Raw genomic sequence first — 70,500 nt, forward strand, 5'->3', positions numbered from 1 at the left:
AATAGAGCTTTAATTTGTGGACAAAAATTTAAGAGCAAGTAGGGCTTTAAATTGTGGGCGGAGAGAGTAATATTATATTTGAAGATAAAAAAAATTATTATAATATTATTAATTATTAATTAACTTCAACAAATATTAGCAAAGTAGGTGTGAAAAGTAGACAATAGATATTACCAAATCTTTTATGGTGTGTACAATAGTAGTGAAATGATAATTTATAATAATATAACTTACATATATAATTAGAAGAAGGAAAACCACATAATAAATTTTTCCAATGGCAAGGTGAATAAGATGGAAAAGTTGCTCCCATCCAAATTCCAATATACCTCCATTAATTCAATAAAATATTGTGTTAATGGGCAAAAATGCCCTATCCCTTATGTGTTTTTTGTAAAATGCCCTCTCTTATCATAGAAAGCATTCTATGCCCTAAATATGTGAAGTGCCTAATTTACCCTTTGATGTTGATGGGTTTGCTTGGTTTTTTGTGAAAGTCTTACACATTTGACCGATTTGACAGACATCGGTCATAAAAGTCAACGATTTGACAGCTATCGGTCAAGAGTATATGTGTCCGGCCGGTGGCTAGATCATGTGTCCGGCCGGACGGACACATGTTTTCACCGGCCGGACACTTGATTTTATCAGTCGGACACATGTCTGACCGATAAAATCATGTGTCCGACCGGCTAGATCATGTGTCCGCCCGGCCGGACACATGTTTTCACCGGCCGGACACATGATCTAGCCGGTCGGACACATGATTTTATCGGTCAGACATGTGTCCGACCGATAAAATCAAGTGTCCGGCCGGTGAAAACATGTGTCCGCCCGGCCGGACACATGATCTAGCCACCGGTCGGACACATATACTCTTGACCGATAGCTGTCAAATCGTTGACTTTTATGACCGATGGCTGTCAAATCGGTCAAATGTGTAAGACTTTCACAAAAAACCAAGCAAACCCATCAAATCAAGGGGTACTTAAAGAATAGGGCATGAAATGCTTTGTATGATAAGAGAGGGCATTTTTACAAAAAAAGATAAGGAAATGGGCATTTTAAATTTTCACTCTAAAATATTTATAAATCATAAAGTCGATTGTTATTCATTACAAGCCACTATAAATGCATTACAGTCTTACTGACCTCAGCCTCTCTTACTCAAAATTAAAATTATGAAATACAGCTCATCATGCTCATATCTTTGAGCCCCATACTCATACATAAACATTTATGTTAATTTCTGTGTTATATATCAGGGGTGAGCAGAAATCGAACCGAAATGTAAAACCGAACCGAATCGAATCGTTTCAGTGCGGTTCGATCCCGATTCCAATGGTTGGTTTTCGGTTCGGTTCCGAAAATTAAAAACCGATAAGTTTCGGTTCGGTTTTGGTTTTTGGTTCGGTTTTAAACCGAACCGAACCAATAAATATTAATATTTTATTATATATTTATATTTTATAATATATAGTTAATTTTCTAATTTTTAATTGGTTTATATATTTATATTTTATAATATATTAATTGGTTTTTCCGAAAATTATATATTTATATTTTTACATTATTTTATAGGTTTTAATTGGTTTTTTCAAAAAAAAAAAGAAAAAAAAAACTTTGCATTTTATCGGTTTCGGTTCGGTTTGGCACCCCCAATTGGTGTGGTTCGGTTCCAATTTTAACCATCGGTTCGGTTTTTTCAGTTTTAGATTTTTGGTTCGGTTTTGCACCAAACCGAACCGATGCTCACCCCTTAATATATGTATTCTTAGACTCATTATCATCATTTCTCATATAACATGTCTAAATTCTGTTCAACCCAAAATCATTTTTTATATACTAATAATTTATCAATTTGTTGGAATTTGTTATTTCCTAGCTACAAATGCTGTTAGGACAGCAGTTTGGTTCAAGCAGAAACACGTCGGAAGCCCTCCTCTTATCGTTGATACAGAAGCTGGACATTACTTATCGAGAGGGCAGGAAAATGTACTATATAAATAAGGATATGCTAAGGGTAATTAAAGAGATGAGAGAGATTGTGAATATAGTGAGGGATAAGAGATTGGAAGAGGGGAGAACCCTAAATTTTTTAGTATGCGACCTTGTCGATGTGGCTGAGCATGCCCTCGACATTTTCAAAAAAGGCGAAACCTTTTCTTTATACTATGCTTCCATCCATAGTTGGATTGGAGAGATCAAAAAGCGCATGCTTAAATTAGGAGATGATGGAGCGGAGATGGAGCCCAACATGAGATCATTGAAAAAGGATGATGACGAAGAAGATGACAATTACGTGGTGGGTTTGGACGAAGATGTGGAAATGCTGCTTCGCAGAAGCATTATTGATGGGGAAGGATATGCAAAGACTGTTCTCATCAAAGGGATGTGTGGTATTGGAAAGACAACTCTTGCAAGAGAGATATACAACCATCCAACCGTCGTTGAGCGATTCAAGCATCGTCGTCTTTGGGTATCTAATGTTACTCACTTCACTCTTAAAGAGCTATTTATCAAACTAATACAACAGGTAGATCCTTGGTATCTCCTTGAATCTTCGTTATTGGAGAATATGGACAACCCAAGTCTCAGAGATATGCTTTGCCAACGCCTGCAAGGAACGTATCTTATAGTTCTCGACGACGTGCCCAAACAAATGCACTTGACGACTTTCTTGTATGCTCTTCCCCAACGAGGTATGTATGATCATCTTTCTAGATTTTAAGTTTTTGTAATTAAATTTTGAAGTTTCAAATTAAATTCTAGAGATTACTATTAATTATTAGAGTCCAATGGTTTTGTTTTTTGTTTTTTGTTTTTTATTTAAAAAAAGGGATTATGGCCAAAAAATACATGAATTTTGAAAAAAGTTGCAATTTTCACCTCAACTTTCAATTAAGCCCCAAAATACATGAATTTATATTTTTGTTGTAATTTTCACATAAGTTTGACTTTCAACGAAATTAGAGCTTAATTGACAATCGAAATTAAGTCAAATATGTTAATTTTTGTCTTGTTAGACCTCCGAGCTTCTAAATACTCGTCATTATTAGAAGTTAGATCAGCATCAGGTGAATTTCCGACTGTCATTAAACTCTAATTTCGTTGAAAGTCAAACTTAGGTGAAAATTGCAACAAAAATATAAATTCATGTATTTTGAGGCTTAATTGAAAGTTCATGTGAAAATTGCAACTTTTTTCAAAGTTCATGTATTTTTTTGCCATAATCCCTTAAAAAAATACATCATCAATGAATCTGGTAATCTAATTCTGACTGTTCCTTTTTTGCATTGTTCTTATGTAAGCAGAAAATGGAAGTAGATTGCTGATCACAAGTCACACAACACATGTCGACATACATGTAGGCGTAGGAGATGTTCATAAAATGAAACCTTTGGATTCTAAAAAGGGCTGGCAATTGTTTTTGAAAACAATAAATCATGGCAATAAATTGGTGGGTGAGCACAAATTCCCAATGGACTTGGAGCCTATGGGAAAACAAATGTTGAGGAAATGCGGCGGTCTGCCATTAGGTATAAAAGAGGTGGGAAAGCAGTTAGCAGAAAAGAAACTCTCAGGAGGAAGTGAATGGGAACAGCTTCTTGAATCAGTTGATTTTAGTTCAACATTGAAGTTGTTGGAACCATTTTATCATAAATTGGATCCCAAAATGGAGTCATGTTTCTTGTCTATGGCCTTCTTTAAGGAAAATACAACTTTGAGGAAAGAAAAGTTGATACACATTTGGGTTGCAATAGGAGTGGTTTCAAGATATGACTATGAATCATATTTAGATGGTTTAATCAATGAATCTGTTATTGAAGTCAAGGACAAGAGCACGGAGTATCAAATGAATGCTCTACTACACATGTTATCCATTCAAAAAGCAGAGGAGAAACTATGTTTTGAGATCCTAACGAACAATGGAAATAATCGACCCTCTGAGAGTCCTCGTTATCATCGTGTTATCATTTGTAGCAGAGAAAAGTTCAACTACTCCACGGATCAAGATAAACATCTTGTTTCTCTCTTCTTCCATGGAGGTGGCTACTTGGACGCTAGTCCGTCTTATTGGAAGAGCTTTGAAAAACTTAAGATACTTGACTTGGAAGATTTTGGGCTAAAGAATTTACCAGAAAGTATTGGCAGATTGACTGAATTACGATACTTGGGATTGAGAAACAATTACATACAAGAGCTCCCAGACTCGTTGGGGTGGTTGAAAAAGCTTGAGGTTCTTGACATAGCTCACAACTTTATGGTGGAGGTGCCAGATGTTATATGGGAATTGTGTATCCTTCACCACCTCTACCTGTCTGATATGATTTGCCGGAATCCTTTGAAGATAGAAGCGCTACAGCATCTGGAGACCTTAACCTACGTCTAGGTTGATAATTGGACATATGAGCTCTCTAGCTTAAATATGCCTACTTCTATTAAGAAATTGGGCATAGAAGGATTGGATGGAAATTCAGATGTAAGCAAGCTCTTTGCATCATTAGCTAAGTTGAAGAAACTTGATCATCTAATCTTAAGAGGGTATCGTTTCAGAAGCATGCCTTGTTTGGATGAGCTTGCTATTCTACACAGTCTCAAAACACTCAAATTGGATGGACTCCTTGCAAGGTTACCAAATAATCTCCCTCCAAATATTGAATCATTGACGTTGATTAATAGCTGTCTTGATGAAGACCCCATTCCACTACTAGGGATGCTACCCAGACTAGAACACCTCAAATTGCGGAACGCATACACTGGTCAACAAATGGTGAACCTGCACGGCAGCTTCCCTCGTCTCGTAGTCCTGTGCATCGAGGAGTTATGGAATCTGAGAAATGTTCAATGTGGAAAAGATGCAATGTATTGGCTCAAGAAATTGGAAATCCATGATTGTCCAAATCTGGATACCCTCCCAAAAGAGATTGTGTCGTTTATTTGTTTGAAGGAGTTAAAGATGGTGACAACCAAAAGCATTGCAGCAAAGATCAAGAATTCAGACTTAATCTCCAAAATAAGGATCGTGAATATCAATCCATGAGGTAGAGCAATTCTCTTCATTATTGTTGGTGTCAATTTGGAAAGTTTCTAGCTAGATTTTCTTCCTTTTTCCCCTTGGTGGTTGTGTGTTTGTAAATGGTACATTTAGTTGTGATTATGTATCATGGTTATCATTGTGTTGTTAAGGAAAATCATAAACCAACAAAAATCTGCACCTATCAAACACCTTGACTGAGTAAAATCACTTCTTAATTGTGTTTGAGTGGCTAAACCATGCTAGCCTCATCATTTCACCACGATGAACAAGTTTATATAGCTAGATGGATGTACTCTATCCAAATATAAATTTATTTTTAAAATTTCTAATTACAAATTACAACGTAAAGAAAAATTCGACTATAGAATTACAACCTACTTAAGTGCGAGATAACAAAAAAAGGTCATTGAGGAAAATTGAAATTGCAAGCAACGATGATCAATCCAATCGTCCAGGAGAGTCTCACAACAAGCCGAAAGAAGAAGAAGAAAAATTCCACAATCATCAAAATCAAACAATTAAAAAATATATAGAGTTTGTTTAGGTTCATATCTTAAATAATTTATACATTTATTTTATGAGCATCCCGGGCAAAGGAAGTGACGTTGCAAGGCCTTAAATAAATTCAACATAAGTAGGAATTAATTGTTAAAATAGTATCGTAACTTTCAATGTTTATATGTTACGACCGGAATTTGAAAATGAGGACTATAGCTTCCATTGTTTACATTTACACTCCTATTTAGTCATCATTTGATGTGTTAAATAGGAGTGTAAATGTAATCCTCATTTTTAAATTTCATAGCATATAGTCTTCATTTTCAAATTCCGAAACATATAGTCCTCTTTTTGAAAAACACAAAAACTTACGGTCTTATTTTAACAATTAGCTCACATAATTAATCTACGAGTACTTTCTCTAATATAATAATGAGTCCATATATGAAATCGACCATTTTGATATAGTACAACACCACCTAAAGTGGGAAAACATCACCGCACGCAGGCGGGAATGAACCCAAGACCTCTCACAAATAAGAGTTTTTGGATACCTCAACTTTGTCACTAGAGCAAGGCCTCATTGACAATTCTTTTTATTTTTGAACCAAAAGTTTTAAATAAATCGAAATTCCTATTTAATTAGTTTATAATTTACCATAATGTGATCAAATAACAACACTCATTTAGGAATGGCAGTGGATCTCGAATTCGGTCCAGATCCGTAGATTCAGATCTTCTTTTTGAATTTGGACCTTTTAAAAATTGGACCTGATGGATCTGAACTAGGGATGGCAGTGGATCCTGGACCCGGTCCAGATCCGTGGATCCAGATCCAATTTTACGGATCTGGATCTCAATTTTTTGGATCCGCGGATCTGGATCTGGATCTCATTTTTTAAAACGGATCTGGATCTGGATCTTGAAATTTGAGATCCGGATCCGACCCAGATCCGACCCATGGATCCGATTTTATTTAAAATATATTATTTATTTTTTATATTTATTTTATTAATAATATTAGATATATTAAAAATTTAAAATAATAGAAAATTTAGAATAACTTTCCAAACCCTAGTTTCTAATTCTAATTTCCCCTTTCACGGTTCCTGATCTCCCTCCCTCACTCACCCGCCGCCTCAATCACTTCCATCTCCCTCTCGGCCTCTCCAGTTAGCCGATCGCCGCCTCACTCCCATCTTCGGTCTCCCTCTCCAGTTCGTTCGCCCACCGCCGGCGAAGGCGGTGACAGCAGCAGCTGCAGCACACGCCCTGACGCCCATCCTCTTCCAGTTCGCTGTTCGCCCGCCGCCCCTCTTTCTCTTTTTTAGCCTGCCGCCACCTTCTCGGAACACTCTAGCTCGCCGGCCACCTTCTCGGAGCACTCCAGTTCGGCCGCCATCTGCGACTCTGTGTGCAACTCTGCGTGTTGCGGGCTGCACATCTCCATCTACGGTCGCCGCCTGCGACTCTGCGTGCTACTACCCTCCATATACCACCGTCCGGTCGCCGCCAGTCTCCACCGCCGTCGTCGTTCAGCCATATCAATGTCTACCACGGGATGATCTGAATCAAGGGTTAGAAATAAAAAAAATGTTCATTTTGATTTGATTCTGAAATTGAAATTTTGTCTTAGGTTAGATTTTGACTTTGTCAATGTTTATGACTGAAATTTTAATTCTGATTTGGATTGATTTAGTTTCGAAATTTATGTTCTGATTTGGGCTAATTTAGTTCGAAATTTATTGTTAGATTATGAGCTTGTGAGAAGGTGGAGATTAATGATTTGGTCAGCCATTTAGGAATGGAATTTGATTATTGTTAGATTATGAGCTTGTTGATTTGTGAAGAAAAAAAAATTGAATTTAATTTAAAAACAATAGATCCATGGATCTGGACCCGCGGACCCGTGGATCTGACGGATTTGGATCTGGATCCAAAATTTTTAAATCCGTGGATCTGGATCTGATAGATAAAAATGGATCTGGATCTGGTATCGATAAGATCCGGTCCAGATTCGACCCGTTGCCATCCCTAATCTGAACCGGATCTGGAGTGTTCTTTGAATTTTTGAATTTGGATCTGGATCTGGAGTAAGAGGTTCAAGATTCAGATTCAGTCCAAATCCGACCCATGGACCCATATATATATTATTTTTTATTTTATCTAACCATAATAATATTCAATTTATTGTTACGTTGTTTGTCCCTTTCATGTGTTAATGATGTTGAAAGTATCATTAACATTGAAGATGTCTTTGAAGATTATAAAAATCGGCTATGTTGATATGTTGTTAAAGTTTTAGTATACTACAAATATGTTATTTGATACTTGGATTATTGTGTTCTAGTTTATTTTAGATTTTTGAAATGCTTTTTTTTATGAATTATGATGTACTCGCTCCATCCACTAATTCATGTCCTATTTTCCTTTTTGGGTCGTCCACCAATTCATGTCCTACCCATTTTTAGTAACTATTTATACATTTTTAATTGGTAGGTCTTAATAAACAATACACTTTTTATCCACTCAACTAATAAACAATACACTTTGTGGGCCCCTTTCTCCACTCAACTAATAAACAATACATTTTTTCTTAAAACTCGTGTTTCCTTCCTTAGGTCATGAATTAGTGGACGAAGGGAGTAATTACTTATTTTGAATAATTGCTGAAACTATAGGCAATCATTATGGTTTATTTTGGGTTTTAGTTAATTTAAAATTTATTTTAAAAGAGAAAAAGATATGGATCCGAGTTTGGACCCGAGACTTTGTAGATCTTATGAATATGAACTTAAATCTTATTTTTTTAGATCTAATAAATCTGAATTAAATCAAGACCTAAATTAAAAAATTCGAATTTAAATCTAATTAAATCAAGCAGGATCCGATCCAAATCTGTGGCCTTGCCATCCATGCTCATTCAATCAATTGTATGGTATGACATAGAGGGCAGCTTTCAATAAGCTCAATAGTGACATGTAAGAGCATTTCAAAGAAAGTCTACAGCTCGGCCCAACCTTAGATCTCACAAGATACAAAACAATCATAAGTAAATAAAATGAACATGAAAAAAAAAAAAATGAGGCACGTATATGGTGGGCCAGACTGTCAAGCCTAATTTAAAATTGGGCCGGGCCAAAAAATTTCCGGATCTAGTTTGATTTCCATCTGCAATTCTCCAAAGAGATCATCACTTCAATTATGTATCTTACTAAACTTTAGAAAAAAAAATATGTATTTTAAAAATATAATAAACTCGAATATATATGAGACTTTTAATATCTGACACGGTTATTTAAATGCTGCAACTATATTATAATATTGGATCTCTTATGGATGATTTTATTTTGTAAAACTATTTCTTTATTATTGATGGGTGTGTTTTAGTTATTTATATTCGTGTTGTTTGACATGGATTAAATTTTTATATTACCCAAGTTGTTGGTGTTTTTGGCGCAGGAATTGCATGAATTATGGTTGGAAGCTCATGGATGGAAGAAGTTCGAGAATGACATGAATTTGATGAAGTTCGTATGCTTTTGGAAGAGAATTAGAGATTGGGCTTGGACTTAATTATTTTACATCTAATTGAGCCCAAAACTCTTATTTTAGTTTGGAACTAATATTTTAGGGGCCGAAGCCCATGTTGATTAAGAAGGTGGCGACTTTAGGGGTTTAATCCCTATATATATATATATATAGATAGATATATATATAGAGGAGGGCTAGAATAAAAACACTCTTACGTGTATAAAATATGGATGAATCTTGACCATTAGATCTTGATTGATCTAATGGCTTGAAATTAGCTTAATTATATATTAAATAACAACCGAAAATTCATTAGAGGACAACCTAGTAATTTACCTAATCTATATTTTCGGTAACAAGATATGTATTTGTGATCAAATCTCTTTCTCTTTCCATTTAATGATTAATCATTAAACATGTCTACAATTCGTATCATCAACAAAATTTTTTATGTATTTGTGTTGTTCTTATTTGTAGTGCTTCGATCTATAGTCCTATACTCATTGAGTTCTCAAAAATTTTATTCCTTAAAGTTGACATACTAATTCAACAAAGATTCGTAACAGTATTGAAAAAATTCGTAATACGATCTATTTTATACACACTACACATTCAGATAGATTCTATAGTGGGTTTGATTTTTTTTAAAAACTATTAATTACGATCTTTAGTATTTGTATTATTCTTATTTAAAAATATTTATTTATACCAAAAAATTGAAAACTTCGTAACACTTGTGAGATTAATTATGAATTTGCTTAACAATTCATACGTCCGCGTGTAGTTTGTGCATTTCTATAGTATTTTATTTAGTCATTGCTTATATTTCTATAGTATTTTTTTAAAAAACTATGAATTATAATTTTTATGTATTTGTGTTGTTCTTATTTGTAGTGCTTCGATATATAGTCATATACTCATTGAATTCTCAAAAAATTTATTCCTTACAGTTAACATACTAATTCAACAAAGATTCGTAACAGTATTTAAAAAATTCGTAACAAATTCTATTTGATACACACTACACATTCAGCTAAATTCTATAGTGGGTTTAATTTTTTTTTTTTTAACTTTTAATTACGATCTTTAGTATTTGTATTACTCTTATTTAAAAATATTTATTCATACAGAAAAATTTAAAAATTCGTAACACTTGTGAGATTAATTATGAATTTGCTTAACAATTCGTACGTCCGCGTGTAGTTTGTGCATTTCTATAGTATTTTATTTAGTCATTGCTTATATTTCTATAGTATTTTTTTTTAAAACTATGAATTATAATTTTTATGTATTTGTGTTATTCTTTTTTGTAGTGCTTCGATCTATAGTCCTATACTCATTGAGTTCTCAAAAAATTTATTCCTTAAAGTTGACATACTAATTCAACAAAGATTCGTAACAGTATTGAGAAAAATCGTAACAAATTCTATTTGACATACACTACACATTCAGCTAAATTCGTAACAGGATTGAAAAAGTTCGAAACAGGATTGAAAAAATTCGTAACACTTGTGAGATTAATTATGAATTTGCTTAACAATTCGTATGCCCGCATGTAGTTTGTGCATTTATATAGTCTTTTATTTAGTCATTGCTTATATTTCTATAGTATTTTTTGTTTAAACTATGAATTATAATTTTTATGTATTTGTGTTGTTCTCATTAGTAGTGCTTCGTCCTATACTAATTGAGTTCTGAAAAAATTTATTCCTTAAAGTTTGCATACTTATTCAACAAAAATATTTAAAAAATCGTAACATTTGTCAGATTATTTGTAAGCTATAAATTGTGCCTTCACATGCACCAAGATAAGTGTTCAGAGATAATTTATTAAAACTGTGACTTGTTGGCTGACTTTTCGAACACACCCTTCAATCATAATATTATTAATACATAGGTGAATTTTTCACATACATTTATTTAGAATTCTATTTTTAGAGTTCCACCTATTACGAATTATAAGTATGCAAGCCCCCCCAACCAATCACATACCAATAATTAAAACAACCATGTTTATTCAGTATAAAACCAAGACAGTTATGCAAGATACTTAACAAAACTTCCAACAAATATCCAGAAACCAACAATTACGAAATGCTCGTAATATTATCCAACTCGCCAATAAAGAAAAATAAAGTCTATCTCTGCAAGTAGATATGCGTCATCATAACAAGATCCATATATTTCTTGAATTCATCATCCTAGCAAAGTAGCATCAATGTCTAATGCGGGGTTATTGAAGACCTCGTCATAGTACGCATTAGCTCCAACCGCAACCGCATCTTTGGCAATATTTTTCTCCCATCCAAGAAGCACTGCACAGTACCTCGCACGTAAGAGGTTTAGTTTCTTCTTTAGCTTCGGCGCTAATCCACAACTCCATAAAGATGGATTCTCACCCATAAACGCCTCCATGTGTCGCATCATGTATACGCCAGAGTCATTTATGTTCTTTGAATCCCCCCATTTGATATGTGGTATCAACATTTTTTATCGCTTCACAACGTTGCTCTTGTGCACATGACCTAAATGTCCCATGTAGTCTCCAAGCATTTGTTTCTGTGTAATTAATAAGCATTAGAAAACAACATAAACATTAAACAATATACCATATAAAAATGAAGTCACAAAACAAACAAACGAAATTGTTTTTACCACGTCGTTCACCGTTGACAAATATTTTTCATCTCGGCACTGTACTTGGGTCTCATTCCGACTGTCTAAAACATACGCCTTCTCTTTTCTTATGTCGACGCATACCATGAAAAAATCTATTATTCTATACACAGGGAAGCAGAACTGCAGCAAATTTTGAAATAGAACACTTTAATAATATAATTATTATGATTTCAATATGTGATACCAGTGCATAGCATAAAAAACAAACCAAATCTATGCCTGAAATAGCCATCTGTTGAAGCCCTGATAGTTCATTAGATAGAAGCCTAAAAAATATATCCCGACGTCTATTGTATGTCCAAGTACTTGGCGGTTGAACAATAGACTCCGACTACAAACACATAGCCCAACAACATATATTTCAATATAATATGATCATAGATACAAGTTCAATTAACGTATAAAATAAAGCTGGTACGTGTCTTACGCAAATTTCAACTGAGGCAAAGAATCGTGCTGGCGATGCATCCGACCTGAACTCCTCATTCATATTCAAGCATATCACCCACGCGGTAATGACTTCAGGACCTACAACATTATCCCTGCAGAGTGTTGCCATGTGCATTCGTTGCAGAATTGTATTATCATACTGGAACATCACTTTGACACTGTAATTAATAATAAAAAAACGTGCATTATACATAATGTACATTCGAAATAAATTTTATACAAACAAATTGAAAAAGTTTTTTTACTTGTCCTCTTTCTGGTTGTACATCCCAAATAGGGCCAAAGCCTTCTCTTTCTTATTGAGACGTTTGGTCGTACTCACACTTCTCTCCATAAAAGGGGACAAATTATAATTTGTTTTCTTAAGCAGTCCCTTGCTTCTGCAATTCATTCCCACATGATCCACCATATCCTAAACCAACTCGAAAAGGGATTAGTTTCAACAACTAAAATCATTCATGCAACCTTTCTTATCTTTTTATTCATGCCACAAATTTAAAACTTACTCATTATTCATTTGAATTCGTACTCCATAATATTTAAAATCGTAAACTAAAAAGAGGTTCGTACTACAAACTTACAAAATCGTAAGATTAGAAACCTACAATCCAAATTCATATTGCAGTTCAAAAAAATAATTCGTAAAATTCAGAAAATCCCTGCAAATCAAATTATAAACTTACAAATTCGTGAACTTGTGCAAATGATTCGTCATCCAATGTTAGAAAAACGTAATATAAGCAACCAACAGATCAATTCACATGAACATATTTCAAATTCGTAACCGAATACCACCTCATATTTCAGACAATTTGACATGCAAATATATGATCATGCTTAATAAATACTCACATTCACAAAATGTGAGCCAAAAAATACATACATCTCCTAGCAATTGTCAGCCAAAAAAACACATATATTGTCAGCCAAAAAACACATACATCTCATGAACTTTCCTTTTAAGTTCGCTGTTCAACATTCAAAGAAAAACTATTAAGTATGAAAAATTTAAAGATTCGTAACAGTATTTAAAAAATTCGTAACAAATTCTATTTGATAAAATTCGTAACATAAATGATACCTTCATTTGGTTGGTCTCCTTGTTTTTCTTTACCCTTTGACTTCAAGTTTCCTGCCATTATCGATTTAAAATTAGATTTTGCACGTGCTAGGAACTAACAACGATAGACATTTCATAAAAAATTAAGACCTTCTCCCCAAGCCAAATCCCAGAACTATTTGTAACATAATCGCAACCCAACATGGAAAAAACGACACATCCTAAAAAAATTCGTAACCAATCGCACCCAACATGGAAAAAACGACACATGCCAAAAAAAATCGTAACCAATCGCAACCAACCAATCTGTCTTTCTCCACACGACAACTCCCCAAAACAATTCGCAACCACAATGGCAAAAATAAATCCTACATCAATATAAACCTATACCCCCAAATCTAAAAAAACCCAAATTCGACACACACATAAGAAACCCCAGAATCGAATAACTAAAAGTGGAACTTTCATATATCTAACTGATTCTTCACATAATAATCAAATTCTTCACATCAATCTTAAAGAATTTTAAGCATAAAGAATCCGCAGTTACGAACCTCCCGAACCACCCTTCGTCTTCGCCATGACGACACACAAAAACCCTCGGTTCGTCACGTTCACTATGCGCCTTGAATAGATGAGCGCCGTTAATGGAAGAGCGCTGTGAATGCAAGAGTGAATGTTTTGTAATTTCGCAGACCTAGTTTTGAAGGGAGAGAGAGAACTTTGATAATATCAATGACATAATTGCAAATTCATAATACACTAGAGTAAATGTATACCAATTTTATCTTCCCCTAATTTAAAAGATCCGATCTTCTCAATTCCATCAGAAATCATTTAAGATATTGAAATAAAATCTTACCATATCAATCGGCGACAGAATCAGAAAAGACAATGATAAACGGAAGGCCAAATTTGTGCTGTGACAATTATACCCTTATTGTATTTATCACTACGAATCACAAGTATAAACCTTAAGAATCATCAATCTAGTAAACTCACGATCTGGTCCGTTGATTTAAGAGTGGTGGATGGATGGATTTCATCCATAATTTATACACTTAAGAGTGTTTTCATCCTAGCCCACCCCTATATATATATATATATATATATATATATATATATATATATATATATATATATAGGCAAAGGTTCAATTGAGAAGCATAAATATAGTGAGAATTGAGAAACAATCTCATTCATTGAATTTCAACAATATAACGGCCAGTAATTAACGTATGATTATGCGTACTAATTCCAACAAAGGTCACATTTGTAATTTATACTGCCACTATATCTGTTACTTACCTTACAAGATCTTAATGAAATCCTTTTTTTATAGGAAGATATGATGGAAGATTGTTCGTCATCTCACGCAAATCTTTTAGTTTAACAAGTTTTGTATTTGTGTTGTACACATTTTGATACTATTCTTATAATCAGTATTAATTTTATCACTTTTATATTAATTTAAATTCATTGAACTTATATTGAACCGATTTTGAACAAATACAAGTAAAAATTAATCAAAATTTTAATTTTTAGTTACGAACAAAGTATTGAAATTTCACAATTTGGATGAACTTATTATATATTTCTAATGAACTTATTGGAACTTATCAATCTCCATAACATTTCCCTGCATTGAAATTTCACAATTTGGATGAACTTATTATATATTTCTAATGAACTTATTGAAACTTATCAATCTCCATAACATTTTTCTGTATTGAAATTTCACAATTTGAATGAACTTATTATATATTTTTAATGAACTTATAACCAAATCTGTATACATAATCTATACAAATTCAAATTAAAATATTAAATTGTGTATATATAATATGAACTTGTTTTTTCAAAGTTGGGTGAACATACTGAACAATTTGTTGAATTTATTTAATATATGGTTAAATTGCAATAATCATCTGGTATTATTTTATTTCAATTTCATATGTCTTGTTTTCCATTTTAATGAACTTTATTATCTACACGTTGAACAATGTATATATATAATATGAACTTGAACTATGATTCTCCACCACTTCACCATTATAGTTGTAAGGAAAGAAAGTTGGCCAGATCTAGAATCAAACCCACCATTGTACGAATGGCTCCACAAGCAAGCACCATTTTTGACATCTTAGTCACAAACAATGTGCCAATCAACGGAAAGCATTGTCTTTAAACTCTTGCCAAAGTAAGATCCGTCAGTAACTTAATACAAATGGAGCGCTCATAACACACTTTTGGGCATCACTTAATTTACTCTACCTGCAGCAAATGAAGGTTACGAATTAACACCATGCATTCTTAGTGGTTGACATAATGATGCTGAAATTTTTTGTGTTTTCTGAGTCCGAACAATTAACACAATGTATAAGAAAAATCTAAATAGCATAATGTGCACCACATTTCTAAACCAAATTAATACTTTAATTAACAATTTAGAAATTGCTAACTCAAAAACCAAGTGATCATTCCTTCACATATTAGCGCTTGGTGCAAACAAGTAGAAACTCTAATAAGATGAAGGAACATGACAGATTCCACAACAAAAAGATGAAAAAGAGAACAAATCATTTGGCACAATTCGATTAAACATTCAACTAAAATTTGAAACAATTTTCGCCGCCATACCTAATTTAACCAGATCGCACACTAACCACACCGTGTACCACTCGAATTTCTCCTTACTCTTCTCAGATTCAATCTCCTCATCGGGCGGCGAAGATTCCACCATCGTCGGAGAAATCGCCACTAAAAAGTTCCCAACAACGATCTCGTTCTACAAAATCTGTCATTTTCGTGTATTCCAAATCTGCCGTCTCGGATTATGGTGGTAGCGTAATCAATTTTGTTGAATGAGTTGCTAATGGAATGTCGAAAAATAAGGATGAATTGGATGTGCATTGATTTGGTCAAATAAAAGTTACATGACTACCCTTATTTAATGTAAAATATTGTTATTTTGAATTCGTTGAATTAGAATTACCCAATTTCAGGAATTTTCAGAGCCGCGAGATTATAGTAGATCAAAGGGTAGGATTGTTTCTTAATTCTTAATCTTATAGCTTTTCTCAATAGATACTAACCCTATATATATATATATATATATATATATATATATATAGGGTTGGGTTCCGGTGGATCCCTATGCTTATAATAGATCCGTAGATCCCAATCTAGACCACACATTTATGACATGTGGCGCATCAAGATGGTGACACGTGGCAAGACATTTCAAGGCAAAATCTGGAGAGGGGTAAAATTGGAATGTAATTTTCGAAATTCAAAAAAAAAAAAAAAAAAAAATTATATTTTCTCAAAATATGTATATTTTAGATGCATAAAGTTTCATACGAGAATGCATAAAGTTTCATATAAATATGCATAAGATTTCACCCCACCCCAACCCCACCCCCCACACCCCAGAACCCCACCCCACCCCAGAACCCCACCCCCACCCACCCCCTACCCCCCCACCCCCCCACCCACCCCCCCACCCCCAAAAAAAAAAAATTTTTTTTTTTTATTTTTTTAAAAACTGATTTTCTGACCACTGACCCACCCCCACCCCCACCCCCCACCCACCCACCCACCCACCCACCCCCCCCCCCCACCAAAAAAAATTTTTTTTTTATTTTTATTTTCTCAAAAACTGATTTTCTGACCACTGACCCCCCCCCCCACCCACCCACCCCCCCACCCCCCCCCCCAAAAAAAATTTTTTTTTTTTGAAAATCAGTTTTAAAAAAAATAATTTTTTTTTGGGGGGGGGGGTGGGGGGGTGGGGGGTGGGTCGGTGGGGGGGTGGGGGGGTGGGTGGGGGTGGGCCAGCAATTAGAAAATCAGTTTTTGAAAAAAAAAAAAAAAATTTGGGGGGGGGTGGGGGTGGGGGGGTGGGTGGGGTGGGGGGTGGGTCGGTGGGGGGTGGGTGGGGGTGGGCCAGCAATTAGAAAATCAGTTTTTGAAAAAAAAAAAAAAAATTTTTTTGGGGGGGGGGGTGGGGGTGGGGGGTGGGTGGGGTGGGGGGGCAGGGGGCAGGGGCAGGGGTGGGATGGCGAAACTACCAGATTTATTAAAATGAAATGCATTTTTTGTATAATTTAATGCATTTTTATGTGAAAACTTTATGCATTTTTGTTTGATTTTATATGCATGTGAAACATGCATATTTTTGGGGGGTGGTAATGGGGAGGGTTGGGGGGTGCTGTGGGCTGGATTGGGGGGGTGGTATGGGGTGGGGTGGTGAAAATACCAAAACTGGAAAAATTAAATGCATTTTTCTGTTCAAAGTTATGCATTTCATGTGAAAACTTTATGCATCTTTGTGTGAAACTATATGCATCTAAAATATATCTATTTTGAGAAAATCTAAAAAAAATATATTTTTTTTAATTATTAAATCCGAAAATTACATTCCAATTTTACCCCTCCAGATTTTGCCTTGGAATCCTTGCCACGTGTCACCATCTTGATGCGCCACATGTCATAAATGTGTGGTCAAGATTTGGATCTAGGGATCTATTATAAGCATTGGGATCTATATGATCTCATTCCTATATATATATATATATATATATATATATATATATACTTGTTTAGAGAAGGAGCCGCCATTTCTCCAATATCTATTACTCCCTTCGTCCCACTCCAATAGGCTCAGTTTCCTTTTTGGGTTGTCCCACTCCAATAGGCTCAGTTTCCTTTTTAGGTAAAAAATTGTACTTAATTGGTGTGGACTACACCACTTTACTACAACTTTCCTACTAAAAAGTAAGTTTTCTTAATCTTCGTGCCCAAATGAAGTGAGCCTATTGGAGTGGGACGGAGGGAGTACTACTTTGCTTTAATTTACATAGTTTGACTTTTAAGAATTAGTTTAATCATTAGCTTAGTTTAGTTGATTTTGAAGGAGAGCACTTTTCGAGACTTGAGGATTAATTGGGAGAATTGAAAGTTGACTTTAGCATTGAAGTGCAGATTCAAGTTTCATCATTCAACATTGGAATTTGATTTTGTTATTTTACTTCTTAGTTTAATTCTTTTATTTTCGTATTTTGCTTATTCTATGATTGCTTTTATTTGTTTAATTGTTCTTAGTTTAATTATGAGTGGCTAAACTTTTAATTCGGCGAGAATAATAAAGCACTAATTTATTAATCTGTGAGACCTAATTGGTTTTAAAATTGGTTCCTATTGATTTCGATTTATTCATAGGGTTTAAAGATAATTTCGATTTTATTTAAGCCTGATCAACTTAGATTAAATTGGATTACAGTCAATTGGTTCCCTCAATCCGTAATTGTTGGAATATGGCTGATTAGTGATAAAGCTACCGTGTTCGTAGTATGAATAAATTGGTAGGTTAATTATTACTAGCGTATCTAGGATAATTGATCTAAACTGGGTTTCTTCTTCTTATTGCTATTAGAATATTAAATCTATGACTGGCGTATCCAGCTAGGTTATATTTTAATAAGGGAATAGGCAGGACTAGCGTATCCAGCCGCCTATCGACACAGTAAGTAGGAATTGGGGTATGTCAGTACGTATCACGGTATCCTATAACTAGTTGGTTGATAGGGATTAATTAATCTTTGCGTCGATGATCAGAGCTTTGAATTAGTGTGGATTTATTCGAGCCGAGTTACCTTTTATTAATTAATTTCTAGATTGTTATTTGAGTTATTTGATTACTTAGTTATAATTAATTTTCTCAAAATTAGGGCGTGCTGGCATCACCAAAATTTTAGATTTTAGGGAATTGAATGATTTACCTACTCTCTGTGGGATCGACCCTGCTTGTCATTATACTAATTAGTTTTGATAATTCTGCAGGAATTATTTGGTGGAAAACGACGTCCACCAATTATTGATTAATTCTTACCATTCCTCACACATTTTTCTAGTGGATATATATAGGGATGAGATCCTGTAGTATCCACTCCCCTCATAGTATATAGGTCCAAATTTGGACCAGACAATGGGGGCACGTGGCGTGCTAGGAGCACGCCACATGGCAGCAGCCTCCCAAATGCTTCCACGGTAAAATGGTCATTTCGATTTTTTTTTTATTTTTAATTTTTTTTTATACCGAAAATCCATTTTTTTACGCGGTCGTCGTCAAAATTATGCATATGATTGTACACCAATATGCATAAAGGTAAACCCAAATATGCATGGGAAAGTATTAGTATGCAAACTATCTGATGTCTCTTGCTGTCGAAAAATACTATGCATATTTGTGTGTAATGTTATGCATACTAGTACGCCCTCCAGTGCGATGCATAGGCCACAATATATTTATTTATTTTTAAATTTAAACTATGTAAAAATATTATTATTTATGATTTAAATTAATTAATAACAAAAAAATATGTTAATTAAAATATTAGAATTCGATTTAAAATAGTTTATAGTAATAATTTTATCAACTTAATGAGTAGGAGTATAACATTAAATTTAATGAATATTTTTGTATAATAATAATAACAACATGGGGTGAATAAGGATAGATAGAGAAATGAAATAATATAGAAAAAGAAAGAGGAGAGAGAAAAATAATCACTTTATAATTTTAAATTATACTATTAACTTATTTATTTCAAATGGATATTTGATACTCCCTCCGTCCCAGAAGCATGACCCAATTTTTTTCGGCACGGAAATTAAGAAATTGGTATTTTGTGTGTTAAGTGTGGTAGATGAAAAAGTAAAAATGTGAATAAAGGGTAAATTTTTTGTCATTTTTAGAAACAAGTCAAGCTTCGTGGGACAAATATTATTCCTCCATTTTGGTGTGATAATATTATCCCTCATTGAAGTGAAAATAAGGAAGGAAAAATGGTGTTTGTGTAAAATGTGGGATAAGAAAGCAAAAATTTAAAGGCATAAATTTTTGTTATCCCTCCATTTAGAGGGATAAAAAGCAAACACACCCTTAAAGAGCTACTTATCAAACTAATACAACAGGTAGTAGTAGAAGATCCTCAGAATCTCCATACATCTTCCCTATTGGAGGATATGGACAACCGAAGTCTCCGAGATATGCTTTATAAACGATATTTTATAGTTTTCGACGACGTACAATGCGCTTGAAGTCTTTCTTGAACATTCTTCCAGAGGGTTGTATGTATATATGATCCTGTTTCTGCTTATGATCTAGTCGTGTTGAGCTAACTTAATTTTAACATATAACCGGCCGGTTCAAAAAATTAAGTTTTTGTAATTAAATTTTGAAGTCTCAAAAATAAATTCCAAATATTATTAGAGTCCAATGGTTTTCTTATTGAAAAAATACATGAATGAATCAAGTAATCTAGCAATTTAAATTTCCTGACTCAATAATTAACCTTCTGACTGTTACTTTTCGTATTGTTTTTCCGAGATTATTTCAGCTTTGTGCTACAAAGGATGGGTCAATTGGTGAGTCGGGTAGATGGGTTGAAGGGAAGTGGGAGTGGGAGTTCAAATGGAGAAGGGAACCGTTCGAGAGGGAGAGGGGGGCGATTTCTGCCTTGACTGATTTTATCTCTGTTACTGCTCCTTGTACAGGTAAAGCGGATGGGTGGAATTGGAAGGCATCCAAGGATGGTGAATACTCAACAAAATCAGCATATATCACCATTGCGGCAGCTAGAAACGAGCCACCCTCTTCAATTGTTCCAACCGAGCTGCTGGAAAGTGTTCTGAAAACGCCATCTCCTCACAAGGCGAGAGTTAATGCTTGGCGATGTTTGAGAAAAAGGTTAGCAACTTGTGATAACTTAGTTAAGAGGCATGTCGCGATGACAGTCGAGGAACTCTTATGCAACTGCTGCGTGTCCAGAGAAGAAACGACGGATCATCTTTTTGTTCTTTGCCCGAATGTTGAAAAAATATGGGATGAAATCCAGAAATGGATCAGCACTCATGCTGCGCGGCCTCAGAATATTGTCCAGCATTTTAACTGGTTCACTCATATTGGAAGAGATAAGAAAAGTGGAAAGTTGCTAAAGATGATATAGGTGTGCACAGTGTGGCTACTTTGGAAGCGACGTAACGAGAGTAGATTCGAAGGGAAGGTGTGGGATGTTCAGAATTTGGTCGTGGAGATCAAAGGCAGAATTTGGAGCTAGAATAGAAACTATAGAATAGTTGCTTCTGATCTGAGTTTTGATTCCTGGTGTTCAAGTTCTTTTTCGTTTTCTTCATGTTTAAACCTTTAGGTACCTCTGGTACCTGTGAGGTTGGCCCATTTCTCATTTACCCCCATTTTCTTTTCTTTTGTCTGGGCCAACTTTAGGGCCCAGAACCGAGCCTAATCCCTAACCCTAGCCCATTTCCCTCTCTGATATACCCCACCAGCCCCACTCTCTCTCTCATTTCACTCAGCGCCGCTTCCCTTACCCTAATTCTCTCTCTCCCCGACTCCTCACCTCCTCCACCTTCCCACCGCCCTTTTGCCTTGGTTTCTCCATCGCCTTCAATGGCGATTCTCCCTCCCGTTGCTGCTGCTCTCCTTTATATCCCTGATGCTCTCTCATATGGGGATAACTGTATTATCAAAAGTGTGAGAGGCTCTGCTATTCCTTTCAGATAGTGGTTACTTCTTTGATAATACAGGATTCCCTGTGTGGGTGTTGGTATCACCGGGCTTTCCTGTTCACCGGAGCCCTGTTTGGTGGTTACCTGAGAAGATCTGAGCCATCGGAGACCTGTTTCTGGCTCCTGCTGTTGGTGGCTCTGCTGATCTGAGATCTGAGAAGCTGCTCCTCAATCCATCTCTTGGCCTTGATCATCCTGCTGCCGGAAGGGTTGCTGAGTACAAGGGGAAAATCTGAGCCCCACCATGTCCCGAGGACATATTTTCCCCTCTCTCTGAACTCTCTCCTCCTTTTCTTTTCTTTACTGAACTTGTGCCTCTTTACTCTCTTTCTTTCTCCCTTGTGCAGATCAGAATAGAAGGAACAAGGAGAAGCTGTGAAAGAGGAGATAGAAGAAGAAGAAGGAGCAGAGAAGTGAAGTGAAGACCTGAAGCTTCGAAGAAGATAGAAGAAGAAGATCAAGTGCTTGAGCACGAGTGAGGAAGACAGGAGATTCGGAAAACAAGAGGTGTAATCCTGGCTAGGCGAAGATACCCAACAGTGGTATCAGAGCCACGGTGACCTAGCCAGGGCACCCTCCGAACACATCTTACTCACCCCGCCGCTCTTTGGCTGCGCCGATTCACTCCCGACGAGCAAGGATAGGGGTAAGTCCAGTTCTTCCTCCTGAAGAGTTTGGCTCTGGTAAATCGGCTGAAACCCTAGCTCATAGATCTAGGCTTGGTTCAAGGTGCTGCTTTTCTTTTCTTTGTTGGTGTCTTGCGTTGCTGTTTTCTTTGTGCTTCCGCTTAATCCGGCTGACCCTTGGTATTCCAAACCAAGTCCGGACCTTACTGCTACGGTCCAGTTCGTCTGGATTCTCCTTTAAAGGAGTCTCCTCGTGCGAGTATCCTGGATAGCTTTAAGAAAAGGGTCTGTCAAGATTGGCTGTGTGACTTGTGTGTTTTCTGCTGATCTGCGAAGTTCTGTTTGTTCTCTGTGTTTTCTCTTTTTGAGGTTGTCCTCTGTGGTGTTCTTGACTTAGAAAAGTCATCTGGAACCTCTAGGGTGACCAGTGTGACCCTTGCTCTACAGATAAATCTGTGCTGAGATCTGGGCTCTCTACTGCTCTGTAACCCTAAGTGGCTTCTCCAGGTCTGTATTGACCTGCACTTTGGTTCTCTGTGTTCTTGTCCTTTGTGCTTGCCTGCTTGTCTCATCTGCATTAATCATGAACAACATGCATATTGTGCCATTCAATGGCAGAGATGATTAATTTTCAGGACTGGAAAATCAAGATAGAATGCATTTTGGTTAAAGAAAAGGTTAAAAGGGGCTATAACCACTAAAGATTTGTGGGATAACTTGAATGCTATATATGCTGCACCATCTGAAGTGTCAACTTGGTCTTTGCAAAATCAGTTCATGTCTTTTCAAATGGACTCTTCAAAAGATGTTGATACCAACATGGAAAATTTCAATAAACTGCTCCATGATTTAAAGCTTGCTGGAGATGACTCCATTGAAAAGTATGCTCCCCATATTCTTTTAAACTCCATACCTGAGCCTTTTGTTGAAGTAAAATCTGCTTTGAAATATGGAGGTGCTAAAGTCACTTGTGATATGATCATTAATGGGCTTAAGTCTAAGGAAAGTGAGCTTAAAATGGCTAAGTCAAAACCTATGCATGGTGAGATCTTGTATGTCAACAAAAATCAACCCCAGAGTTTCAATAGGGCAGAACTTTGAAAACCCTAAGGACACTAGATCTGATAACCAGAAAGGTGAGAATAGGGGTCAAAGTCAGAACCAAAACAATGACCAAAAACCTAGGAAAGTTTGCTGGAATTGTGGGAAACCTGGACATTTTATAAATAGATGCAAGCTCCCTAAGAAGAAAAGGCAATTTGTCCCTGAAGAGTCTAATCAGAATGCCAACAATGTGTATGAGGATGATTGTGTGTACATGATGCATGATTATGATTTTCAGTTCATCAGTTACTCAAATGCTATTTCAAAAACTATGAGTTCCAGTGAATGGCTCATTGATTCTGGCTGCACTTTTCATGTCACTCATTTTGAGCATATGTTTCATAATCTTCAACCTGTTAAATTAGGACATGTGGCCTTAGCTGATGGGCAGAACTGTGAGATCATGGGGAAGGGTGATGTATGTTTAAAATTTGAAAATGGAAAGTGTCTCACTTTAACTGAAGTCAGATTTGTTCCCAACTTGAAGTTCAGTTTGTTGTCTGTGTCTCAAATTGCTGATAACATGATAATTGGATCTGTTGATCACTTGAGTTTTCAATTCAAGAAGGATTCTGTGCCTTACTTTTCTGCACTTAGAAAGGGTAACCTCTATGTTGTGCATGCTAAGTCTGTGCCTTTACATGCTGCAAATGTGGTTCATGATGATAAGTCTGCACTTTGGCATGCTAGACTAGGTCACATAAGTAACAAAGGCATGGAGATTTTGAAAAAGGCTGATTCTTTTGGAAATGACAAGATTTCTGACATCACTTTTTGTGAACCTTGCATTTTGGGAAAACATCATAAGACTGCATTCCCTGCATCTGTTCCTTATCCTAGAAAGCATGTTAGCACTGAAATTCTTGAGTATTTGCATGCTGATGTCTGGGGCCCTGCAAAGGTGCCAACTCATGGTGGAACTATGTATTTCTTGTCTGTGATTGATGATTTCTCCAGAAAAACTTGGGTGTTCCTCATGAAAAATAAGTCTGATGTGTTTGAAAAACTGTCTAAATGGGTTGTTCAGATTCAAAACCAAACTAGAAAAAGGATTAAATGCATTAGAACTGACAATGGTCTTGAGTTTTGTAATCATGCCATGGATAATTGGTGCTCTGAATCTGGTATCATTAGGCATAAGTCAGTCCCTTACACTCCACAGCAAAATGGAGTGGTTGAAAGAATGAATAGAACTCTCCTTGAGAGAGTTAGGAGTCTCCTTGTTGCCTCTGGTCTGTCCAAACACTTTTGGGGTGAAGCACTCATGACATCTGTCTATCTGATTAATAGGTCTCCATCTGTGCCTTTACTTGGTAAATTGCCTGAGTCTGTGTTCTGGAACAAACCTATTTGCATGAAAAACTTGAGAGTTTTTGGCTGTGCTGCTTATGTGCATCAAAATCCTGACAAGCTTGAGCCTAGAGCTAAGAAATGCATCTTCCTTGGGTATCCTGAAGGAGTTAAAGGATATAGGCTGTGGGATAAATCTGTGCCTGGTTTTAAAACTTGTATTAGCAGAGATGTCTCTTTCAATGAGTTGAGTTTCCCATGCTTACTGGAATCCTCACATTCTGCTGCTCCAAGTGAGGTGGAGAACTTGAATACTTTTGATCATGCAAGATATGAATTTATGTTCACTCCTGTGATTCCTTTTGAGGTGGAAGCTCAACCAAACACTGAACCCCCTCATGTCCCTGACCCTGTTGTTCAGCCTGAACCTGTTGTGAATGAACATGTTGTGCCTGAACCTGCCCAAAATGATGTGCATGTGAATGAAAACCTGGATAATTATTTGCTTGCAAAAGATAGGGAAATGAGACATGTGAAGAAGCCTGCTAGATTTGATGACTATAGTCTGTCCATGTATGCTTTTAATGTGTTTAATAATGTGGATCATACTGAACCTTGCTCTTATTCTGAGGCTGTCAATTCAGAAGAATCTGATAAGTGGTTAACTGCTATGGAATCTGAAATGAACTCTTTGCATGGCAACAATACTTGGATTTTGGTTTCTAAACCTGCTGACTGCTCTATTGTTGAATGCAAATGGTTGTTTAAGATTAAAAATGAGGTGGACCATGTCAGGTACAAAGCTAGGCTTGTTGCTAAAGGTTTTACTCAAAAAGAGGGCATTGATTACAATGAAATATTTGCTCATGTTGTGAAATTTACTACTGTCCGCATCATGCTTGCTCTCTGTGCTCATTTCAACTGGGAATTGAAACAAATGGATGTCACTACTGCCTTCTTGCATGGTGAACTTGAAAATGATATCTATATGAAGCAGCCTGAGGGTTTTATTGATAAGAACTTTCCTGACCATGTGTGTCTTCTCAAAAAGTCTTTATATGGTTTAAAACAGTCTCCAAGACAATGGAATTTGAAATTTGACCAATGCATGAAAAGTTTGAACTTTGTTAGGAGCAGCTTTGATCATTGCTTGTATCATTTGAGTGGTGAGTCTCCTGTATTCATGCTTTTATATGTTGATGATATGCTCATTCTTGGTCCTTGTTTGAAAACCATACAGCATGTTCAGAAATGTTTATGTGATATGTTTGACATGATAGATTTAGGAGATGCCAAGAAAATCCTAAGCATGAGTATAGAAAGAAATAGGGAGAATTGTACTCTTTTGTTGCATCAATCTGACTATGTGAAGCAAGTTCTGCATAAGTTCAACATGTTTAATTGCAATCCTGTTAATGTGCCTCTTGGGTCCCATTTTGAGTTAAGCAAGAAACAATGCCCCACCTCTGATTCTGATCTTGAAGAAATGAGAAACATCCATTATGCTAATGCTATAGGCTCTGTTATGTACTTGATGATTAGCACTAGGCCTGATATTGCTTATGATGTTTCTTGTTTGAGTAGATACATGTCAAATCCTGGTCTCCCTCACTGGGAAGCTATGAAATGGCTCTTTAGATATCTGAAATTCACTATGGATCATGGTCTACTCTTCTCTAAGTCAGGAAATGGTGTGAAATGTGTTGGTTATGTGGATTCCAATTATGCTAATGACAGGGATAATAGGAAGTCTACTACTTCTTATGTGTTTACTTTATGTGATGCATGCATAAGTTGGAAGTCTCAGTTACAAGGCATTGTGGCCTTATCTACTATTGAATCTGAGTACATTGCAGTTACTGAAGCTGTAAAGGAGGCTATTTGGTTAAGTGGTGTGCTCTCTGAGATTAAGTTTATTGATGATAAACCTGTGCTTTTCTCTGATAGTCAATCTGCTATACAGTTGTGCAAAAATCCTGTCTTCCATGATAGAACAAAACACATTGATGTTAGGTATCACTTTATCAGAGATGTTGTGGAAAAGGGTGATGTGATTCTGAATAAGATTCCCTCTGAATTCAATCCTGCAGATATGGGCACTAAGTGTCTACCAGTTGCAAAGCTGGAATCTTGCAAGGGGACCTTGAACATTGGTCCTGGGTGATTTTCAGCTCTTGTGTTTGGCAAGTTCAGCCTTTGTGGCTGCTTGTTCTTTCTTGTTTTCTTCTTGTGTGCTGTCTGTTGTGTCTGCTTCTGTTCTCTGCTTGTCTCTCTTTTGCTTTCTCTTTGTTCTGTTTGTGTATGCTTGCCTTGTTTTTGCTCTGGTCTCTTGTGTGTCTGCTCTGTCCTTGTTGTTTGCCTCTTGTTTTGTTTGTCTTTGCTGTTTGTGTCTTGTGTGGTGTTGCTTTCTTGTTGTTTGAGTCTTGTTGTGTCTTCAATGATAACCTGATGGTTTGAGAAATGGTGATTTCCCCTGGGTTGGTCTCTAGTGTAGAGATTGAATTAAATATGCATAATATTTCTCTCACCCTCTCTTGTCTTGACTTTGTGGCAGATAAGGGTCAAAATGAGGGCTGTGATGACAACTCCAACTCAATGGCTGGCCCTTCCATGGTGACTAAATGATCAATGTGCCAAAGGTGGATATGTGAGGTTGGCCCATTTCTTATTTACCCCCATTTTCTTTTCTTTTGTCTGGGCCAACTTTAGGGCCCAGAACCGAGCCCAATCCCTAACCCTAGCCCATTTCCCTATCTGATATACCCCACCAGCCCCACTCTCTCTCTCACTTCACTCAGCGCCGCTTCCATTACCCTAATTCTCTCTCTTCCCGACTCCTCACCTCTTCCACCTTCCCACCGCCTTCAATGGCGATTCTCCCTCCCGTTGTTGCTGCTCTCCTTTATATCCCTGATGCTCTCTCATATGGGGATAACTGTATTATCAAAAGTGTGAGAGGCTCTGCTATTCCTTTCAGATAGTGGTTACTTCTTTGATAATACAGGATTCCCTGTGTGGGTGTTGGTATCACCGGGCTTTCCTGTTCACCGGAGCCCTGTTTGGTGGTTACCTGAGAAGATCTGAGCCATCGGAGACCTGTTTCTAGCTCCTGCTGTTGGTGGCTCTGCTGATCTGAGATCTGAGAAGCTGCTCCTCAATCCATCTCTTGGCCTTGATCATCCTGCTGCCGGAAGGGTTGCTGAGTACAAGGGAAAAATCTGAGCCCCACCGTGTCCCGAGGACACCTTTTCCCCTCTCTCTGAACTCTCTCCTCCTTTTCTTTTCTTTACTGAACTTGTGCCTCTTTACTCTCTTTCTTTCTCCCTTGTGCAGATCAGAATAGAAGGAATGAGGAGAAGCTGTGGAAGAGGAGATAGAAGAAGAAGAAGGAGCAGAGAAGTGAAGTGAAGACCTGAAGCTTTGAAGAAGATAGAAGAAGAAGATCAAGTGCTTGAGCACGAGTGAGGAAGACTGGAGGTTCGGAAAACAAGAGGTGTAATCCTGGCTAGGCGAAGATACCCAACAGTACCGTTTCTTGCTTTTAAACAAAGTTTTCTTTGACCGAAAAAAAAAGTAAATGCAGCCTTAAAGAATAATTATTAAACGCAAGAATGCATGTGGGGTGAAAGTGGAAGTTGACATTCATTAATCATTCAACAGCCTTAACAGTATTTAAATATCTTTCAAACTTGTTTTTTATCCCTACAAAATTTTATGCATGAAACAATAAGTCAACACTGAAAGATATTATGGACTAGATTAGGATATATTTGATATATTCTAATAACACTTAATTAATTGGGAACTAGTTGGACTATTGGACCTATTAATTGGAGTAGGATTGACTTCCTTAGTAAGACAACTCTTTGGCTTATAAGAGAAGCCAACTCTTTGGCTTACAAGGTAAGCTAATACTTTTGGCTTATAAGTATGAGTCTTGGTCTTACAAAGAAAGGGCTTTTGCTTGCAAAACACAAAGAGAGCACTATAGCTTCAATCGAAGATTTCCTAGCTGTCGACGATTGAATCGTGCACTTGGAATCGTTCCTGCATCGAATCGACATACACGTGGATACCTTAGTAGTGGATTCACGGCAAGAATCGAGACGCACGCTAACCACACAACGAGTAAGTTATTCATTTCGTTGTGTGCCTATCTCTACACATGATGCATTTGTAAATCTAGATCTAATCCTTGAATGTATATTCCGCTGCGTATCATTAGATGATGTCAAGGATAACCAACAGTGGTATCAGAGCCCGGGGCTCGATTTACAATTGCTATTGTGTTCTAATTGTTTATGGGTTAAGAATTTTGATTTTAGAAATCTGTTTACGAAAGTTGTATTGAGATCTTGTTGCTGGACAACGTATTCTGAAAATTTTAAAACTTGGTTTTGGAAAATTGTTAAGTCTTACAATCTGAAGTTGGTTCGAATCGCCGGACGACCGAACCGCCGCCGGAGGCTGATGACACAGAGACAATGGCAGGTGATTCGGGGCTCGCCGGTGTGCAGCGCCCGACCACCTGCCGGCAGCTGCGTCATGGCTGCAAGCCGATGTGCCGCTGCATCTGTGGCAGCCCTCCATCTCGGGCTTGGAGTCCGACGGTGGAAGGCGACGGCGAGGTGGTGAGACGGGTTGGCGCGCACCGGCGCGCGACGGAAGGACGATTGCCGGTGGAGTTCTCGCGAGGCGGAGCTGCTCTGCCGCGGCGAGAACTCCTCTGCTTCCTCCTGTAAAGACATCTCTCCTCGACGCTAGCTTGGACGCCAACGCATCGACGACCGGTGGGAAACCGTCCGGCGAGATCGCGGGATGTAGTCGGCGTCGTGGCTTCGAGCAGCGGCGGCGTGGCTCCAGGTCTCCGGGCGTGGCGACGGGAAGAAGAAAGCAGCAGCGGCTGCTGTTGTAAAACAGATCCAAACCCTATGTGGGTTTTGGGCCGCGGGTCCTTGGGCCTTGAGCTGGGCTTATGCTTCCTTTGCTGGACTACTCCTGATGGGCTGCGAAAATTATTTAATGAAAGGGGCTGGGCCTTTATTTCATTCAAATGGTCCAGTTGGGCTGTAACATAAAAAAAAAATCTTTTATTAATTTAGAATTAATAATCCCCCAATTTCAGAATTAATTTATTAATTGGATTAATAAATTTAAATTATTGTTATTAATTTTGAATTAATAATAATAGAAATAAATTTATATTAATTTAGAATTAATATAAATTGATTAACCCATTTTTAATTAGAGAATAAAATATTAATTTGATTAATTATTTTATTCGTAGAGATTTTATGTCTTTATGTGATAAGCATGCTATTTGATTTTATGCTTATTATTTAACTATAGTAGTTAAAGACCGCATTTATCTTGGGTAGGCGGCGCCCAGTATATGTAGTCCGCTTTGCTATGTATGGGTAGGCGGCGCTCAATATGTGTGGTCCGCATTTTATATGCCTGGGTAGGCGGCACCCAGTAATTGTTTTGCTATTTAATATTGGATATTAAATATAAGCAATTAGTATCACATACTAAAATCCCCATTAAATATAAGTCTTTGTGTAAGCACAAAACACGTCGTCCATCATAATTGTTTGAGTACCTAACCTTTTCGTCCAAGGGTATTTACATAAAATTGTATGCTCTAAATCGACAAGGCCAAGACTCATTCATAGGTTGGCACCGTGTGATGGGGTTGACTTGCTTAAATTATTTTGGAACGCAAAGCGACCTAGAATAATTTAAGGACGCAGATTAATTGGATTAATCAACCAAGAATTGCAAAATTGTTGTTGCAATTGGCTTAGAGGCCTACTAAGTAATATTATTGTAGTCATCAGCAAAGCAGAGGCTGCATAATATTGACTTGGATCTTGGACCACTAAGATTTATATGGATTATAAATCCGTATTTTACGTTGGGGGCGTAAGATATGTTAAAATTAGTGGGAGCTAATCAATACGATAGCCCATTGTTTGATTAGTGATACAATGTGATCATAGTTTATTCTTTCTAATTTGCTTTTCTTTATTTATTGATCAGATAATATGTCGAATTTGTCACTGAAATGTTTGATGGAAAAAAACAAGTTGACTGGGTCAAACTTCACGGATTGGCTCCGTTGCTTGCGTCTGGTCTTAAGGCTAGAGAAGATTGAGTATGTCTTGGACAACCCAATCACTGTCATTCCTGACAAGCAGTCTGCTGAGTATGCATCATTTGATGAAGCTGCTCACAAGAAGCATGTCGAGGATGCAACATCGGCACAATGTGTGATGTTGTCCTCTATGACTACGGAGTTACAGAGGCAACACGAACACATGTTCCCTTATGATATGTTGAAACACTTGAAGAGTTTGTATGCTTCAGAAGCTCAGACTATGGAGTATGAGATACTCCGAGATCTCTTTAAGTGTAAGCTTCATGATGGGGGTCAGGTTTCTGATCATGTACTGAAGATGATCGGGTTGATTGAGAGGTTGGCATCGATTGGAACGATGCTTCCCGCTATTGTCTCTGTCAATCTGATTCTGCAGTCTTTGCCTGCCTCATTTGAAAACTTCATTGTGAACTTCAATATGAACGGCACGAAGGCAAGCCTGCCTGAGCTTCATAACATGTTGAAGACCTATGAGTCTTCCACCTCTAAAGGCAAATCTGTGCTCATGGTGAGCTCTACTGCCACGTCTTCCAAAAGGAAGTACAAGCAGAAGAAGGCATTTGATGCTGGTTTGAAGCCTAAAGGTGGAGGGGCTCAGAAAAGGCCGAAGTTGCCAAAGGATGAATGCCTATTTTGTCATGAAAATGGGCACTGGAAGAGAGACTGCCCGAAATACAAGGCACAAGGTGCATCGGGTTTGAGCTCGGGTATGTTTGTCATTGAGATAAACATGTCTATTGATAATTCACAATCTTGGGTATTAGATACAGCTTGTGGCTCACACATTTGCAATAATGTGCAGGGCCTAAGTGAAACCAAGAAAGTGATGCCTGGGGAAGTCGATCTACGCGTGGGAAATGGAGCAAGAGTTGCTGCTGAACGCGTGGGGACTTATAGATTAGATCTTCCTTCGGGAAATAGACTTGTTTTAAGTAATTGTTACTCCGTTCCTTCTATTTCTAAGAATATTATTTCCATTCCGATGTTAGACATTGAAGGTTTTTCCTTCCATTTTGGAAACAGTCGATGCTCGTTTTCCCTTAATGGATTGTTTTATGGAAGTGCCTCTCTTTTGAATGGTTTATATTATCTTGAATGTGAAAGGAGTATTCTCAATGTACAAAACAAACGACCTAAACTGAGTAATGCGAATAATACTACCTATCTTTGGCATTGTAGACTTGGTCATATCAACGAGAACAGGATAGCAAGATTGAGAAAGTTAGACTATCTCAAATCATTTGACCTTGAGTCATATGGTGCTTGTGAATCCTGTCTCAAAGGTAAGATGACTAAGAAACCTTTTTCTGGGAAAGGGTTACGATCCAAAGACTTGATAGGATTGATTCACACAGATGTGTGTGGACCGTTCCCAACAGAAGCAAGAGGTGGATATTCGTACTTCATAACTTTTACTGATGATTTTTCGAGGTATGGATATGTGTATCTCATGAAGCATAAATCTGAGGCCTTTGAGAAATTTAAGGAGTTCAAGTTAGAAGTCGAGAAACAACTTGGCAAAAGTATAAAGGCTCTTCGATCAGATCGAGGAGGAGAATACTTAAGCCATGAGTTTCTTGATTACTTAAAATCACATGGAATTCGGTCAGACTGGACTCCTCCGGGGACACCTCAAATGAATGGGGTATCCGAAAGGAGGAATCGAACTTTATTAGATATGGTTCGATCCATGATGAGTTTTGCAAGTCTCCCTTTATTCCTTTGGGATCATGCCTTACAGACCGCTGTTTATATTCTGAATAGAGTTCCTTCTAAATCAGTTGAGAAAACACCATATGAACTATGGTGTGGCAAAAAGGTAAGTCTTAACCATATGCGGACCTGGGGATGTCCTGCTTTTGTTAAGAAAATGATGACTGATAAGTTGGAATCTAAAAGTGAGAAATGTTATTTTGTGGGATATCCTAAGGAAACAATTGGATATTATTTCTACGTTCCCGGTGATCACAAGGTGATTGTTTCTCGGAATGTGACGTCTCTTTAAGACACCTTTGTCTCTAAGGAACAAGGTCACAATACAAGAGAACTTGAAGAGGAAGTCTATACGACTCAACCTGAAGGTTTTGTATCCAAAGAAAGGCCGAATGCAGTATGTAGGCTAAAGAAGTCCATTTATGGACTTAAGCAAGCTTCTAGGAGTTGGAATATTTGCTTTGACAGAGCTATCAAATCGTTTGATTTTGTCAGAAGCAAAGAGGATCCATGTGTTTATAGTAAACGCAAAGATGGGAATATTGTCTACCTTATCATATATGTTGATGACATTTTGATTATGGGTAGTGATCGTTCCATGATGCAATCTGTGAAAGATTGGTTGGCTAGCTCCTTCATGATGAAGGACTTGGGTGATGCTTCCTATATCCTTGGGATAAAGATCTATCGGGATAGACCTAATAGATTGTTATGATTATCACAATCCACCTACATAGACAAATTGCTAAAGCGTTTCTCAATGGAAAATTCTAAGAAATGATTTCTTCCTATGGGACATGGTATAATCTTGTCTAAGAAGGGTTGCCCTTCTAGTGACCAAGAGATTGAATACATGAAAAAGATCCCATATGCTTCTGCTATAGGATCGATAATGTATGCCATGACATCTACTAGGCCAGATGTGGCATATGCGCTTAGCATGACAGGCAGATTTTAGCAAAATCCCGATGAGGTACATTGGAGAACAGTCAAGACTATTCTAAAGTACCTTAGAAGGACTAAAGAATACTTCTTAGTCTATGGTGGACAGCCAGAGTTATCAGTTACTGGGTATACTGATGCTAGCTTCCAAACAGACCATGATGACTATAAGTCACAGTCTGGCTATGTCTTCATCCTCAATGGTGGAGCAGTTAGTTGGAATAGTTCCAAACAAAGCACTACTGCCGACTCCACCACCGAAGCCGAGTATATTGCTGCATCTGAAGCTGCTAAGGAGGCTGTGGCTCTGTTAGAATTCGTGAAAGAACTGGGTGTCATTCCAAGCACCAATTGTGCAATACCGTTGTATTGTGACAACACTGGTGCAGTTGCGCAAGCAAAGGAATCAAGACCCACGAATAGAAACAAGCACATTCCCCGGAGATATCATCTAATCAGAGAAATAATTGAAAGAGGCGATGTGAAATTAGAAAGAGTACCCACTGATGATAACTTAGCCGATCCTTTCACCAAGCCGTTGTGTATAGCAAAACACAACAAGCATTTTGAGAACTTGGGTGTTAGACATGTTGGAAGTTGGCTTTAATTTAGTGGGAGTTTTGGTTTGAATGTCTTAGAAACAATTTGAATTGAGACATCCTTACCTGATCACATTTATATATGTTATTTGATTTCATGGGCTAGTGCATTTATTAGAATATTTGGTTTTATTGTTTGACTTTATTCTTTTATTTGTTCCCTTGAATTATCACTACTATGAATGATGTGAGACATTAATGGTTTGAGTGTAATTCTAAAGATGCCCTAACCAATGGTCATCAAGAATGGGATATTGATGACATGCAATAGGTTAGCATATGGTCTGCATCATATTCTTAGAGAATGTAGTTGATCTCACAACTACGAGTAATTTGATTCTCGTGATGGACACATGGATATTTTGGAGAGTATTGGTATACCCTGCTATTAAATCATTTGTTCTAGTGTCTATGATTTAATAGTGTATGGAGTATGTAATAGTCCTTTGACTTGAGGTCAATACTCATTTTGTTTGTTGAGTGGTGTGCTTTGACCAAGTACAATGCTTGCACTCCATCAAAGGGGTAGATACGGCTTGTGTTGGGTACATCATGAGGCAAATGGAAATGGTAGTTGAACCAAGAATAGGATTCATTCCTCGATTTGAATTTCGAGAGAACACTTCAAAATTCTCTATATTATTTGACCGTTAGTCATTGGCCAATGCAAAGATATATTCCATTAGAATAATTGAATATGATCGGAAGGGTCATTTAATAAAGATGAGATAAAATGATTGAGCTATTGGGATAGACACATGGCAGATCTTAGGCTCAATCGAGTGGTTCGTGAATGAAGGGATATTGCATAAACTTCATATAAAGGTTTGTTTACAGAATCCACGTAAACGTTCTTCATATATCGAGTTCGCTACACAACGCAGTCTAGGAGTTTTGTGTAGACTTTAATTTGATTATCGTCGATAATGGAGGCCTAAAGGGTCACACTTTATGTGTATTGTTGATTCGCTCAAGGGTGCAAGGATAGTGCTTGGTGTTTAATCTAATGCTAGTCCAAGTGGGAGATTGAAAGATATTATGGACTAGATTAGGATATATTTGATATATTCTAATAACACTTAATTAATTGGGAACTAGTTGGACTATTGGACCTATTAATTGGAGTATGATTGACTTCCTTAGCAAGACAACTCTTTGGCTTATAAGAGAAGCCAACTCTTTGGCTTACAAGGTAAGCTAATACTTTTGGCTTATAAGTATGAGTCTTGGTCTTACAAAGAAAGGGCTTTTGCTTGCAAAACACAAAGAGAGCACTATAGCTTCAATCGGAGATTTCCTAGCTGTCGACGATTGAATCGTGCACTTGGAATCGTTCCTGCATCGAATCGACATACACGTGGATACCTTAGTAGTGGATTCACGGCAAGAATCAAGACGCACGCTAACCACACAACGAGTAAGTTATTCCTTTCGTTGTGTGCCTATCTCTACACATGATGCATTTGTAAATCTAGATCTAATCCTTGAATGTATATTCCGCTGCGTATCATTAGATGATGTCAAGGATAACCAACAAACACTTCAGCTGGCTTGATGTAAGCTGCTGATCATATTATTTTATTAGTGGTTGTTAAATATGCACATTATTTGGCTTCTTCAACTGGACAATTCAAAATCCCTTATTCTACTCAAACGAAATTCAAAATTCACAGTAAACACCGCCGGATTCTGCAGCGCCGCACATTAGTTGATCCGTCACCGGCAGTATGTTATCTTAACTCAGGTTTACTGAATCCAATACAAATTTACAATTCTTGCTTATTTGCTATTGTCAAAATGGAATCAAAATTAGTTGTATCAATTGAAAATCTCATCAGATAAGAAGAAGTTTATGAGTCTATCCCAGTGTGATTGCGCGATTACTCTAGCAGCTCTCCGCTGAATTTTTCTGTTTGTGTTTGTGTTGAACTGTTTAATTGTGTTTGTTTCGAAGGATGAATAATCCTTTCCCATTATCTAATGATTGGAGGGGAAACGTGTTATCAATTGGGTTATTTTCAAACTGTTCAGTTTGTGTTTGGGCATTTGGAGTCAGAAGGTTTTTTAGGACAATAACTTAGGTTGATTTGGAAATTAGGACAATAACTTTTGGACTTGTAAAAATAGGACACTAATTAATAAGCATTGCACCCGCGCAGGACATTTATGGGCCAATTATTGAATTTTTGGACTTTTTTGTACGGACCAAGCACATGACAACCTGCACAGAGGGGTTGATTATGTGGCAAGCACGTCATTTTTACGGCTCCAGATAGAATGTCATGAGTTTGGTCCATGCGGGAAAGTCTGAAAATTCAATAATTGGCCGAGAAATGTCCTACAGGTGCAACATTTATTAATTAGTGTCCTATTTTTATAAGTCCGAAAGCTATTGTCCTGATTTTCAAATCAACCTAAATTATTGTCTTAAAAAACTTTCTGACTCGGGCATTTGAAACTCAATTTTTTTTTCGATTTTTCAATTAATTGTATGCCTAAGTTGTTCTTTTTCCCGTATGAAAAATGGAGTATATAATATGCAACATTCTTGTTTTATAGAGTTTAATTTCAATTTTAGTTTATGACTTTCCAATTTCAATCTACTAATCAAAACACACGCTGGCGAAGTTGAGGAAAAAGGAGAACCGAGTAGGAAAGATGAGAAGAATCACAACAAGTTAATTTTATTCTACTTAGATTTGATCGTTTTAAAATTCACATGATTATGATGTTCTTAAATAGAGTCAGATTTCTGAAGTGAATTAGTATTTATCTTGAATCAAAAAATTTAAATAAAGCAAATCGTTAATAATAATAATAATAATAATAATAATAATAATAATAATAATAATAATAATAATTCATTGTCCCACATGGATTAATAAGAAATTTTTATTTTATTTTCCTGTAATTCTATATTTATTTTCTTTAATAATATACAAATGCTTTTATTTTATTACTTTGTAAATAATAATTCTCTCAACATGGAAATTTTCAAATCCAAACATATAAATTTTCTATAAATAACAAAATTTTCTTTATTTCTTTTTCTTTTTATTTTTATGTTTCTTTTTTCCTAAAAATATGCATTTTAGTTAATAATAAAATATTTAATTTATTTATCAAATTAAAGATCATGACAAGTAATTTGATACCTAATAAAATAAATTAGATTTAAAATGAAAAAATTATACAAGTTAGAAGTTTCGGAATAGAATATTCTTCTCTCTCCTCTCTCTTATTTTACACAATATAACTTTAATGCATTTAAAAATATTATATATACATGCAATTATTTGATTTATGAAATTTTATTCTCTTAGGACTCGGTGAAAGAAAAATCAGGATAATTGTTCAAATAATATATGGTTTGATATTATACTCCTTCGTCCACAAAAAAACTTTTTAAGAGAGACTGACACGGGTTTTATGAAAAAAAAATTGTTGAGTATATTGAGAGTGGAGAAAAAGTTGTTGAGTGTATTGGGAATAGTGAAAAAAAATATTTTATTTTTTTTACTTAAAAATATATTAAAAAACTCAAAAATTGGGAGGTGGCTTCAGCCCCGGATCCGCCAGTGGCTGCATCTTCTTGCCTTCTTTTCATATAAGGCGTGTATTTTGATTGTCTTAGCTATAAAAAGGTTAAATATTCTCCATTCTAAACAAAAGAATTTTTGGCACCATGAAATAATTAAATGACAACTTGTTTTTTTTAATCTTGTTTGTGGCACCAAGAAATAATTAAATGCCAACTTGTTTTTTACAATCTTGTTTTTGGCACCAAGAAATTAAGCAGGATGTGGGGGGTGAACGTGGAAACATGCACGCTGCGGCAAATAAGGAATTTATAATAATTGAAAGATTTCAACTGTATGTCTAAGCCACCAAGTCCTTTTATCTTTTCTTTTGTAACAGAAGTTTTGGAATCCTATATCAAAAAAAGCAAGCAAAAGCTCAGGAAAAGCGAGGATTGATTCGGAAAGTAGATCAAGACGAGTAAGAAGAAGATTCACAAAAAGGTATACTCCATATGTTTCTTTTTCTTTTAATTCATAAAATTTAATTATTTGAAATCTTTCACTTCAGGAAATTTTTATAAACCCAGAATCATTTGGATGCCTGAATAAATTGATATTCTTGTTAGATATTTCCGAAGAGACAATATATAGATTTGGTGTTCATGGACCATGGTTTATGATTTTATTAGATTTTATTTGTTATTATAATTTTGATATAGGGAATTATATTCTCTTTTATGTTCCAATTTACTGCATATATGCATGTGAAAATTAGTATATTTTGAGTCATATTGTTTGATATTTGCAATGGGATCTTTATCTATTTTTTTAGTGTGTGTCCCATTTTTACTTTTTTAATTTTTCTAGTATATTTTTTTATTCAATTTTACTTTTTTTGTGTTATAGTATAATTTTACTAGTTTAATTAGAATTAATTGTACCCGACTGGGACATGTTACTTTTTAATAATTAATTTTAATTATTAGAATAAATTATTTGATTATTAAGACTGATTATTAATTTAAATATGTGAAGACTAGTTTAAAAGAGTCTAGCTAGTTGCGGTGTTGTATTCTCGTTTGCATGCGGTGTAGTTTTATCACCATTGTGTGGTGTTAAGGTCTCGCCTGCGTGCAGGTTGCATTTAGTATTTTCTCCGTTCACAAAAACATATCATAATTTGTTATTTATATCCGTCTACAAAAGTATGTCCTAATGTTTTTTAGCAAATAATATACTGGCTAACTATTGCCCTTAAGATTCCCATATATATAACACATAATATTGTCATTTATGGACACAACATATTTTAATTTGTGGGATCCTTTTTCTCATTAACCTTCTCCACTTTTTTTAATTTGTGCAGCTCTTTTTCACTTACTAAATACATAAATAAATTTTCTTAAAATTCGTACCAACCTTTCCTAGGACTTGTTTTCGTTGATAAAAGGAGTAATATTCACTACAACAAAAGAATTCACTTGGTAGCTATTATGTGTGTCATAAAAATTAGTGACATTTGATGGTGTAGTTAATCACTAATAGCATAAACGATCCCCTGCCCATCGTGGGCAAGCATAACATGCCCACCATTGATGTGACAATTTTAATTGGAGAAGATAATTTTAATTAGAGTAAGATGTGTTGATTCTCTTTTTTAATTAAAATTGTCACATCAGTGGTGTGTATGTTATGCTTGCCCACGGTGGGTAGGTGATCGATTATGTCACTAATAGTTACACTTTCAAATGTCACTAATTTTTATGACACGAATATTAGATATCAAGCCTCATGTCATTAATAGAAACTTTTGTTGTAGTGACTCTTGCTTAAAAAATAGTAATGTGTGTATTAGCCTCGTAGTAGAGTGGTTTATATGGTCAAAGGTCACATAATTTTTAGATTTAATACTAGGGTTAAGGTGTAGATAGGCCCATGTAGTATAGGCCCCTATAGCGTATTGCTCTCTATATATACTCACTGTGTGTGCAAATAGGCCCCCAAAGTCCGAAAAATCGATCAATTAAGCTCATTTGACTAACCGTTGTTAGTCAAACGCTAGTCAAATTTTTTTTTTTACCCCCAATTTCTTTCTTCTTCCAATTTCTACCCCCAATTCCAATTCAACCACCGCCGACATTTCCCTCGGCGCCACCGGTCTTCCTGTGGCGACGAGGCCGCCGGTCACCTCTCCCTCAATCCGCCGCCGCCACCGAAGTCCTCTGCGGCGTTTGCCTCCACCCCTGCGACGATTCCGACAAGTAGCCACTCGATCCGCAGTGGCAATGCTCGTTGGAGCATCTCGCCAGTGATCTCGATTCCGACAGGCTCTCTACTGCGCTCCGATCGAACTCTCGTCAACCGAGAACAACATAATCTACTTTCTCCGGCGACCGGGAATCACATTAGAGAACCAAAACGGAGAAACAGAACAGGACTCCGTTGGTGGCCGTGGATATGCGAGGAGGCGGCGCCGAAGGAGGCATTCGCCGCGAGATGTAAGGGTAGACCGATCGTGGAAACGAGAGAGGCGGAGGGTGTTTCTGCACGTCCGATTTGCGTAGGCAGGAGGCGCAGACGCCGACGCCGACGCCGACACTGAGGTCGGCGGCGTGCTTCTTGAACCTCGGTGGTGGCGACGGCGATGGCGACGCCGAATTGAGGGAAAGGTGATCGGCGGTGGCGAGGTAGATGTCGGCGGTGGTTGAATTGGAATTGAGGGTAGAAATTAGAAGAAAAAAGAAATTGGGGGTAAAAAGAAAATTTAACTAACGTTTGACTAACAGCAGTTAGTCAAACGGGCTTAATTAACCGATTTTTCGGACTTTGAGGGCCTATTTGCACACACAGTGAGTATGAGGAGCAATACGCTATAGGGGCCTATATTACAGAGGTTTATCTGCACCTTAACTCTTAATACTATTATTTTTACAAAAACAAAAACAAGTGAAGAACTCCTCTTTAAGAATTAATGATAGTAGAATATTATATTGTCCAAGCCACCAAATGTAGAAGGACCTCATGGATCCATATAGTCATCACTATGTAAAGATGAAATTAATTTCGTAAGATTTTTGGTCTCTTCCTTGTTATATCTAGTCTAGTGTAAAGTTCTTTTCAAATTTGTTATGACTTGAAATGTATTACATTCTACCCTTCAAATCAAAGGATTATTGGAAGATCAAGAAGAGCTAATTTCATGAGAAGGGAGGATTGAATCAGAAAGTCGAAGATAACAAGAGAAATTACAAAAGGGTAATTTTTTTTTTGATAAATTACATAAATAAATAAAGAAATTTAAAGATCCACCACTTCAAGGTCTTGAGCATTAACCTCTCACCGCTAGGCCAACACACGCACACCAAAAGGGTAATTTTTTCATTCTTTGTAGATTAGTTTAAGGGTGCGTTTATTTTGATGGATAAATTTATCATTGGAATAGGAAGGATAACAAAAATTTATGTCTTTAAATGTCTTCTTTCGTTTCCAACATTGGACACAAAAGAGAAGTTCATCATTTTTCCTTCCTTATTTTCACTTCAAGGATGGATAATATTATTATACCAAAAATGGAAGAATAATATTATTCATCCTTGGTCCCAAGGGACACCAAGCGGTGCTGACTCATGTATGCGAACAGTGAGGTCCAGGGTTCAAATTCCACCACTCCACCTTCCCCAAATCAAAAAAATTATTCTCCCTCCGCCCCAATCGAAATGTCTTATTTTCCTTTTTGGGCTGTCCCAAACGAAATGTCCCGTTTCCTTTTTGGGTAATACACTCTCTCTCTATACTTAATATTTAAATAATTTCCACCAATCCACTTTATCTACTTTATACACATTTCTTAATCTCCGTGCCGAAAAGAAATAGGACATTTCGTTTGGAACGGAGGGAGTAGTATATATTATCCATCCTTGAAGTGAAAATAAAAAAGAAAAAATTGTGAATTTTTCTTTTGTGTCAAATGTTGGAAAAACAAAATGAGACTTTTGATGGCATAAATTTTTGTTATCTCTCATTTCCAATGATAAATTTATCCATCAAAGTAAACGCAGCCTAATTTTAGAATTCACGTGTTTATAATGTTTTCGATTAAATCAAAAATTAAATTCACATGATTATGATGTTCTAGTGTCAGGTTCTTGAAATCTTTCACTTGAGTAAATTCTATTCAATCCAACATCATTTTTTCCTAGCTGTTAATGCTGTTAAATTGGGTATTAGGGCAGTTTGGTTGAAGCACAAACATGTCGGAGGCCCTCCTCTTGTCGGTGATACAGGAGCTGGACGATTATCTAGAGAACAATCCCCCCAGAGGAAAAGAACATTTATATCAGATATGGGCTAATCGGGAAATGGAAAGAGTAATTAAAGAGATGAGAGAGATTGTGGATATTGTGAGGGATAAGAAATTGGAAGAGGGGAGAATCCTCAATTTTTTTTTATCTGACCTCATTTACATGGCTAACTATATTCTCTTCCTTTCCAAATATAACCGTTATATTTACTATAAGTCCATCCTTAGTTGGATTGGAGAGATCAAGAAGCAGATGCTGAAACTGGGAGATGATGAGTCCAACATGAGATCATCAGAAAATGTTGATGATGATGTAGATGTTGTGGGCTTCAAGGAAGAAGTGGAAATGCTGATTCATACAAGGATTATTGGGAAAGCATTAGAAAGTAAGAAATCTATGTTCAAGACTGTTGTTATCAAAGGGATGTCTGGTAGTGGAAAGACAACTCTTGCGAGAGAGATATACAACCATCCAACCGTCAAGAAGCACTTCGAGCGCCGCGCTTGGGTATCTAATTCTACTCACATCACTCTTAAAGAACTATTTATCAAACTAATACAACAGGTAAAAGATTATCCTAAGAATCGTTATACATCTACGTCATTGGAGAATATGAGCACCCAGAGGCTCCAAGGTATGGTTTGCCAACTCCTGCAAGGAAAGCGATATTTGATAGTTCTCGATGACGTGCCCAAACAAATGCACTTGAAGTCATTCTTGAATGCTCTTCCAAAAGAAAGTATGTATATATGATCATCTTTCCACTTATGATCTAGTCGTGTTGCGCTAACTTAGATTTTAACTTAAGCGCTGCTTCAAAATTTTAAGTTTTAGGGTGCGTTTACTATGGCTGAATCCTTCTGATTGTTCCTTTTTGTATTGTTCTTATGTAAGCAGTCCAGGCAAGTAGATGCTTGTTCACAAGTCACATGAGGCATATATATGGACATAGATGTACGTGATGAAGATGTTCATGAGATGAAACCTTTGGATTCTAATAAGAGCTGGCAGTTGTTTTTGAAAACAATAAACCATGGCAATAAATTGACGGGTGACCACAAATTCCCAATGAACTTGGAGCATATGGGAAAACAGATGTTGAGAAAATGTGGCGGTCTGCCATTAGCTATAAAAGAGGTGGGAAAGCAGTTAGCAGAAAAGAAAGTCTCAGGAGGGAGTGAATGGGAACAACTTCTTGAATCAGTTGATTTTGGTTCAACATTGAAGTTATTGGAACCATTTTATCAAAAATTGGATCCCCAATTGGAGTCATGTTTCCTGTATATGTCCTTGTTTAAGGAAAGTACAACTTTGAGGGCGGGAAGGTTGAGAGAGATTTGGCATGCAGCAGGAGTGGTTTCAAGATCTAACTATGAACCATATATAAATGGTTTAATCGATGAATCTTTTATCGAAGTCGGGGACAAGGGCACGGAGTATCACATGAATCCTCTGCTACACATGCTATCCATCCTAAAAGCAGAGGAGAAACTAGGTTTTGAGATCCTAAGGAAAAATGGAAATAATCGACCATCTGAGAGTCCTCGTCATCATCGTGTTATCATTTGTAGCAGAGACAAGTTCAACTACTCCACAGATCAAGATAAACATCTTGTTTCCCTCTTCTTCCATGGAGGTGGCTACATCGACACTAGTTCGTCTTATTGGAAGAGCTTTGAACTGCTTAAGATACTTGACTTGGAAGATTTTGGGTTGAAGATTTTACCGGAGAGTATCGACAAATTGATGGAATTAAGATACTTGGGGTCTAGAAATAATTACATAAAAGAGCTTCCATAGTCGTTGGGGTGCTTGAAAAAGCTTGAGGTTCTTGACGTAGCTCAAAACTTTATGGTGGCGGTGCCAGATATTATATGGGAAATGTGTAGCCTTCGCCACATCTACATGTCTGATGTGATTTGCCGAAAGCCTTTGAAGATAGACGCGCTACAGTTCCTAGAGACCTTAACCTATGTCTCGATTGATAACTGGAAATATGAGCTATCGGGCTTAAAAATGTTGACTCTTCTTAAGAAATTGGGCATAGAGGAATTGGATGGAAACTCAGATGCACGCAAGCTTTTTGTGTCATTGGCTGAATTAAAAGATCTTAGCCACCTGATCTTAAGAGGGTATCGTTTCCGAAGCATGCCTTGTTTGGATGAGCTTGGTAGTCTACACAGTCTCAAAACACTTAAATTGGATGGACTCCTTGGCAGGCTTCCAACAAGTTTCCCTCCAAATATAGAATCATTGACGTTGGTTAATAGCTGTCTTGATGAAGACCCCATGCCACTACTAGCCACGAAGTTACCCAAGCTAGAGTACCTGAAATTGCGGAATGCATACACTGGTCAACAAATGGTGATCTTGAACAAGAGCTTCCCTCATCTCAAAGTCATGTGCATCGAAGAGTTGTGGAATCTGAGGAATGTACAATGTGGAGAACGTGCAATCTTTCGGCTCAAGAAATTGGAAATCCATGATTGTCCATATCTGGATACCCTCCCAAATTCGTTGTTTCTATCTCTGAAGAAGTTAATGATGGTGACAACCAAAAGCATTGCAACAAAGATCAGGAATTCAGAGTACTTAATCTCTAAAATAGCGATTGTGAACATCAATACATGAGCTAGCAGAGTTGTTTGCATTATTGTTACGTACGTTTTCCCTGTTGGCGTTAATATGGATAGTTTCTAGCTACATTATCTTCCTTGATTTCCTCCTCGCTGGTTGTGTATTTGTTGGGATATATTGCTCAAGTTACGGCAGACAATATTATTCTTGTCTCTTAGATTTCTAAGAGTTTGCAGTATTTCTATGTTTACAGTTGAAAATGGTGTTTTTCTTGAATTTCATGGTGATCATTGTGTTGTTACTTAGTGCTCGTTTGGTTTAATTAGAGGACTGGAAAGGGAATTGAATCAAATAAATGAGTGGAATGGTAAAAACTTCCTCTGTCCATGAAAAAACTAACTACTTTTTCATTTTGAGGCGTCCACAAAAAAAATTTCTACCTTATTGCCAACTTCTTGAGCAATGAGATATGGATTATGCTAGAAAAAGTAAATGATTGGAGCAGAATTAGTGTTGGAAGTAACATATACTGTAAAATGGGTTTGAGTTTGGTGTAAATGGTTGGAGATGGTCTAAACGAAAGAATTTTTGGCATCATCAAATAAATGCCAACTTCTTCATCAAAATTTTTGGCCACAATTCCTCTTTGTATGGTTAATTAGTTTTAGTCTTGAAAGATAGATATCACACACTTGAGACAAGGGGAGGATTGAATGGAAAATGCGTTTTACAGAAATGCGTCATTGCTTGCGAAGCTTCAATATTTAAGAAGTAAAAGAAATATTAATATGTTTTGGTGGTAGGATCGATATTGGATCAACTGTTCTTGTTTTTCACAATCTTATGTCAGCAACAGTAAGTCAACACCTTGTTTCTTGAGAAAAGCAAAATACATGAATAGGATCGTACCTATGTCTCACGGGGCCCTAAGCGAGAATTTTAAAATAAATCTCTACATATAGTGTAACTTTTTTTTTTCAAGGTATCAATTTATATAGTAGTATTTGATACTCCCTCCGTCCCCAAAATAAGTTCCTCTTTGGGGACGACACGGGTTTTAAGGAAAAATGGTAAAGTGTATTGATAGTGGAGAAAAATATATTATAATTAGTATTGGGAATGGTGAAAAGGTGAAAAAGTGTTATAATTAGTATTGAGAGTGGTGAAAAAGTGAAAAGTAAGAATAAATAAAGTATTATTAGTGGTGGGGTAGTTGTCCAAAAATGGAAAGAAAGAAAGAGGAACTTATTTGGGGGACGTCCCAAAAATGAAAAAGAGGAACTTATTTCAGGGACGGATGGAGTATTTAGCAAAACATAAAAATCACCAACTTTTAGTAATTGTAAAAGAAACAATATGAATTCATCCAAAACACGTGAATATTTCTTATTTTAAAGCAAATATAATACGTCTTGCAATCGCGAGAGATCGATATATTCTTGATGGGGTGGTGATACTGAATGAGGCAATCGTGGAGGCGAAGAAGAGGAAAGTGGGTCGAATCTTTTTCAAGATAGACTTCGCCAAGGCATATGACTCGGTTGAATGGGATTTCCTAGACGCTATGCTTGACCTTCTTAATTTCGATGTTATTTGGAGAAATTGGATTATAGGATGTCTCTCCTCTGCTTCTGCGAGTGTCTTGGTCAACGGTTCTGCCTCCGGGGATTTTAGGATGGAGAGAGGTCTGCGACAGGGAGACCCAATGTCTCCTTTCCTGTTTCTTATTGTTGTCGAAGGCCTACATTCACTAGTCGAGAGAGCGACAGCTAGGCAGTTCCTGCTCTCCGCTGTGATTGGGAAGGACAAAATCCATTTTTCGCATCTGCAATATGCAGACGATACAATTTTTATCTTAGACGTGGATGACAGAAATGCGGAGACAATGAAGAACATCTTACTCCTTTTTCAGTTTCTGTCGGGTTTGGCGGTGAATTTCAACAAGAGCAGTTTAATGGGAGTCGGGGTGGACGATGATAAAATGAGGAGATGGGCGGCGATACTCAAGTGTAAGGTGAGATCCCTTCCTTTTAGTTACCTTGGTATTAAGGTTGGTGGTCGATGCAAAAGCATTGTTGATTGTAATTTTTATAAATTCAAGAATTTCAATCGTTGACGTTATTTTATTTGGCAATTTCATTTGTAATATTATTAATTCAATAAATAAATCATCTAACTCATATCATGAGTAAAAGTAAATTTTAAATTAACAAATGTCTTAATTTTTCACTATCTAAAGATGTAAAGTTTTCGAATCAAATTAAACGAAAACCCAAACATATGATTAAATGATTTTATTTCTTTAAATCTACAGTTTAGAGAAGCAATCGTCGTCTCCACAACAACTACAAAATATTCAAATTCTAACTGACGTTTTATTGAAAATATTGGCTCCATATTCATATTAGATGCAAGACTCTTAGCAATAGTCAAACTTGTATTAAAACCTTCATCCCTATACTTTTTCAGAAAAAGATATTAGACTTTCGAATTATTTCATAACAGAGCCAATGTGCATAGTATACACAAAAGATGATATTAGACCTTATAATTTTTTTGGGCCCCAAAATTGTTATGGAATGTAATTTTTGGGGCCTCATTTTTTTTTTTTTATGCTAGTAGCATACACAAAAAAAAAAGAGTTAAGCCCATAATAATAATAGTACATATAAAAGGATATAAAAAATTTTAGGCCTCGAAAATGATGGGCCCTGGGCAGTCGCCCATGGTGGCCCACCCTCAGAGACTGCCCTGCATCTATATAGTCATCACTATTCACAACTAATCAGGGACGAATCTAAAGGCCAGGCACCCTCGGCCGTCGACCGATCAATTTTTTTTTATATTACCTTTATATATATGATTTAAATTTTTTTTATCTATATATATTAATCTCGTCCGGCCATGATTGTGTAATTTTAAATAATTATTTCAAGATTCAACTCGTTTTTTTTTTTACTAAAACTTTATTAAAATCATCTGGTGAAATCCCGCCCGGTCATTATTGAATTCTTAGATCCATCCCGGCTACTAATGCTGTTAAATTGCCTATTGGGGCAAAAACATGTCGGTGGCCCTCCTCTTATCAGTGATACAGAAGCTGGACATTAATTATCGAGAGCTCAAGACAACAAATGAGCAAATGGAAAGGGTAATTAAAGGGATGATAGAGATTCTGGATATGGTGAGGGATAAGAAATTGGAAGAGGGGAGAAGCAATTTTTTTGTAAGTGACCTTGTGGACGTGGCTGACGATGCCCTCGACCTTTGCAAACGACACGAACTCCATCATTTCCACTATGATTCCATCCATAGTTGGATCGGAGAGATCAAAGTGCGATGCTTAAACTGGGAGATAATGGGCCGGAGATGGAGTCCAACATGAGATCATCAAAAAATGTTGATGATCATGAAGATGCTGTGGTGGGATTATTGGTGGGATAGGATACCGGAAGACTCTTCTTATCAAAGGGATGTGTGGTACTGGAAAGACAACTCTTGCCAAAGAGATATACAGGCTACAGCCATGCAGCCGTTAAAATAAATTCCAAATATTGTTAGTGTCCAATGGTTTTTTGTTTTTTTTAAATTTATGACTGAATCAAGTAATCTAACAATTTAAATTTGTTCTTATGTAAGCAGGGAATGGAAGTAGATTGCTGCTCACAAGTCACACGACCCATATCAACATTCGTGTAGGCGATGAAGATGTTCATCAGATGAAACCTTTGGATTCTAAACAGAGCTGGCTATTGTTTTTGAAAACAATAAACCATGGCAATAAGTTGACGGGTGAGCACAAATTCCCGAAGTCCTTGGAGCATATGGGAAAACAAATGTTGAGAAAATGTGACGGTCTGCCATTAGCGATAAAAGAGGTGGGAAAGCAGTTAGCAGAAAAGAAACTCTCAGGAGGGAATGAATGGGAGCAACTTCTTGAATCAGTTGATTTTGGTTCAACATTGAAGTTATTGGAATCGTTTTATCATAAACTGGATCCCAAACTGGAGCTATGTTTCATGTCTATGTGCTTCTTTAAGAAAAGTACAACTTTGAGGGTAGAAAAGTTGACACAGATTTGGGTTGCAGGAGGAGTAGTGGATTATGTACATCAATGTTGCTCATATTTATATGGTTTAATTAATGAATCCGTTATTGAAGTCAAGAACAAGGGCACGAAGTATCAAATGAATGCTTTGCTACACATGCTATCCATCCAAAAAGCAGAGAAGGAATTAGGTTTTGAGATCCTAAGGAACAATGGAAATAATCAACCCTCTGAGAGTCCTTGTGATCATCGTGCTTGTTATCATTTGTAGCAGAGACAAGTTCAACTACTCCACGGATCAAGATAAACATCTTGTTTCTCTCTTCTTCCATGGAGGTGGCTACTTGGACACTAGTCCGTCTTATTGGAAGAGTTTTGAACTACTTAAGATACTTGACTTGGAAGATTTTGGGTTGAAGATTTTACCGGAAAGTATTGGCACATTGATTGAATTAAGATACTTGGGATTGAGAAACAATCACATACAAGAGCTGCCAAACTCGTTGGGGTTCTTGAAAAACCTCGAGGTTCTTGATATAGCTCTAAACTTTATGGTGGATGTGCCAGATATTATATAGGAAATGCGTAGCCTTCGCCACATCTACTTGTCTGATGTGATTTGCCTAAAGCCTCTGAAGATAGGCGCGCTACTGTTTCTAGAGACCTTAACCTATGTCTCAATTGATAATTGGACATATGGGCTATTGGGCTTAAAAATGTTGACTTTTCTTAAGAAATTAGGCATAGAAGAATTGGATGGAAAATCAGATGTAAGCAAGCTCTTTGTGTCATTGGCTGACTTGGAGTATCTTGATTATCTAATCTTAAGAGGGCATCGTTTCAAAAGCATGCCTTGTTTGGATGAGCTTGCTATTCTACAAAGACTACGACGCTCAAATTGGATGGACTCCTTGCGAGGTTACCAAATAATGTCCCTCCAAAACTTGAATCATTGACGTTGGTTAATAGCTGTCTTGATGAAGACCCCATGCCAATGCATACACTGGTCAACAAATGGTGATCTTACGCTACGGCTTCCCTCGTCTCAAAGGCTTGTGCATTGAAGAGTTGTGGAATCTGAGAAATGTACAAGTTGGAGAAGGTGCAATGTGTATGCTCCAGAAATTAGAAATCTACAATTGTCCGTATCTGGATACCCTCCCAAAAGCGATTGTGTCGTTTGATTATCTGAAGGAGTTAAAAGATGATGACAACCAAAAACATTGCAGCAAAGATCAGGAATTCAGACTTAATCTCCAAAAGAATTATTGTGAATATCATCAATCCATGAGCTAGCGTAGTAATCTGCATTTTGTTTGTTGGCGCGTTAATTTAAATAGCTTCTTGCTAGATTTTCTTCCTCGTCGTTCCCCCTTGGTGGTTGTGTGTTTGTAAATGACATTTAGTTGTGACAAATGTGTTTCTCCCTCGATATATACGGTGCAATTCTGAAAGGTTGATGTGTTTCTCTCATTATTTATATTTGAGTATTGATATCAATTAGAATAATGGTAACGATGAATAATTAATTATCAATTACATCATGACATTGTGTCATGGTGACTTGAGTTCTGAAAGGTTGATGGGCAAATTTTTTAGCACGGACGGGGGGTACAATTTTTTTGTCTTTTAGCTTTAATTTTGAATGATTGGTTATTGATAAAGATGCTTTTATAAGAGTATAAGTGGGGATGACTTGATAGCTGACCTGATAGAGGGAGGACCACATTGGGTCAGTGAGGCTGCAGTGAGATGACATGATAAGTGACCTGATCTTTTGAGTTTTGATTATTATATTTTTCATTTAATTTTAATTGCATAAATTTAAATAACACAATTGACTTCAAATTAAACTTCATTAATTTTAAAAATCCTAAAGATTACATTAAAAAAAAAAACCTGAAGACATAATTTAAAATTACTATGAGCGCCTTCTCGTCGTCGCCTTCTCCTTGAAGGCCATAGCCTTTCGCCGCCCTCGTTTCTTGGGCTTCGGCGCACTGTGAGTGGCCGGTGGCTCCTCATCACCGTTTGGATGAGGTTCCTCCTCCAAGTTGATACCCGCCAAATTGGGATGATAATCATCTCCGCCGGAGAGGTCGGAAATCCAATTTGAGTCGTACCAATTGGAATTGTATGGATCCATTTTTTTGTTTTTGGAGAGAAATTGAAAGAGAAGATAGAAGAGTATGGAAGAGAGGTGAAGAAGAAGAAGATAGGCAAATTTATAGAAGAGAAAAAAGGAAAATAAAATAAAATGGTCGAATGACCATGAAGTTGAAACAAAAGAAAAGCAGCAACAATTAAATTCATTTAAAATTCAATTTTATTTTATTTATTTTTTTAAAAAAATTGGCTCGTGTAAACACGCGCCTGACCAATTGAACAATTAAAAAAAATCATTTTATTCATTTAAAAACACGCGCCTGACCAAAATTCTATCGGGGCTGCCCTGTTCTATCGGGAACCCATCGAGTCGCCGTCGCTTGCAGTGGGTGACCCGATAGGCGGGGTGACTCGAGACCCCCCTATCGGGTGCCCGCTGCAGATGCTCTAAGTCTGAATAATTAAATAATTTGGGATAACCTATGTGTTTAGTGCCCTACATTATTAATAAAGAGGGCTCGAGATAAAACTAAAATCATTTCTTATTTCACTATTCCTCTTTGAAAAACAAGTTCATCTCACCCGTGGGATAAGTTAAATTTAGTGATATAGTAACTATTCATTGTAGTGTATTATTTATTTGACATATATTAATCAGTCTATTTCTAAACATGAATATCAAACAAGTGCTTATTATTTTGCTGCCACTTGTGACTGTCGACTACCAAGTTAGCGTCAAATATTAATTACACTCTCCGTCCATGAAAAAATTACCACTATTTCTTTTCCAGTTTGTTCACCAAAAAATTATCACTTTCATTTATAATAGTAAGTCCATACATTAAAATGAGATTCTCATCCTATTCATAATTTGACTCATATTTTACTAAAATTCGTGCAATTTATGACAATTTTTTGCAGATAAAAAGAGTACTATGAATTGTTAAATTTTAATTAAAGAATAATTATTAAACGCAAATGCATGTGGGATGAAACTGGAAGTTGACCTCATTAATCATTCAACAGCCTTAACAATGTACGAACTATTTAAATATCTTTCAAAATTGTTTTTTTATTCCTACAAAGTTTATGTTCGAAACAATTAGTCAACACCTCAGCTGGCTCCATATAAGTTAGTGATATTATTATTTTAAATCGGCATATTAGTCCCTCTTTCCCTATTTTTCACTTACGATACAATTAGTTATTTTTGTTATAAACATTATTCTTCAAATGAGCCTCTACTCATAATTAATCACAACTTCCTAACATTCAAAATCCCTAAATCTACTAAAACGAAATTCACTATTCACAGTAAACACCGCCGGATTTCTTTCGCCAGCAGCCCAGGTATGTTATCTCAACTCTGGTTTACTGAATCCAATACATGTGTTCTTTTTCTTTTCGAATACAAATTTGCAATGTTTGCTTATTTGCTATTGTCAAAATGGAATCACAATTAGTTGAATCAGTTGAAAATATCATAAGATAAGAGAAGATTAGGAGTCTATGACAGTGACACTGTGATTGCGCGATTACTGAAACTTCTCTACAAGCAGCGAGGCCGATTTCTTTCAATGAATTTTTATTTTTTCAATAAAATAGACTTGAGCTGAATTCTTCTGTTTGTGTTTGTTTTGAAGGATCAATAATTAATCCTTCTCAACTTATTGATTGAAGGGAAACGTCTTCCCAGCTGAGTTTCTTTTTGAACCGATCTTGAGCTCTCTCTTTTTTTTTTTTGGTTTTTCTGATTAATATGATCAAATGTCCCAGGTTAAGAAATAATTATAGTAGCAATATTGTAATTGTGTAAGCCACCAAACGCGGAAAGACCTCATGGATGATGGATCCATATACTCATCACTATGTAAAGATGAAATTAATTTCATCAAGATTTTTGGTCTCTTCCTTGTTAAGTTTTAGTTTCAGTGTAAAATTATTTGACTTGAAAGATATCAGATTCTTCCCTTTAAATCAAAGGGTGCATTGGAAAATCAAGACGAGCTCATTTCATGAGATGTGAGGATTGAATCAGAAAGTCGATCACAACAAACAAAGATTAGAAGAGATATAGAAAAAGGGTAACTTTTTCCTTATCCTTAGATTAGATTAATTTTAAAATTCATGTGTTTATGATGTTTTCAATTATATCGAAAACTAAATTCACATGATTATGATGTTCTTATATAGAGTTAAATTTTTTAAATATTTCGCTTGAGTAATTTCTATTCAATCCAAAAATCATTTTTTTCTATACTAATAATTTATGGATTTGTTGGAATGTGTTATTTCCTAGCTACTAATGATGTTAAATTGCCTATTAGGGCAGTTTGGTTCAAGCAGAAACATGTCGGAGGCTCTCCTCTTATCGGTGATACAGAAGCTAGACATTAATTATGGAGATGACACGAAAACAAAGGAGATTATAAAAGAGCAAATGGAAAGGGTAATTAAAGATATGAGAGAGATTGTGGATATTGTGAGGGATAAGAAATTGGAAGAGGGGAGAAGCCTAAATTTTTTGGTATCTGACCTTGTCGACATGGCTGACGATGCTCTCGACCTTTGCAAACAACACGTAACATATTATAGAGACTATGAGTCCATCCATAGTTGGATCGGGGAGATCAAAAAGCAGATGCTTAAACTGGGAGATAATGGGGTGGAGACAGAGTCCAACATCAGATCATCAGAAAATGTTGATGCGGTGGGCTTGGAGGAAGATGTGCAAATGCTGCTTCGCAAAAGGATTATTGGTGGGGAAGATGACCTGAAGACTATTCTTATCAAAGGGATGTGTGGTAGTGGAAAGACAACTCTTGCCAGAGAGATATACAATCATGCAACCGTCATTGAGCGATTCGAGCATCGTGCTTGGGTATCTAATTCTACTTACTTCACTCTTAAAGAGCTACTTTTCAAACTAATACAACAGGTAGATCCTCAGAATCTCCATACATCTTCCTTATTGGAGAATATGGACAATCGAAGGCTTCGAGATATGCTTTGTCAACACCTGCAAGGAACGCGATATTTTATAGTTCTCGATGACATGCCCAAACAAATGCACTTGGAGTCTTTCTTGGAAGCTCTTCCAGATGAAGGTATCTATGATCATCTTTCTGCTTATGATCAAGTAACTTAACCGCTGGTTCAAAATTTTAACTTTTTGCAATTAAAATTTGAAGTCTCAAAAACTAATCAAACAATTTAAGTTTACTGACTCAATAACCTTCTGACTGTTCCTTTTGGGCTTGTCCTTATGTAAAGCAGACAATAGAAGTAGATTGCTCCTCACAAGTCACACGATCCATAAGGACATAGACGTAGACAACGAAGATGTTCATGAGATGAAATTTTTGGATTCTGAGAAGAGCTGGCAATTGTTCTTGAAAACAATAAACCATGGCAATAAATTGACGGGTGAACACAAATTCCCAAAGTCCTTGGAGCATATGGGAAAACAAATGTTGAGAAAATGTGACGGTCTGCCATTAGCTATAAAAGAGGTGGGAAAGCAGTTAGCAGAAAAGAAAGTCTCAACGGGGAAAGAATGGGAGCAACTTCTTGAATCAGTTGATTTTGGTTCAACACTGAAGTTATTGGAACCATTTTATCATAAATTGGATCCCAAACTGGATTCATGTTTCATGTATATGTCCTTCTTTAAGCAAAGTACAACTTTGAGGGAGGAAAAATTGAGAGAGATTTGGGTTGCTGGAGGAGTGGTTTCAACATCTAACTATAAATCATATTTAGATGGTTTAATCAATGAATCTGTTATTCAAGTCCAGGACAAGCGCACGGCGTATCGCATGAATGCTCTGCTACACATGCTATCCATCCAAAAAGCTGAGGAGAAACTAGGTTTGGAGATCCTAAGGAACAATGAAAATAATCTTCCTCCTCAGAGTCCTCGTCATCATCGTGTTATCATTTGTAGCAGAGACAAGTTCAACTACTCCACGGATCAAGATAAACATCTTGTTTCTCTCTTCTTCCATGGAGGTGGCTACTTGGACACTAGTCCGTCTTATTGGAAGAGCTTTGAACAACTTAAGATACTTGACTTTGAAGATTTTGGGTTGAAGATTTTACCGGAAAGTATTGGCACATTGATTGAATTACGATACTTGGGATTGAGAAACAATTACATACAAGAGCTCCCAGACTCGTTGGGGTGCTTGAAAAAGCTTGAGGTTTTTGACATAGCTCAAAACTTTATGGTGGAGGTGCCAGATATTGTATGGGAATTGTGTAGCCTTCGCCACTTCTACTTATCTAATTTGATTTGCAGGAAGCCTTTGAAGATAGACACGCTACCTAACCTGGAGACCTTAACCTACGTCTCGGTTGATAATTGGACATATGAGCTCTCGATCTCAAATATGTCTACTTCTCTTAAGAAATTGGGCATACAAGAATTGGATGAAAACTCAGATGTAAGCAAGCTCTTTGTGTCATTGGCTATGGTGGAGAGTCTTAAACACCTAATCTTAAGAGGGTATCGTTTCAGAAGCATGCCTTGTTTGGACGAGCTTGGTATTATAAAGAGGCTCGATACACTCAAATTGGATGGACTCCTTGTTAGGCTTCCAAGAAGTTTCCCTCGATATCTTAAATCATTGACGTTGGTTAATAGTTGTCTTGATGAAGATCCCATGCCACTACTAGGAAAGTTGTCCAATCTAAAATACCTCAAATTGCGGAACGCATACACTGGTCAACAAATGGTGATCTTGCACAGCGGCTTCCCTCGTCTCAAAGTCTTGTTCATCGAAGAGTTGTGGAATCTGAGAAATGTACAATGTGGAAAAGGTGCAATGCGTTGGCTCCAGAGATTAGAAATCCACGATTGTCCAGATCTGGATACCCTCCCGGAAGAGATTGTGTCGTTCAAATTTTTGAAGGAGATAAAGATGGTGACAACCAAAATCATTGCAGCAAAGATCAAGAATTCTGACTTAATCTCCGAAATAATGATTGTGAATCTCAATCCATGAGCTAGCGCAATTGTCTACATTATTGTTACGTACGTTTTGCTTGTTTGCATTAATTTTAGAAGTTTCTACCTTGATGGTTGTGTGTTTGTAAATGACATTTAGTTGTGACAATTGTGTATTCCTCATATGACATATCTTTCTATTTGGATGGCTATTGTATCCTCTGTTTCTCTCTCGATGGTTGTGTGTGAAGGCTTGGGTCGCTTAGATTTCTAATAGTTTGCTAAGTATTTCTAAGTGACAACTACTTTGGATTGTTAAATTTTAATTAAAGAAAAACTATTAAACGCAGAATGCATGTGGGGTGTAAGTGGAAGTGACCTTCATTAATCATGCAATAGCCTTAACAATATATATCAACTATTTAAATATCTTTCAAACTTGTCTTTTATCTCTACAAATTTTATATGTGAAACAATAAGTCAACACTTCAGCTGGCTTGATATAAGCTGGTGATGTTAGTAGTATTATTTTATTAGTGGTTGTTAAGTATGCACATTATTTGGCTTCTTCAACTGGACATTCAATATTATTAATCACAGCTTTCTAAGACTACAAATAACGGCAACCAATTTGCCAGTGGTCGACCGCCACATAGGAAATTAAAAAAAAAAAAAAAGCAAAAATGAGATGATCTATGCTGAAGTCGACCGACCGTGGTCTCCACCCCACCAAATTGAGACCTGCGGTCTCTTCCACATTTTAGATAGGATTTTGATGATGTGTTGCAATTTTATTGGTTGGTTGATTTTAATTTAGATATTAGCATAAAATTTTAATATCTATTATTTATATATATATATATATATTAAAATTTATAATTTTAATTTCTCTATAAATAGACCTCATTTGTTTATAGTTATACATACCAAAATTTTCTACTTTTTGCAATGGATCCTAGAAATTTTTTTGAGGATTCTCAAAATTTCTCAAACTCGCAAGATTATTATCCTAATCTTGATAATATTGATAGCCAAGTTTTTGGATCTGGTTCAAACCCTCAATTTCCATATGATCTCACTCGTGAAAATTCCACTCCAGAAAATATCCACCCCACAAACACAAACACCTCCAGCGGTCCGAAAGGTTGGAATGATCAAGAAGATTTGGCGCTCATGTATGCTTGGTGTACTTGTAGCTCGGATCCAATTGTTGGCACTAATCAAAATAAGGCCACTTTATGGAAACGCATTCAAGCAATGTATGAAGAATCTCGGGCTGACAACTCGCTATTAATGGGAGAGAAAAGAAGCATAGAGTCATTGAGAAATCGTTACAAGAGGTTGAATGCGAATGTAACTAAGTGGGTGGGTGCATATGAGGAAGCATATGCTAGAAAAAGTAGCGGCATGTCTGATGCAGATATTGAGAAGGAAGCACAAATTTTTTATGGAACAACTAAGTTTACGCACTATGAGGTTTTTGAAAAAGTCATGCGTCATCATCCGAATTGGGAGCTGAAGTTGGGCACTGAGCGTACGCGTGCCCGTGCAGTTGATGATGAAGATGATGTTGACGAAGATCGTGGCAGTTCCAAAAAATCAAGAACCACCGAGGAAGATGAGAATCCAAACAACTCCACCTCTGAAACTCCTGTAAGTGAAACTTCAACAATCCGTCGTCCTGCTGGTAGAGATAAAGCAAAAGCAAAAAGGAAAGGAAAAGCTAAAATGTCACAACAGTCGATTATTTCTGAGGATTTTACTGCAGAACTTCAAGCCCTGAGGATCGTACGTGAGAAGGAAACTGATGCAATTAACAGAATGGGAGAAATTAGGATGCAATCCACTTTGATGATGTCAAAATGGAATGTGCTTAACACGTTGCTGGGTAAAAATAACTTATCTCCTCAAGAAGAGTCCATGAAAAATCGACTTATGGCAGAATTATTTCCATAATTCTATTTACATTTATGTTTATTTTAGTTTTCGTGAATATGTTGTGTGATGTCATTCTATGTAATTTCATCTTCAGTACGTTAAATTTATGTAATTTCAATTTCAGTTTATGTATTTTGAATTTAAGTGATGTGATTTTAAATAGTTGTCACTGCAAATGATTTATTGAACGTCAGATTCCACTAGATATTCAACATTGGATGCCTGACAAAAGTTTCAATTATTTATGTTGCCCATTGGCTATACACGTGAATGACATTGGATTCCACTGATAGTGGGATATGACTGATAGTGGGATATGATATTGGATCCCACTGATAGTGGGATATGACATTGGATTCCAACAACTACTCCACTAGCAATTTCAACAAATGACATAGGATTCCAACAACTACACGTGAATGACATTGGATTCCAACAACTACTCCACTAGCAATTTCTATATATCTGTAGTAACAAGTAATTGACCTCATCACAACCAAAGCTTTCCCACATATCCATTTGCTTGATCTATTTGTTAGTATTTAGCCACCAAAATTTAACATGACATCAAATGAAAACTTTGATGATTCCAGTCCTAGCTTTGATCCTTTTGATTTCACCGAATTTGATGAAATGCATGAAAACCATGTATTGCAAAATCGACGCATTGACTCCATGATCGATGATGTGGCTTTTCAGATTCCAACTCTATCTTTACAACCTACAAACAACACTGATAGAGCACCACGACGATTTATTGAACGTCGTTGTGAGCAAGGCCACCAAGGTGTGTTCGAACAATACTTTTCAGACGAGCCAATATACACTCCTGAAGTTTTTCGAAAAAGGTTTCGTATGCGAAAGCCATTATTCGAAAGAATAATGAACAAACTCGTTGCCACAGATAGTTTTTTTCAACAAAAACGTGATGCAACTGGTCGTTTAGGTATGTCTTCGATTCAAAAATGTACTGCAGCGATGAGAGTATTGGCATACGGAACATGAGCAGACTTGCACGACGAATATATTCGAATGAGCGCACAAACTATAAGAAAATCAGTTGAAAAATTCGTGCAAGGTGTAGTTCACAACTTCGGTGGGGAGTACCTCAGAAGGCCAACCGAAGAAGATCTTGCTTGTCTACTGTATGTTGGTGCTCAACGCGGTTTTCCCGGTATGCTTGGTAGTATTGATTGCATGCATTGGGAATGGAAAAATTGCCCTACTGCATGGGCTGGGCAATATACAGGAAGAAGCGGTAAGACAACAATCATCTTGGAAGCAGTCGCATCTCAAGACCTATGGATCTGGCACGCATTTTTTGGAACTCCAGGTTCAAGAAATGATATCAATGTGCTTCACCAATCGCCTGTTTTCAAAGATATATTGGAAGGTCGAGCACCAAAGGTTAGTTATGTGGTAAATGGCCATGAAAAAGATATGGGATATTATCTCACTGATGGTATATATCCTTCATGGGCAGCATTTGTCAAATCTGTTAATGGTCCACAAACTCGAAAACATCAACTGTTTGCTCAACATCAAGAGGCTGCTCGAAAAGATGTTGAGCGTGCATTTGGAGTTTTACAAGCTCGTTTCAATTTTATCAAACGACCATGTCTCATGTGGGATCGTGATATGATGGGAAAAGTAATGCTTGCTTGCATTATTATGCACAATATGATAGTGGAAGACGAGCGGCATACTTACCTAAATTACTGTGATCCAACAGAATTTATGGAAGTTAGAAGGTTCAATAGCCAAAGTGAAGATGTTGAAGCTAATGATGATCCTAATTTTGAATTTTCCACGGAACGGATTGCAAGTCTAGCAAGCTATATGAGGAATAGGACACAACTTCGTAACAGGGAAGCTCACAATGCTCTAAAAAATGACTTGATCGAACACATTTGGCAAAAGTTTGGCGATGATAATTAAATGCTTAGTATGTATTTTTTTTTCTATTTCGAATTTGCATTGTTGTAGTTTATATTTATAGTTTGTCGTAATTTAAATTTGTATTAGTTTGTTTTTTTTTTCGTTTAATTTTTTTGTAATATTTTAATTTATATTTAATATAATTAAAATTATTACGATTAAAAATAATAATAAAATAATTATATATAATGTTGTGGTTGGGTGGTTGGAGTGGTCATTGATAAATCAACAAAAATAGAGGTGGTTGAGTTGGAATAAATATAGTGATGTGGAAGAGAGAGAAATTAATTAAATATTGAAGATGGTTGGATGGTTGGGTGGTTGGATGGTTGCTGATAAACATAGCCTAACATCCAAAATCCCTAATTCTACTCAAACGAAATTCACTATTCACAGTAAACACCGCGGGATTCGGCCGCGCCGCCCCCAGCCGTTGCTCGCCACCGCTCCTTCGCTGCTCGTTTGACAACACCACCACATGCTTCCGTCGTTGGTCCGTCGCCACCAGCCAGGTATGTTATCTTAAGTTCTTAACTCTGGTTTACTGAATCCAATAGTTGTGTTCCTTTTCTTGTGGAATACAAATTTACAATGCTTGCTTATTTGCTATTGTCAAAATGGAATCAGAATCAATTGAAAATATCATAATATAAGAACAAGATTATGAGTCTATCACAGTGTTGATCGATCTGTTTTATTTGTGTTTATTTTGAAGGATATACCCTCCGTCCATAAAAGAACTTCTCAGAAAGGATTGACACAGGTTTTAAAAAAAAAATTGTTGAGTGTATTGAGAGTGAAGAAAAGATGAATAAATGAGATATTTATAAGTGGTGGGGCATAGTCCAAAAATAGATAAGAAGTTCTTTTGTGAACGTCCAAAAAGGAAAAGTATGAAGTTATTATGTGTACGGAGGGAGTATTAGTTGAAACTTAAACCTCAAATATATTGGTGAAATAATAGAATTACTATAATATATAGTAGGTGGGTTGCATCTGTTCGTCTTCCATTTGCATTTCTATGACAATTGTGAATGATATATTTGTTGAAAATTAAGTAGTTTATTGTTTCTATTTAACCTACCCAATAAAATATACTCCATAACTCGTTGAGTTTGACCATAAAATATATAACTTGTGAATTTGTAGTTTATATTTGTTAAGGGAGTGAATGACAATTGCTTAAAGTGAAGGGGTCGTCTTGCAAATAATAAGAAGTTGAAGGACTTAAGTGCAGCTTCTACAGAGTTAGTTTGTGTAACAAACTAACAGAATGGTCGACTGCAGCGGGTGGTTTTCTACTCAAGTCTGGGAGCTGATCTCTTCATTATTTGGCATGTATAAATACTCTTTGAAAACCTTGTAGAAGGGGTTAGAAGTTTGTGTGATTAGTTACAGAAAAGAGTGATAGAGATCTGAATGCAGTAGTCTAGAACATAGGCTTGAGAGTTGCGATCTTCTTCTTCTTGTTCGTTGTAATCTTGTAGCTTCTTGATCTGATTTTAGTGAAATTGTTGTTGATCGTCCGTGGATGTAGGCACATTGCCGAACCACGTAAATTTGGAGTTTTTACTTTCAGTTTTGAGTTTTAATTTCTTCTTCACAAACGTGTGAGTTTGAGTGTTGGAAATTGAGTGTTCTTGAGCTTGATTCAGCTCTTGTTTGCTGCACGATTTCTTGATCTGAAATCGACAAGTGGCGCCGTCTGCGGGAAGGCTAGGCGCAGCGAAGAACACGATCAATCACCGGAGAAGTTGATTCAATACACCAGATATCGATTCTCAAGAAGATCGATCGGAGATGGCCACCGCAAAGTTCAAAACAGAGAAGTTTACAGGTAAGAACGATTTTGCCTTGTGGAAACTGAAGATGAAAGTAATCCTGACTCAGCAAGGACTGCTAGGAGCCCTGGATCCAAAGAAGGCGATCAAGGAAGAAGATAAAGAAAAACACCTTGAAATAGTGCAGAAGGCTCACAGTGCCATTATACTTTACCTTGGAGACAAAGTGTTGAGAGAAGTGGCCAAAGAGGAATCTGCAGCTGGTGTTTGGGCTAAACTTGAAAGTCTATATATGACCAAATCTTTGGCAAATAGACTATATATGAAAAGGAGGCTGTATTCATACAAGATAACCGATGATAAGCCAATATTGGATCAACTAGATGATTTCAATAAGGCCATTGATGATCTTGCTGACATTGAAGTCAGTCTAGTAGATGAAGACAAAGCTATTCTGCTCCTGAATGCTTTGCCAAAGTCATATGATAATCTCAAGGATGTCATGGTTTATGAGAGAGAAACTTCCATAACATTGGAAAAGGTGGTGAATGCTATCAAGTCCAAGGAATTGCAGAAGGCTGCAGATTCAAAGCAAGAAACACCAAATGAAAGCCTCAATGTCAAAGGAAAATTCACAAAAGCTAAGTCCAAGAAGCCTTGGAAAGACAAGCAAAAGACTGGACAACCATCAAAAGGGAAGGAAGATGACACAAAGGAGACCAGGAAGTGTCATTTCTGTCAGAAGCCAGGCCACATCAGAAAAGACTGTTTCAGCTGGAAGAAGAAGCAAGCTCAAAAGAACTCCACTTCGGATTCTGCAGATATTGCAGAGCAGTATCAGGAAGCAGAAGCTTTAAATATCATTTCTTCAAAATTAGGAAATGAGTGGATTCTTGACTCAGGCTGCTCTTTTCATATGTGTCCAACTAAATCTTGGTTTCATGTTTTGCAGGAAGAAGATCAAGGATCTGTTATTCTTGGCAATGATGAGGTGTGTCCAGTAAAAGGAATAGGCTCAATCAAGCTAAAACTCCACGATGGATCAATCAGACTATTGACTGATGTGAGGTATATTCCAACCCTTAAAAGAAACTTGATTTCTCTTGGCTTACTGCAAACTAAAGGATATGAATTCAAATCTGCTAAGGAGAGTCTGCATGTTCTTAAAGGGTCCAAATTAATCATGAAGGGAGTTAAAAAGCATAGCCTATATCATCTTATTGCATGTACAATTACTGGTGAAACTGAGAATATCTCTAAGTCTGATATTATGTTATGGCATGATAGGCTTGGTCATGTTAGTGAAAAATGCTTAATAGAATTAAAGAAACAAGGAATCTTGTCTGTACAGCATGATGAAAAATTGAATGACTGTGAAGCATCCATGTTAAGTAAAAGCAAGAAACTAGTATATCCTATAGGAAAGCATACTTCTACTTATCCCTTACAGTATGTTCACTGTGACTTGTGGGGTCCTTCAAAACCACCATTGTGGGTGGAGGTAGTTATTTTATGTCTTTAGTGGATGACTACTCTAGAAAGGTATGGGTTTGTGTTATTAAAAATAAAACAGATGCCTTTGATAATTTTGTTGAGTGGTGCAGTGAAGTTGAAAATGAAAAAAGTTCTAAGCTTAAATGTTTGAGAACTGATAATGGATTAGAGTTCATAAATGAAAGATTTCAAGAATTCTGCAAAGCTAAAGGCATAAAAAGGCACAGATCTGTTCCTGGGAATCCTCAACAAAATGGGGTAGTAGAGAGAATGAACAGGACTCTTCTTGAAAGAGTGAGGAGTATGCTGTCCAGTTCAGGAATGCATGCTAGGTTCTGGGGAGAAGCAGTCTCTACTGCTGCTTATCTTATAAACAGGTGTCCTTCCTCAGCAATTGAATTCAAAACTCTTGAGGAAATGTGGAGAGGCAGACCAGCAGACTACTCAAATTTAAGGAAGTTTGGGTGTCTTGCTTATATGCATGTCAGACAAGATAAGTTGGAGCCTCGGGCTCTCAAATGTGTTATGATTGGATATCCATCTGGAGTAAAAGGATATAAGTTGTGGTGCATTGAACCAGGCAAAGGAAAAGCTTTGGTCAGTAGAGATGTTGTCTTCAAAAAAGATGTTATGCCATTTAAAGGGGGAACTTTTGATATAGGTTTTGAGGTGGAGAATTTAAAATCTGGTGAAGGCATCAAGAGTCCATCTGAACAGTTGGAAATGAAGCTAGAAGCTGATATAAATCAGGAAGGAGAGGCATCAGAAAATGATGAGGAAAGTTTGGATGATTATCAGCTTGCTAGAGATAGAGTCAGAAGGAGTATAAAGCCCCCTGCAAGATTTGCTCAAGCTGAGCATATATCTTTTGCACTCACAGCGGCTGAAAAGATCACATATCAAGAGCCTAAGAACTACAAGGAAGCAGTAACTTGTAAAGAGTCTAAGTTTTGGATTGAAGCCATGAATGAAGAATATCAGTCACTCATTAAGAACAAGACATGGAAGCTAGTATCAAAGCCTAAGACTCAGAGATCTGTAGGCTGCAAGTGGGTGTTTAAAAGAAAGATTGAGGTCACTAATGGAGTTGAAACAGTAAGGTATAAGGCTAGACTAGTAGCAAAAGGCTTCACTCAGAAGGAATGAGTGGATTTCAATGAGATCTTCTCACCTGTTGTTAAGCACAGTTCAATAAGGTTGATATTAGCCTTAACAACTCAATTTGACTTGGAGTTACATCAGTTGGATGTAAAGACAGCTTTTCTCAATGGAGAATTGATAGAAACCATCTACATGGGTCAACCAGAGGGTTTTGTAATTGAAGGAAAAGAAGCTCAAGTCTATCTGTTGCAGAGATCTCTATATGGTCTCAAGTAGAGTCCTAGACAGTGGAACAAAAGATTTGATGATTTCATGTACATCATTGGATTCAGAAGATCTCTGCATGACAGGTGTGTCTACTTGAAAGAGACAAAGTTAGGCGGTTTTGTGTATCTACTGCTCTATGTGGATGACATGCTAATAGCTAGCAAGTCATTGAAGGAAGTAGATGAAGTTAAGAGAGCTCTTAACTTTGAATTTGACATGAAAGACTTGGGTGAAGCTAGGAGAATCTTGGGCATGGATATTAAGGGAAATAGAAGCAAGAAAGAGTTGATACTCATACAAACTAACTATATCAGTAAGGTGCTTAAGAAGTTAAAGCTGTTGGTGTTCCACTCCCACAGTACATCAAGTTGTCTGAAGAACAAAGGCCTAAAAGTGAAAAAGAAAAGGTGGAGATGGAAAGAATACCATACTCAAATCTAGTAGGAAGCATCATGTATTCAAGATTTAGCTCACTCAATAAGCATGGCAAGCAGGTTTATGGCAAATCCTGGAGCTACTCACTGGGAAGCATTGAAATATATACTGAGGTATCTTAAAGGCACTTTAGAAGTTGGGATTATGTTCAAACAGTGTGACTTCAGTAAGGAAGAAGCTCTTTGTGGGTTTGTGGATTATGATTATGCTGCAAGCATTGACACCAGAAAGTCTCAAATGGGGTATGTATTTACTCTATTCAAATCTGCAGTTAGCTGGAAATCAATGCTAGCTACAAAATAATCATAACTAAATAAAACGAACATGAAATAATTAAGAAAATTCAGGCATATAATATGATGGGCCAGGCTGTCAAGCCCAATTTCAAATAGTTCATCGCTTCAATGATGTGTCTTACTAGTTAGTAACTATGATACCAGCTGAGGCACCAAAAGATTTTCTTTTTTAAAAGATCATTAGTTTAAGTTCCAACAAAAACGTGTGAATTATGTTTTATTTAATTTGTTCAATTATACGGATTCGAATATAAAATTTTTGACATTAGGTATGGGCGTTTAAGTACTGCAATTATATATATCCATTGCGGAAACTCACACGCGGACGTGACATAATTTAATTAATTAGATATTTTATTAAGATTTAATAACTCATAATTTAATAATCCACAATTTTAGTTTCTTTAATTAATCGAACCTAATTAAGATTAGTTATATGACGGAGATCTCTATATCTACTTATGTGGTTGAATTCCTAGTAGATGTTAGTTCTCAATATAAAAATAGTAAAAAGTTAAAAAAGAAAAAAGAAAATGTATTCACTCCGAAAAGTTCTGCAGATTATTCTTTGGCGGCGTGACGACGTCAATAACACTATTTTTTAGTATATTTTTTATTTTCTAAGATTTTTACTTCACCTACTTTTTCATATACGTTTAATTCTTGAAATGAATGAGCAACGGATGAAGATTGTAATCATTTACTCACAATAAAGGGTCCGAGTAATTGCACCCCTATGGCTATTTTATTTTGTTTCGTTTGCCCTTATATATTACACTTTTCCAGAGTCAATTTTAATTTGTTAATAGAACTCTCACCTCACAGTAAAAGTTTGAAGTAGCCAAAATGAAGCATAAAACACAATTTATGACCACACATTGAAAAAACACAAAATTTGGCCATTTTTATTGATTTGGAAATCCAAAATAAAACCAAGTAAAATAGTCATTTTGACACTTATGGCACTAATAATGCCATAAGTGCTAACGGAAATTCAAAATAAAACTAAGTAAAATGGTCATTTGGGCACTTATGGCACTAATAGTGCCATAAGTGCTATACGTGCAGCACAAATACAGAAACAACAACATCATTTAAATCCTAAATGGATAATCTAAACCCTAAATGGAACATCTAAACCCCAAATGGATAATCTAAACCCTAAATGGAATATCTAAACCCTAGGGGGAAGTGTGCACGTATGCCATAAGTGTCATACGTGCAGCACAAATACAGATCAGATTAGATTTGTCGATGGCTGAAATCGAAGGAGGTGGAGATCAGATCTGCCGAGGGAGGAGGCGGCGCAACGATCAGATCAGATCAGATCCACCGTCGCCGCCTCATCAGATCAGATCCACCGTCGTCGCCGAGAGAGGAGGGAAGCACGCCGCCGGAATTAGAATCACGATCGATTTCTACCGATTTCTGCTCTTCATCGACGCGGAAGAGAGAGAGAGAGAGAGAGAGAGGAGGAAAGCACGCCGCCGGAATTAGAATCACGACCGATTTCTACCGTTCATCATTGACGCGGAAGAGAGAGAGAGCGCGAAAAAGAAAGAGCGAGAGAGAGAGGAGGGAAGCTTGGATCACACGTACTGTTACTGGGTTGGAGATGGATTCAAGTTAAAAGGGTAAGTTAGTCATACCACCTAAAAAATGGCCAAATTTTATTTTTTTTCAATTGAGGGCTAAAAATTGAGTTTGTAAGCTCAATAGGGTTTCAATAATATATGTATGAGGTGTGGTTTTTCTTTAAAAAAATAAAATAAAATATGAATTATTTTCAATCTTTAAATTATAAAGATTTACGTTATTCTTGTATTCAGATCAAATGAGTTATGAATTCGTTATCTTTTAGCATGTTATATCTGAATAAAATACCCTCTTAACCTTCTGGGTTGGATTCCTATGAGATGTAAATAAATTAATATATATATATATATAGGGTGTGGTTCTAGAGAGAACTACATTATTTGTGAGAACGGGAGAACCATCAAATCTAATGCATCTACTGTAAAAATTAATGCATTCGCTGTTAAAATTAATGCACTAAAAAAATAAAAATAAAATGCTCCCTTCAGGATTCGAACCCAGGATCTGCATTCATCCAACAAGATGATGCATCCACCGTAGATCTTGATGATCGAATGGCTGAAAATGGTTCTCCGGTCTTCTTTTATTTATGGTTCTTTCTTGAACCTCTCCCTATATATATAAGTTCATCATTTTCCCAACGAATTAATTCATCATACTATAATAGTTCGTATATATATTAAAGGGGGATTTAATTTGTAGGATAACCAACTACTATAGTCTATATATATAATGTATAGTTGTTTCAGTTCTATTTGTGATTAATTTATTGGTGGTTGCAATATATTGATATGTATGATTAATTGATTGATTATGAAATAATTCACATTTTTTAGTATTTTCAAAATTTTCTTCTTTACAATATTTCAACTTGAATTTCTCAAATTTTTAAATTTAAATTCATAGCATATTTATAATTATAAATACAAACAAATTCTATAGATATACAATTAAAATATGAATTTGGATTCGAACATTAACTCATCTTGCGTAAACTTGTGTTAAGATTTTTTATTTTATTTTTTTAATAAAAAGTTGATTAATTGATGCAAAAAAATGAAGAGATGAATTAGTGATGCAAGAATTAGCCATTATTCTCGTATATATCTGTCTGAATTTTCGTACTTTTTTTCATTCAGCAGCCCATGATAAGATGTTCTATTATTATTGTACTATACCAACAAAATGAAAGTGATTACCAACTTTTTTTGTCTCCCAATCTAAAGCTGTGGACCTTCATAAATCAATTAATGAGCCTGAAAAATTAGAGGAGATCTATAGCTGGCTTGAAATTGAAACACACACACTTTAAATGTATCAATAAGTTTATTATGTTTCCATATGATTTTAGTTTGATATTTCAATATAAATTAAACTTACATTTTATGTGTATTGATTTGATGGGTTTTTATGTTCATTTGTTAGCATAATCGATAATTAAAAATAATTTCACTAACCCTTTGTCAGTTAATTATGTCTGTCAAACAAGGTTAATTTTCTTACCTCGAACATTTAATCTTTAATTTCATGAATAGTTTAATAACTATTGCATACAAATTTTATGAATCAAAAACTAGCTACCGATGTGGGTAGTTGGTAATATTTATGATTGAACTTTTTCTTACAGAAATATGCATGTTTTTTATTTATTTGTTTAGTGATGAAAGTGGCCGTCTAAGGTAGCTGGAAAAAAGAAATACCCCACCTCATTTATATTCACCACATGATATCAACAAAATATTTCATTGATTCTACATTTATTTCTAACTCACAAATCTTGCATTTTAACCTTTTGCTTTAGGTGAAAAATGCTTGATTTGCCTTTGACGGAATAAGTCACGATGCATTGACATTTTATAGGGGGATACATAAAAAAATAAAATAAATTGTTTGAATGTGCATCTTTAATGTAATGCATGTGATCATATATAGTATATATATTATAAGATTTATTTAATATAAGCGCAGTTGATAATAGTTGAAGTGTACACTAGACTTGTCCATTGCTAGCTATAGTAATTTAATTTCATTTTTTTCCCTCAAAAAAAATAATTTCATTTCCTAAATTGCTACCTTTTTTTAGATACAAGATAACATGATATGTTATGAAATTAATACATATTACAAAGAACTTTTGCAAATAATAATGAAACTACTAGTCTAAAGACTGTATTCAAATAAATTGGAAAAACTATGTCCACTTTGGTAGGAATCAAACCAAAGACGTTTCACTTAGAGATTTTGATATCTCACTTTATCACTTATGCTAGGCCTTGTCAATTACTTCTTATTTTCTCCTTAATATTTTTGTTCAATTTTTTCTATATGATTATTATTATTAAATTGAGGTTTATTATTAAAAAAAAATAATAACCCCTGAATGTACAAAGACGCAGACTACTGCACGAAACTCGAAAGGAGATCGTAAATATATATATATGCTTCTATATTTAAAACTTGAACCTAATGTTATTTATTTATTTATTGAGAATGTCTTATTCCATCCCCGAGTGCGACATAATTTTGTGGGCTAGTTATATAATATGAGACTATATGAAAATTATGTTGATGTTATGGCTCAAATATAATGATTTCCCATGTGTCAAAAATCACAATTAATTATTCAAATCTATGTTGTAAACAAAATAAGACAGTTTTGGCTCTTTTTGGTCAGTTGTGGGCTTATGTCGTATCATTACACACACAAATACGTAATGTTGCAAAAAAAAATTTGCCAATTTGAGAAATGGAATCCAACAAATTAGCCAAAAAGTAAGGCTTTATTCATTATTATATTGATAATGATAGAATGAGATAGACAGAGATATATTATCACAGTAGCGGCTTTAATGCCTCTTTATTAATTAAAGAAAGAGTGTTGTTTATATAACAAACATGAATTAGGTTCAAAATTGACAAGCCTATTATTTTTAGCCTTAAATAAATTATTTTTGTTTTATTTCATATTTAATTTGATGCTGTGATGCATGTGAGCCCTAGTCCTAGCGTGGTAAGTATATATATATAATTAACATCATTCTATCAATAATAAGGTTGTAACTAATTAGCATAAAGTACTATAATATTGTTGCATTAACGATTCGGTTCCTCCATCTCACAATTTTAGGTCTCCTATCATGTTGTCACTATATAATTTCACTATTTAGATAATATTTTATAATTAAACATTGAAACTTTAAAAAATTATACACCATAATTGTGGATTAAACAGCACTATATATATAATATGTTAGGTAAAAATTTCCAGATTAAAATGCAAACAAATAATTACAAATTCTAGTTGGACTAATTATTAGCCCCAAAATATACAGGAGATTGAAATTAAAAAATGATTAAATATATTTAAAAACACAGAATATGACACTAAATATTCATATTAATAAAATCTAGCAATTTTTTCCCCACTTTAAACCTCTCTTTAATTAGTATCTTGAACTATTGAAAATATTTTTTTGAATCTTGAAATTATCAATTTTGTATCAATTGTACCCTTCACTTATTTTTCACCCTTTAAATATTCAATTAGTAAGGCATATAATGACGTCGTTTTGTACAATGAAAGTTTTTTTAAAAAAAAAAGAATAATTCTAAATATATTGTGGCATCTGGCGAACCACATCATAATTTTTCTAAGCAAAAAAGAAATGGATAAATAGTACAATTAATACAAAATTGATACTTTGAAAAAAAAATCGATAATTTAAAATATAATTAATAGTACACAAATAATTTGAGGTTTAATATTTACGTGAACCTGTCAACATTTGGAGGGGGGGGGGATGTTGATTTCACAATTCATGACACTAATACACTTCTCTTTTCTTTCTTTCTTTTTTCATTTTTT

At 36.2% G+C, this 70,500-nt stretch overlaps 6 protein-coding genes and 1 long non-coding RNA gene across 10 annotated transcripts; 6 read left to right on the forward strand and 1 right to left on the reverse strand.

Annotated features, from left to right (window-relative positions):
• The first annotated feature begins 1,824 nt into the window (after positions 1-1,824).
• On the forward strand, positions 1,825-5,212 carry LOC131017174 (probable disease resistance RPP8-like protein 2). Its single transcript, XM_057945907.1, has 2 exons — positions 1,825-2,702; positions 3,315-5,212. Exons 1-2 carry the CDS (start codon positions 1,892-1,894, stop codon positions 4,391-4,393), a joined length of 1,890 nt encoding a protein of 629 aa, XP_057801890.1. The 5' UTR covers positions 1,825-1,891; the 3' UTR covers positions 4,394-5,212.
• Positions 5,213-15,165: 9,953 nt separating this feature from the next.
• LOC131017175 (uncharacterized) lies at positions 15,166-16,185 on the reverse strand. The gene is made up of 2 exons (XR_009099461.1): positions 15,903-16,185; positions 15,166-15,536 (listed from the first exon to the last, which is right to left on the reverse strand). It is a non-coding gene; the product is annotated as an uncharacterized LOC131017175 (long non-coding RNA).
• A 4,387-nt stretch (positions 16,186-20,572) lies between these two features.
• Positions 20,573-21,274, forward strand: LOC131018188 (uncharacterized). The gene is made up of 2 exons (XM_057946911.1): positions 20,573-20,581; positions 20,666-21,274. Exons 1-2 carry the CDS (start codon positions 20,573-20,575, stop codon positions 21,272-21,274), a joined length of 618 nt encoding a protein of 205 aa, XP_057802894.1.
• Positions 21,275-38,111: 16,837 nt separating this feature from the next.
• LOC131017176 (putative disease resistance RPP13-like protein 2) lies at positions 38,112-44,958 on the forward strand. 2 transcript variants are annotated; one of them, XM_057945909.1, is made up of 3 exons: positions 38,112-38,310; positions 42,037-42,849; positions 43,008-44,958. In XM_057945909.1, exons 2-3 carry the CDS (start codon positions 42,060-42,062, stop codon positions 43,070-43,072), a joined length of 855 nt encoding a protein of 284 aa, XP_057801892.1. In that variant the 5' UTR covers positions 38,112-38,310; positions 42,037-42,059; the 3' UTR covers positions 43,073-44,958. The 2 variants fall into 2 exon arrangements, with proteins under 2 accessions (XP_057801892.1, XP_057801891.1); XM_057945908.1 differs by having other exon boundaries at positions 42,037-44,958.
• A 6,318-nt stretch (positions 44,959-51,276) lies between these two features.
• On the forward strand, positions 51,277-56,008 carry LOC131017178 (probable disease resistance protein At1g58602). 3 transcript variants are annotated; one of them, XM_057945911.1, is made up of 4 exons: positions 51,277-52,191; positions 52,825-52,925; positions 53,174-53,948; positions 54,118-56,008. In XM_057945911.1, exons 3-4 carry the CDS (start codon positions 53,192-53,194, stop codon positions 55,845-55,847), a joined length of 2,487 nt encoding a protein of 828 aa, XP_057801894.1. In that variant the 5' UTR covers positions 51,277-52,191; positions 52,825-52,925; positions 53,174-53,191; the 3' UTR covers positions 55,848-56,008. The 3 variants fall into 3 exon arrangements, with proteins under 3 accessions (XP_057801894.1, XP_057801893.1, XP_057801895.1); XM_057945910.1 differs by having other exon boundaries at positions 52,825-53,948; XM_057945912.1 differs by lacking the exon at positions 52,825-52,925 and having other exon boundaries at positions 53,169-53,948.
• Positions 56,009-56,737: 729 nt separating this feature from the next.
• Positions 56,738-57,745, forward strand: LOC131018189 (glutathione S-transferase T3-like). Its single transcript, XM_057946912.1, has one exon. The coding sequence runs from the start codon at positions 56,738-56,740 to the stop codon at positions 57,743-57,745; it is 1,008 nt and encodes a 335-aa protein (XP_057802895.1).
• Positions 57,746-58,848: 1,103 nt separating this feature from the next.
• On the forward strand, positions 58,849-59,834 carry LOC131017179 (uncharacterized). Its single transcript, XM_057945914.1, has one exon. It carries the CDS (start codon positions 58,904-58,906, stop codon positions 59,663-59,665), a length of 762 nt encoding a protein of 253 aa, XP_057801897.1. The 5' UTR covers positions 58,849-58,903; the 3' UTR covers positions 59,666-59,834.
• Positions 59,835-70,500: the final 10,666 nt, after the last annotated feature.

Source organism: Salvia miltiorrhiza, chromosome 3 (assembly GCF_028751815.1).
Source record: "Salvia miltiorrhiza cultivar Shanhuang (shh) chromosome 3, IMPLAD_Smil_shh, whole genome shotgun sequence".
NCBI classification, from domain to species: Eukaryota; Viridiplantae; Streptophyta; class Magnoliopsida; order Lamiales; family Lamiaceae; genus Salvia; species Salvia miltiorrhiza.

What these genes read in the sequence shown, in the direction of transcription:
- LOC131018189 (XM_057946912.1), top strand. Translation starts at nt 56,738, where the DNA reads ATGGATCCTAGAAATTTTTTTGAGGATTCTCAAAATTTCTCAAACTCG.
- LOC131017174 (XM_057945907.1), top strand. Translation starts at nt 1,892, where the DNA reads ATGCTGTTAGGACAGCAGTTTGGTTCAAGCAGAAACACGTCGGAAGCC. An exon ending in GTATGCTCTTCCCCAACGAG is followed by an intron (nt 2,703 to 3,314) that starts GTATGTATGATC and finishes TTATGTAAGCAG; the next exon opens with AAAATGGAAGTAGATTGCTG.
- LOC131017176 (XM_057945908.1), top strand. Translation starts at nt 43,053, where the DNA reads ATGGACATAGATGTACGTGATGAAGATGTTCATGAGATGAAACCTTTG.
- LOC131017178 (XM_057945910.1), top strand. Translation starts at nt 53,147, where the DNA reads ATGATGTTAAATTGCCTATTAGGGCAGTTTGGTTCAAGCAGAAACATG. An exon ending in GGAAGCTCTTCCAGATGAAG is followed by an intron (nt 53,949 to 54,117) that starts GTATCTATGATC and finishes TATGTAAAGCAG; the next exon opens with ACAATAGAAGTAGATTGCTC.
- LOC131017179 (XM_057945914.1), top strand. Translation starts at nt 58,904, where the DNA reads ATGCTTGGTAGTATTGATTGCATGCATTGGGAATGGAAAAATTGCCCT.